Below are 70863 nucleotides of genomic sequence, written 5' to 3' on the forward strand. Positions count from 1 at the left end.
CTTCCATGGCACATATTCTGCAGATATTTGAGAGACAGATTCTCTGAAACTTCTATCACTGAGAATGTGAGATCTTTCCATGCACTAAGTCAAATGGGAACCGTGGGAAAAATACATTGAAAAGTTTGAGTGAACATTGAACACGATGAGAAGAGATAACCCCTCACTCCTGATGATTATTTTGTAACTAGTTTCATGGCAGGCTTATCAGATTACAGCAAAGCTCATTTGGAATGTCGCAAACGCAAAGACTTGCAAACTGCCATGTGGTTGGCTAGACGAATGGAAGATGCAACCCCTCCTGAAAGGTCAGCATTCACTCCTTTTGCAATTAAAAGACAAGTCAATTTTGACGCTCCAAAACATGCTACTACCTTGCCACCAATTCAAGCTATGATACAACAAGCCAGGCAAAAAGGAATAAGTTGGAGATGCAAATAACCTTGGGCACCAGGACATAGACAAGTTTGCAAACCCAGTCAGAAAAATATGGTGCATGCGATGAAAGTGCAACCTTCTGAAAATTCAGACTTGATCTATATTATTAACAGTGAAGAAGATCTAGTAGAATTCCAAGCACAGCAAGAAGATGAGGTCCTGCAAATTTCTATGCATGCTGCAATGGGCACTGGAGCAACTAAAAATACATTCATTGTCAATATCCAGTTGAGCAATATTACTACCACTACACTGATTCACAGTGGGAGTACTTCCACTTTCATCTCCCCTGAAATTGCAGAAAAACTTCCTGACAAAGCAACTCCATGCAAGAAAAGGAAAGTTCCAGTGGCTAGTGGGGGTATACTCTGGAGTCAATTTATCTATCAGGATTGCTCTTACAGTATTCAAGGAGAAAAATTCCAAGATGACGTGTTACAGTTAAAGGGATATGACATTATATTGAGAGCTGATTGGCTGAGGAAATAGTCCAGTGGAACTAGACTACATCAATGCAAATGAGAATTACATATCGCAAAGGAGAACATGTGATCCTTCATCATGAGACCTCGCCTTCCAGTTCTGAAATCCCTGCAACTTTCAATATCTCCAAACTAATGGAGCAGTCTGATTCTAGTGCTTTCGTCTTGGTTTCTGTTGCTGCCCCTAATAGTGAAGAGACTACAATACTAGTTCCTGTTGAAATCCAGTCCCTTATTCAGGAATTTGTGGACATTTTTACAGAACCTACTACATCACCCCCAAAGAGATTTTGTGACAATGCCATTCCCCTCTTAAACGATGCTAAAGTGATAAACCAGAGATCTTGCAGACTACCTCATCACTATAACATGCTCTTGAGGAAATTATCAAGCAACTAATATGACTGGGGTAATTCAGCCTAGCTCAAGCCCATACTCCCCACTAGCTGTACTAGTCAAGAAAAAGGATGAGACTTGGAGGTTGTACAGAATACAGAAAACTCAGTGCCATGGCTATATAAAAAACCATACCCCTGTTATATAGGATATCATGGATGAATTACATGGAGTAATGTTCTTTCCCAAAATTGATTTGAGGAGTGGTTACCATGAAATCAGAATGAAACCTGAAGATATGGAAAAACTACTTTTTCAACACACCTTTGGACATTATGAGTACTTGGTTGTGCCATTTGGTCTCACTAATGCTCCAAAAACTTTTTGTAGGATCGAAAGTATGTCTAGAGGGGGGGGGGGGGGTGATTAGACTACTTGACCAAATAAAAATCTAGCCTTTTCCCAATTTTAAGTCTTGGCAGATTTTAACAACTTAGCACAAGTCAAGCAATCAACCTACACATGCAAGTCTAAGAGTATAGCAGCGGAATGTAAAATATTGCACATGAAGGTAAAGGGAGGAGTTTGGAGGGAGCAAACGCAATGTAGACACGGATATTTTTAGCGTGGTTCTGATAGGTGGTTCTATCATACATCCACGTTGATGGAGACTTCAACCCACGAAGGGTAACGGTTGCGCGAGTCCACGGAGGGCTCCACCCACGAAGGGTCCACGAAGAAGCAACCTTGTCTATACCACCATGGCCATCGCCCACGAAGGACTTGCCTCACTAGGGTAGATCTTCACAAAGTAGGCGATCTCCTTGCCCGTACAAACTCCTTGGTTCAACTCCACAATCTTGACGGAGGCTCCCAAGTGACACCTAACCAATCTAGGAGACACCACTCTCCAAAAGGTAATAGACGGTGTGTTGATGATGAACTCCTTGCTCTTGTGCTTCAAATAATAGTCTCCTCAACACTCAACTCTCTCTCACAGATTTGGATTTGGTGGAAAGATGATTTGAGTGGAAAGCAACTTGGGGAAGGCTAGAGATCAAGATTCATATGGTTGGAATGGAATATCTTGGTCTCAACACATGAGTAGGTGGTTCTCTCTCAGAAAATGAATGTTGACAGTGTAGGCATGTTCTGATGGCTCTCCCCACGAGTGAAGAGTGGGTGGAGGGGTATTTATAGCCTCTACACAAAATCTAACCATTACACACAATTCACCAAACTCAGTAGGACCGAATCAGAAAACTCGGTAGGACCGATTCAGTTCAAAATGTGAATGTTAAGCTTTTCGGTGGGACCGACATGTCAACTCGGTGGGACCGATTTGATTAGGGTTAGGGCATAACGTAATCTCGGTGAGACCGATTACACAAACTCGGTGGGACCAATTTTGTTTATAAGCTAACCAGAGAGTTGGTCAGGCAAACTCGGTGGGACCGAATCGCTCATTTCGATGAGACCAAAACGTTACGAAAGGAAAACAAAGAGTTTGCATTGCGAACTCGGTGGGACCGATCGCTCATCTCGGTTGAACCAAAACGTTACGAAGGGAAACAGAGAGTTTGCAATCCCATCTCGGTGAGACCGAGATCCCTATCGGTACGACTGATATGACTAGGGTTTCTGGCAGTGGCTATGTCAAGTGACCTCGGTGGCGCCGGATAGAACAATTCGGTGGGGCCGAATTTGACTTTTGGTTTGGGACATATGTGAATATGAGAAAGTGGTTGAGGGTTTTTGGAGCATATCACTAAGCATTTTGAGCAAGTAAGCCATTAAGCAACACCTCATCCCCTTTTAATAGTATTGACTTTTTCCTTCAAAAAAATAGTATTGGCTTTTCCTATGGACTCAATGTGATCTTGGATCACTAAAATGAAAAAGATAGAGTCTTGAGCTTGAGCCAATATGTGTCCTTAGCATTTTGAAGGGTCCACATTCTTAATTCATGCCATGCCAATCATTAAACTTTCTGAAATGATCATCTTGAAATAGTATTAGTTCAATGAGCTATATGTTGTTAATAATTACCAAAACCACTCAGGGATAGTTGCACTTTCACTTTTCAGTCTCTCATGAACTCAAACTTGAAGCCATTTTAAAGAAATTTTGTGGTAGTATTCTTTGATGATATTCTAGTTTACAAGCAAGTGTTTAGTACACTTAGAGCTAACCAACTAGTGCACCTTTGGCCAGAAAAAAGTGGAGTATTTGGGACATATATACAATACAAGGAGGTGGAGTTGCTACTGACCCTATTAAAATACAAGTTATGGTTGATTGGCATGTTCCCAAAGATGTCACTCACTTGAGAGGATTTTTGGGGTTAACGAGCTATTACAAAAGATTTATAGAAAATCATGGCTAATTTATAGACCCCTATTTGACTCTTTCACAAAGGACTCCTTTGTATGGTCTGATACACAACAAGCAACATTTACCACACTTAAGAGAAGCTCACATCAACTCATGTTCTAGCTCTCGCAAACTTTTACAAACCCTGTGTATTGGAAGAAGATGCAAGTGGGTATGGTCTAAGAGCAATCCTAATGCAAGAGGGCAAGCCGACTGCCTACATGAGCAAGAGCATTGGACTTAAAGCACTAATAATGACAAAGAGGGACTAGCAATTATAGAAGCATTAAAAATGTGGAAGCACTATTTCGCGGCCTCTTCCCTCAGAATCAGAACTGACCAAGAGAGTTTAGAATACATGCAAGAGCAAAAGCTCACTAGGGGCATCCAACATATATTAATTATAAAATTGTTGGAATACAACTATAATGTTGAGTACAATACAAGAAGGGAAAATAGAGTAGCATATGCTCTCTCAAGGGTTAAACACATAGTGAACAGTTTGATTGCCAGTACAGTTTCTTCCTCTATGGATCATTGATGTGGTCAAGTCTTATCAAAATGACCAGAAATGCACTAACAATTGGCAATTAAGGCAGATAAAAAACCCATTTCACATTAAAAAATGGCATTCTTAGATACAAAATAAATTTTTTGGTTGGTAGCACTACTAATCTTAGACATGAGCTGATACAAGCTTTTCATAAGTCTGAACTAGGGGTACACTCTGGTGAAAATGCAACTTATCAGATATTACACCTATTGTTCCGTTGCGCAGGGTTGAAACAAGATGTAATTACATATGTCCAAGCTTCTCATTTATGCCAAATAAATAAAGCAAAGCATACCCGTTACCCTAGATTGTTGCAGTCACTTCCAATTCCTGACCTTGCTTGGTGCCATGTAAGCATGGACTTTTTGGAAGGGTTGCCTCTGTTTGAACATAAGGACCTGACTTTAGTGGTGGTGGGTAGATTCACTAAGTATTCTCATTCATCTCTATTAAAACCCCACTTCAATACAGTCCGTTGCAAAGGCCTTTCCAGGCAACATATTCAAATTGCATGGATTACCTGCTATGGTAGTAACTAATGGATATAGAATCTTCACAAATCACTTGTGGCAATCCTTGTTTGAGATACTTGGAATCAAGTTTTATCTGAGTACTTCATATCATCCTCAATCTGACAACACGATAAAGAGAGTCAATCGGTGTCTGGAATCATATTTGAGGTCACAACTTTTGAAAATCCAAAAAAGTGGCACTCATGGCTATCTCTAGTAGAGTGATTCCTTAAAACTAACACATTTCCAGGCATTGTATGGATTTTCCCCGCCACTCATAGCAAAAACTAGTTGGCATGAATTCATTTCACTAGATTCAGCGAACTTAGTGCAAAACACATAAATGGCCCCTCAATTGCTTAAGGTTGTTAAGAGCATATGTCAGGATGAAACAGTTTGTTGACAAAAAAAGAATTCCTAGAGAATTTCTCATGGGTACAATGGTCCACTTAAAGATCCAACCTTATAGGCATACTTTAATGAGCTTTCACAGACATTTGAACTACACTTTAAGTTCTATCGCCCATTCAGAAGACTAAAGAAAATTGGAAAGTCCTCTTACAAACTGTTGTTGCCAGAAGGTTGTAAACTACACCCTACTTTTTATGTAAGTCAACTTAAGTAATACAGTGGCCCCGAAGTGATTTTTACTCCACACATGCCCTTGGTTGATGATCAAGGACACATCATAATGGAGCCAGAAGCGGTATTAGTAAGAAAACTCATTCCAAGGCCACAAGAAGATTTCAGTGTACCGGTAGTGATAGTACAATGGTTGGTGCAATGGGTTAATGTGACAACTAAGGAGGCAACGTGAAAGGACTCTGCTTTTATCTAGAAGATTTTTCCTGCTTTCCAGCTTTGAGGGCAAGTCTGATCTTCAGAGGGGGGTATTTTTCCTGCATCTACACTATGAAGATCTTCTTCAGTTAGATGTTCACTATCCGGGTTGTAACTCTAGCCGTCACTAAGTGGTTGGCACTATTCCCCTTTTCAAGCTATAGAACCCTATCTAGTTTCCTCTGAACTCGGGGCTATTTCTTGCAATCCGACTCTGAATTTGCATGATTTCCTGATCATGACACTAAGACAAACAAAAAAAGATGAGAGATCTTTAATTTGTTTATTACATTACATTGTGATGGGCAAGTGCAAAAGGCTGATATGAACCGAAGGGAAATGTAATCATGGTTCTCGATTGGGAATCGAAGATTGCAAGCCAAAACGCAACCGCCAAGGAAAAGGAAGAAAATAAGACATTCAGACCCCCAAACAGCATCGCGTCTGCTGTACACAGCTAACCGGCGCTTTGAAAACGCAGGCGGCAAGCCAACGAAATTCGCGACCGTAACTCGGATTGTCGTCTGTGGATACTCGATCGCCTAGGGCGTAATTTCGACTCGAATTTGAATCCGACTCCAATCGAGGCCGCTCCTGCGTATATTTCCACCCCGAATTTCGTCGACCGATCCATCCGCTCGACACCCACCTCCCCTCGTCCGGCGATCCCGCCTCCACCGCGCGCGGATCCCCTCTCCAGCAACCAAAGCGCGCGGCTCGCTGCGCCGAGCTAGCGCGATGCCCCCCCGCAAGCGGCCCGCCGCCGTCCTCGACGCCGGTCACGCCACCACGACGACGAGTAGACAATCGTCGGCGTCCTGCAAGAGGAGCCGCACCAGAATCCGAAGCACCGAGGAGTACGAGGAGGAGACCCGCCTCGGCGAGGGCGGCTTCGGCTGCGTCCTCCTGGCGCGCCACCGCGACACCCACAAGATCGTCGCCATCAAGTACCTCTACTGGCCGGACGGGTCCCAGCAGCCCCCCGACGCCGCCGAGCTTCTGCGGGAGGCCCGATTCCTCGAGGCCTGCGACGGGAACCCCTACGTCGTCGGCTTCGAGGGCCTGGTGCGCGACCCCGACAACGGCGCCTTCGGCCTCGTCATGGAGTACGTCGCCGCGCCGAGCCTCCACAAGTTCCTGCGGAACAGGCGCAGCGGCCAGCCGCTCCCGGAGTCCACCGTGCGCGCCATCATGTGGAAGCTCCTCACCGGTGCCAAGACGATGCACGGCCGCCACGTCGTCCACCGCGACATCAAGCCCGGCAACATCCTCGTCGGCCAAGACGGGGAGCTCGTCAAAATCTGCGACTTTGGGCTGGCGATCTCCATGTCCGAGCTGCCGCCGTACAACCAGGCCGGCACGCCGTTCTACGTGGCGCCCGAGGTGCTCCTGGGGAAGCGGGACTACGACGCGCTCGTGGACACGTGGTCTATCGGCTGCGTCATGGCCGAGATGCTCACCGGTAAGACGCTGTTCCTCGGCGATGATGACGACGACGCCGCAGACAATGAGATCGTCCAGCTCTGGAGCATCTTCCGCTTGCTCGGGACGCCGGACGAGAGGACGTGGCCGGAGTTCACGTCGCTGCCGCTCACCGCAAAGGCGCTGAAACTGCTACCGCGGGGGCACAAGCACGACAAGCTGCGGGAACTGTTCCCTCAAGAGAAGCTGTCCGAGCATGGGTTCCAGGTGTTGCAAGGCCTTCTCACGTGCAACCCCAACCAGCGACTGACGGCGGCCACGGCGCTCAAGCACCGATGGTTTGCTGCTCCTCGTACAGCCGCCGCCGCTCCAAAGGTCGAAAAGAAGGCACCAAGGACCAAGTTCATCCCGCCGGCCATGCCGCAGAAGAATCTACTCAAAATTCCACTCGCCGTGTGGAACGCAGCACAACAAGTGTAGTTGAACTCTCGTGAGCCATCTATGTAAATGCTAGGATAAACTCTCGTGATGTAACTGCGCTTGGATGAGCTATCTATGTAAATGCTAGGATAAACTCTCCAGATGTAACTGTGCTTGGATGAGCCATCAAGTAGAACTTGGTCGCCGGATCACCCATTAGTGTTGGCCTGCTTTTCTGAATTGTATGTGCCATTATGCACACGTTCAGAGAATCAGAGATGTGTAAATTGTGATGTACTAGTGTTGAGAGACCCATCACAGTGCTGTTGTTTACAGATGCTCAGTTGTTATTGAGTTACAGTGCTCAATTTGTGCGTTTTTTCTTCCAAAATCCTGAGTTGATGATAAATATGTACTGGTACAAATGTTCTAAGCAACAGAAATCTCGAGTGATGGATGAATTGATGGTTAAAATGTCCTGTTAGCTGGTGCAGATTTCATGAATACTTATAAATTTAATAATGGTACTAGTACAGCAATTGGACTTGTTCATGTACTTCAGTGTTTGTGTTTCCACCATCTTTTTCATATGCAAATTTCTATACTGTGAAATATTACCTCCATTCGGAAATAAGTAGCGTGGTTTTATTTCAATATTTGAACTAAACCACACCACTTATATTCGAACAGGGGAGTATATATAGGAAAAGGAAGTATATCAGATCTTCGATACGTCAAACTGTGGAAGAAGACCTGCAGGGAGAATGAACCAAATTCAAGAGCTTAGTTCCTTTCAGTTCAATCATGTTCATAGATAGAGCTAACATGGCTGCCCATTTGTGTCTGCGTGAAGCCCCAGTCTCATTGGTGCATGGATGATCAGAAATTCAGAACTCAATCATTACAAAAGTAAGTTTCAAGATAAAAACAACAAATATCGAAGTGGCATGGAAGAAGCCATCCTTTTCCCCAACCGTTCCTCTCCAAACCTTGGGAGAGGTGATTCATGGACGCATCGTGCCACCACCTCTCCTCCGCCAACAATTCGCGACTCCCTTTTCCTCCACGGGCTTTGTCGATGTGGGAGTGCAGAGAGGTCCATATCTACTGGATGAAGTTGTAGCTTTCCCTGATTTGAGGCTTTTAGGCAGGTTTTTGTTGTGCATTGCTTTGGCCCTTCCAGTGGTGGTGGTGGCGGTGCTCAATAAAGTCTCCTTTGGTGGCACCTTATTGGTGGTGGTGGTGGTGGCGCCAGTCCAGTGAATAAGGTTCACTCAAGTCTCCCCAACTGGACGGTGCCATTTGCAGTGGCGGAGCACAGGCTCCCGTAATGCGCGCGCGGGGCGCGTTGCAAGCGGGAGTGGGGCTAGGCGATTGAATAATCAATGATGGTCGAAGCAAAGTAGCTACTTGGCAAACCTCAAACTGTGAACATATGTGTTTTGACGCTTTGATAGAGAATATCTTGCCCGTTTCGAAAAGATAGAGAATATCTTACCGCGTGTTGTTGCTTATTTGTCCTTACTTTGTTTTTTTGCACTGATGCTGCTTAATTAATCCACTTTTTTGTCCTTGACACTTCACACATAAGAGCATCTACAGTCACGATAGGCAAATCTGGGTCCCTATACGTCCGCGGACAAGCCCGCAGACAGTTACCGGGCGGGTCTCAATTTTTTTCAACTGTAAACCCTATATTCAAAACACCTAATACATGGAAAGATAGGCACGTTGATCGTTTTGAATGTTTTAGTCCATGTTGGACCGGCGAGGTTGTGTAAACACCAAAAGGGTTGTTCATAGGATTTCCAGTATAGAAACATCCGTATTGGACCGCCCTGATTGGGGTTTTTTAGTCCCACCTCGTCACCGGAGGAAGGACGCGACCGGCTTAAATGGCCGCATTGGGCAAAAGTGTTAATCTACTCTCTCTTAATAGGTGCTATCAATACTCGCTCTGTGAAGGAGCTCATATCCTTCGCAAGACGTGCATTGATGGCCGCTACTAAGACTACGAGTGAGAAAGGTTTTTAAGTATGAGAACTTTTTTTTATTTATTCTCATCAAGCTCCTACGAAAAAATCATGACAAATACAATGTATCGAATACATAGAGGGCAAGGTGCATTCCGACGCAAGTGAAATCTGATAGGTCAGGGGGATTTGGTGCAATTTTTGCTGGGGTCAGGCTGTCAGTTCCAACATGACGGACACGCCTGGGCTGTCCGATATCGGCCCCATACTTGGGTTGGATACGAGGGATGTCGGCCAGCCCGGGTGTTTGAGGCCGCTTTGAAGCTTCTGTCTGGATGCTTTCTTTTACCAGTTACTGATCGGACCGTCTGCCCGGACGTTTGAGGGGGGTTTAAGGCACCCGGCTGTAAATGCTCTAAGGCAATCAACTTCATTTCATGCTGCTCTTCCATTTATGAATGCAGCACAAGAAACAAAAGGCGGTTGGAGAAAGCAGGGGAATCAAGTTAGGAAAACAAAGAACAAGAGCAGAACAAAAATATTACTCTTTCTGTTCCTAAATGTAAGTGTTTTTAGAGATTTCAATAAAAATATATATAGCAACAGGGGAATACATCGAAGCAGAAAATTGAGCGGTTCCGGCACCTAGCGGCAGATCGCTAGCCGCTCGTCATGTCCAAAGATTAGTGCAACGCTGTGCAATATAAAAAGCTAGTCATTTTGCTTTGAGAATATACACCTATCAAACATGTTAATTCAGTACGCGAGGTCCCATCAGAGTCGGCTTTTAGTTAGATGGTATAGGGGTTCACATGCATGTGTTGCCATTTTCTCTCTTCTCTCTTCCAAACTAATTCATCCATTTATTTCACCTTTAGTAACTTAAATCATTAATACCTCATAAACCAAAATTCTGATTTCAAAACTTTTTATATATTTGAACTCCTGCCGCAAAGACCTTTAAAACAAGACCAATTTTGGATATATTTTAAATCGGTTTAAAATTCATGAAACACATTTCACATAAATCATATCTATTTTGATATCACATTTTTGAAAAAATATTTCACTCCTCTAAAATAAATTGTTGCACATTTAAAAAATAATCAGTTTCATAAGATGACAATTCGGTTTCATATGTATTTTCAGAACCCACATATCACTTTTCATAAGCTTGTTTCCCAAAAATGATACCTATTACAATTCCACATTTTTGGAGCAACATATTTCTCTCTTTTGAAATAAACTATTACACATTTTTAAATAATCATTTTTATAAGTTAACATGTCAGTTACATATTATTTTCATTTTCAGAACCCCATTTCACTTTTCACTAGCTTGTTTCACAAAAATCACATCTATTTCAATTTCATATTTTTAAAATAACATGCTTCACTCATTTGAAATAAACAGTTACACATTTCCAACTAATCAGTTTCACAAGTTGACATTTCACTTCATATTATTGACATTTTCAAAAGCCACATTTCACAAAGATCACATATATTTCAGTTCCAGAATTTTAAAATAGCATAGTTTACTGTTTAAACAAATGTTACACATTTCAAAATAATCAGTTTCACAAGTTGACATTTCAGTTTCATATTGTTTCTTTACTTTCAGAACCTACATTTCACTTTTCACTGGTTTGTTTCCCAAAAATCACATCTATTTCAATTTCACATTATTGAAAAAGCATATTTTACTCTTTTAAAATAAATCATTACAGATTTCAAAAAAATTAATTTCACAAGTTGACATTCAGTTTCATATTTTTTTTTCACTTTCAGAACCTACATTTCACATTGGACTAGCTTGTTTCACAAAAATTACACCTATTTCAATATCATAATATTGAAAAAGCATATTTCACTCTTTTGAAGTAAGTCGTTACACATTTCATAATTTTCAATTTCACAAGTTGAAATTTTAGTTTCACATTTTTTTACTTTTAGTAGGTGCATTTTACTTTTCATTGGCTTCTTTCACAAAAATCACATCTATTTCAATTGCACATTTATGAAATAACTTATTTTACTCTTTTGAAATAAAAATGTTACACACTTCCAAATAATTAGTTTCACAAGTTGACATTTGAGTTTCATATTTGGGTTTAATACGTTTATGTGAAAAATGTTATTCACTTATTTCTAGTGAAATATGTTAGTTTCAGATTTTTTCTAGTGAAGTGGGTTTATTTCACGTATGAAATGTGAAACGTCAAAAATTTAATGTGTTTGAAATATATCCAAAATTGGTCTAGTTTTAAAGTTCTTGATGTCAGGAGTCTAAATATATAAAAACTTTCAAAAAAAAGAGTCTGTAGTTCAAAAGATTTGGTTGATTTAAATTGTCTAAGAGAAAATAAAGTCTATGGATCTGTTCCGCGGGTAGAGTGAAAGGAGAGTCTTGCATGCGTATCGTCCCTGACAAAATGTGTACTTTGAGGCCTATTATGTTGTCACTGATTTGACCAAAAATAAAGATGCAAGAAATATACTGGTGTTATACATCTAGGTGAGCCATACCGTTTAACGAATCTCAGGAAAAGTGGACGGCCTCAGATCTACCGGTCCATGACCCAATCGTGTAAGATGACTGAGGGGAGTACATGGGGATGCATGTTGGGTTGAAAATGGAATCTCCCATTGAAATGATTTAGTGTTGATCTTGATTTAGTGCAGTTGTCAGCATATGAGAGCGTCTCCAACAGGCGCGCAATCTCAACAGTGCGCTGGAAAAAAACGAATTTTTGCGCGTGTAGAGTCGAAACGGGTGCTCCAGCAGCCACGCAAAAAACGCGCACGCGGTATAATGGGTTCAGCGCACGAAGGAAAATGGCATCGCGCGGCGCTTATTTCGTGCGCCCACTCCCGCACGCTGGCAGTGATTACTCACGCGCGACTTCACCAACTACTAGATCCACGCGCTGGTGCCGCCGCCTGCACCTTTTCCATTTGCTCCGGCGACCCGTCGGCGCTTCCCCTGTCTATCCCCACGGCGGCTAAGAAAGATGCGGAGAGAGCTTTCGGGATTTTGCAAGCCCAATTTGCTATTGTGAGAGGACCGTCTAGATTTTGGGATCAAAAGATACTTTGGTACATTATGAACGCTCGTGTGATCATGCATATCATGATCATCGAGAATGAGTGTGTACAAAATTTAGACTATTCTCAGTATGAGCTCTTGGGACGTCCCGTGCGAGTGCGGAGAAGGGTTGCGAGGGTGGCGCGATTTATTGACTCATATCATGCTATTCGACGTGCCGAAACGTATGACGATCTTTAAAAGAATCTAATCGAGGAGTGGCGGGCATGAAATGACCGATAAACCTAGTGATGTTGCATGTTTGATATTGTATTGTTGAACTATTTGTCGCATTGAAAGATAAACTATTTGTTTGAGTTGTAATAAATTGGACTATTTATGTTGATTTATGTGTTTGATCTTTTTGTTCTATTTTAAGTGTGAAATGCTTTTGTGCTGGGCGCGAGCGCTGTATATTTACCGCGCTTGCTGTAGCTGTTTGCGCGTGTCATCTTTTGCAGCAGCCGCTGAAGTCAGCGCCGTTCTTGTGAAAAAAAGGCTATTTCGGCGCTGTAAAAAGTTTTATCGCACTGCGCGGTTACACACCTGTCGGAAATGCTCTGAAATGATTTAGTGTTTATACACAGAAAAGGATGATAAGCAAGCCCAAAAAGCTCATAGCAACAACCCCTGATCCACTTCCATCAAAGGCAAATGATGGCCGCCGGCGTAACGCGCAGGGAAACGAAACCGAGTTCCAAGCAAAAACGCGGGCGGCAAGGCAACGAAGCTCCACCGCAACTCGGATTGGATTCCGCCGTAACTCGGATTGAACTCCCTACGCATGTCAGCGCAGCGCGTCGGGAGTACTCAGTTCATCTCAACTTGAATCCGAATCCCATTGCGCCTTCCGCTAGCTCCTGTAGGTAAATACTACGGATCCACGCGCGCATCCATCCACACACGGAAGCTCCTCCCTCCCCCTTCTCCATCATCGATCTCTGCCTGTTGCTTAGTTCCGCCGCCCTCTCCGGCAACCAAGCAGCTCGTTCGCCGAGCTAGCGCCATGGCCGCCTGCAACCGCAAGCGACCTGCTGCTGTCCTCGACGCCGTCCACGCCACGACGGCTCAGCATCAACAATCGCCGGCGCGCTGCAAGAGGAGCCGCACCTTCATCGGGATCACCGACGACTACGAACAGGTGAACTGCCTAGGCCAAGGCGGCTTCGGCGTCGTCCTCAGGTTGCGCCACAAAGTCACCAAGAAGGACTTGGCCGTCAAGTTCCTCTCCTCGCCGGACGACACCGAGGAGGGCCCCGACGTCGAAGATCTTTATCGGGAGGCACGATTCCTCGAGGCCTGCCAAGGAAACCCTTACGTCGTCGGCTTCGAGGGCCTGGTGCGCAACCTGGACACAGGCGACGTCGGCCTCGCCATGGAGTACGTCGACGCGTCGAGCCTCGAGGATAGGCGCGCCGGCCCGCCGCTCCCGGAATCCATGGCGCGCGACTTCATGTGGAAGCTTCTGACCGGGGCCGAAAAGATGCACCACCGCCATGTCGTCCACCGCGACATCAAGCCCGCCAACATCCTCGTCGGGGACGGGGACAACGGGGAGCTCGTCAAGCTCTGCGACCTCGGGCTGGCCATCTCCTTGTCAGACAAGCCACCGTACAGCCAGGCCGGCACGGCGCCCTACATGGCGCCCGAGATGATCCTGGGCAAGCGAGACTACGACGCGCTCGTGGACACGTGGTCCATCGGCTGCGTCTTTGCCGAACTGCTCACCGGCAAGACCTTGTTCGCGTGCGACGGCGAAGATGAAGACGACGATGACAAGATAAAGGTTGACGTATACCAGCTGTGGAGCATCTTCCGAGTGCTCGGGGTGCCGGACGAGAGTACGTGGCCAGGGTTCACGTCGCTGCCGCACACCGCCGAGGCGCTGCGGCTGCTACCGGCGGGGCACAACCACAGCCGGCTGCGGGATTTGTTCCCTGAAGAGAAGCTGTCCGAGGAAGGATTTCAGGTGTTGCAAGGGCTCCTCACGTGCAACCCCGACAAGCGACTGACGGCAGCCGCCGCGCTGAAGCACCCATGGTTCGCTGCTCCTCGCTCTGCCGCCGATGCCGTTGAGAAGGTCGATGCTCTGTCCTTTCCGAAAAAGAAGACACCAAGGTTCAAGTTCATCCCGCCGGAGAAGAATCTACTCAAAATCCCACTGGCCGTGTGGAACGCAGCGCAACGAGTGTAATGAAACTCTCTACTAGATGTGACTGTGCTTGGATAAGCCATCTATGTAAATGCTAGCATAAACTCTCTTGATGCAAGTTGTAACTGTGCTTCGATGAGCCATCAAGTAGAACTTGATCGCCGGATCAGTCATTAGTGTTTGCCTGCTTTTCTGAATTCTATGCACATGTTCAGAGAATCAGAGATGTGTCTAGTGTTGACAGATCCTCAGTTGTTATTGAATTACGATGCACAATTTGTGTTTTTTTTCCAAAAATAATCCTGAAGCGATGATAAATATGTAGTGCGTACAAATGTTCCAAGCGAAAGAAATCTAGAGTGATGGATGAATTGGTGGTTAAAATGTCCTGCTGGTGCAGATTTTGTGAGCAGTTATAAGTTGGTACTGGTACAGCAATTGTTTCCGGCATCTTTTTTCGTATGCAAATTTCTGTACTAATATGAAATACTCCTGTATTTTTTTAAGTTTTTTTTTGAAAAAAAGAAAGACCCCCGACCTCTGCATTTGTATTTTTTTAAGTTAGCTACACATGGTAATGATAGTATGGCATGTGTCGGATCTTCAACACAGCGAGCTGTGGAAAAAGTCCTGCAGGGAGAATGAACCAAAATCAAGAGCTCTGTTCAGGCTGGACGCAGTAGGCAGTACGTGAAGCTCTAGACTGACAAAGTTCACGAATGGCACTACCATCTCGAGTAGAACTGGCCTTAGAAAGTTAGCGGAATAAGTTTCAGTAACAGTGTGACAACAACCAGGATCAACACCAACAATAACAATAAATTTGAAAAAACTTTTGGAATATCAATAGGAGGAAGCTAATTCTATCCAATGGCTCTGTTTGTTTATCATTCGGTGTCACCATATTAACTTAACATTTAGCATTTCTATCGCTGTTATACTACCGCTTTCCTCCATGCTGATGTATCTGTTTGTGTATTGCATTACCATCGTTATAGTTAAACCCGTGATATACTATGCTCGAACAATTATTGCTTCATAGTCCCTCCGTTTCTTTTTAGTCTGCATTTAATATTTGGTCAAAGTCAAACTTTGTAAAGTTTGATCAACTTTATAGCAAAAAATATCAACATCTACAATACTTAGCTATATGGTATGAAAATTAATTTCAGGATGCATCTAACAATATTGATTTCATATTGTGAATCTTGATATTTTTTTCTATAAACTTGATCAAAGTTAACAAAGTTTGACTTTGATCAAATCTTATATGCAGACTAAAAAGAAAGGGAGGGAGTACCTTGAAAGATTTATTCCTCGGTTGGGTGCTCAATTAGTTATTGGTCTACCTAATCTTTTCCGCTGCTAGGTTTGGGTTCGGTTCAAAACATTCGCAAGAATTTTGAATCTCCCATTCAACCCCCCTCTAATCGATATACTCTCGGTCCTAACAAGAATGTGTCAGAGTAGATCGTACTTGGAGTAGCTCGAACCGTTTATGAACGATTCTGGGAACCGTCCACGAATAGCCGCTCGAACTGAAGACCGAAGGCACGGCCTCTCTACTTGGTTGCAGGCGTACAATTTTCACGATCCACCGGCGCTTCACCATCCAGAGCTAATCGTCGCCGGAGAATTATAGGAAGGAGATTAGAACCACACTGGTCTTCTAATCATGAGGATTAGATGATTAGTCTAGCTCTAATTAGTCAACTAGGACCAACTAGAACTAGAACTAGAAGAACTAGATAAGGCACTACAAGAAATATGTCAACTAGTGACCTTCTGTCAGTGACCCTGGAAGAATTGGTCATAGATCTATGACCATTTCAGACCAATTGATCAAAAGCTGTCCGGGGGGCTCCAAACCCCAAACTATAACGACCATTTTGGTTAGAAAGGCTTGTGAGATCAGATCGCTGGTTGATGCAATGACCCAACTCCGTAGTTTTTGTTAATTATGTAGTTATATACATTGAGGGATGCCATTGTCTGTGAAAAAAGAAATTGCTTGCACTTGTCAGACGGATGAGGAGCCTAAAGTAGCTTGACAATTATAAGCCGGGTGTTTAGTGTTTTACTGCTTCAGTGATTTCCTTGCCATGATCTGCACCCGCTCGGATGCACCCCTAGAAGTGTCTTTCTGGGGAGATAGGTTACCTTGACCTGAGAATTTACCCTGACCGGAATTGTGGTTATTGCAGGCGAATTTGGGGCTGAGGAAAGAAGACGAGGAGCAACTTCTCTCTGTTCTGGTGGTTGGAACTTCAGGACAAGGTAGGTAGCATCCCCATCTCCCTTCCCCTCTTTCTCTGGTTACTAATGTCGCTAAATTAAGGAATATTCGATGCAAATCCTGGTTGTGTCAAGGAATTCAAGAGGGATTTGTATGAACAAGTCCATTTTTTTATTTAGTTAGTACCAAACAGAGAAGATGCGGTCCAGATTGGCCAATTTTGCTGCTACCACATGGATTTGTATCTATGCAACCATCTCCCTGCTGTTTGTGTTGTTTGGATTGCAAGAAATTCAGTTTTGGGTGACCTGCACTTAGTTTAACTTCTCTGAATAATCAACCGTATTGTTTTGCTGCTGTATTGTTTCTCACTCATGATTGATCTACTGCCAGGTGAAGGTTTTCAAATGTTGCAGGAGCAGGACAATAGGAACTTTTGTGATGTCTTGTCATCTATTTTCTTTTCTTTTCTGTAGAATAGTTTTGTTTGGCACTTACTGGTACCTTGGATGTAAAGATATGTACCGCTAGAACGAATGCATGTAAAGATATTTTGGGCTTCTATAACATTTCGTGTTGCTTTGAAAATGTATCGGAACTGGGCTAGGCCCAAGATAGCTTGTAGTGTGATGTGTTGTAATGTCAATGACATAATAAAAAAAGTTGGACTGGATCAATTATTTCGGCCCAGCCCAAGATTTTTTTTTTGAGAAGACGCCCAAGATATATTGAACAATTATTTTTTAGGAGAAAACTTGAGAGGCCCAGCAAAGAAATGGCCCAGAAAAATACAGAAAAAAAATTTGTCGTCAAAAGGGATGTGCAAAGAAATTAAGAAGGCCAAATTGTTGGGTCAGGCCCATGTAGCTAGCGAAAATTAACAGAAAATATATATATATTAAAAATGCTGAATTAATGGGCTCAGCCCATATAGACACCTAATCGGACCGGACTGAATCTAATCCACGCCAGTTTGCCACGCTGGATCCTACGTGGCTTGGGGAGGCTGCTAGTGACCAAAATTTTGGTTGAAGAACCAACGACCTTTTACAGAAGATCGTTAATTTCAGTTTACGACCGCCATCTTTTGACCTTCGGTTGGTCACAAAAAGGTCGCAAATGAAAAACTATGACCTTTCACCGGCCAATAGTGAGGGTCACAAGTTGACATATTTCTTGTAGTGAGGCTTCAAAACTTGTATGTCCAAAAGGGGCCAAGACCTCATGTATATACAGGTTGGAGGGGAGAAGGGGCAGCCAAGAGGAGGGGAAGGACTCCCCTCCCCTTGCGCCGGCCAAAGGGGGAAGGGGGAGTCCTTCCCCCACGCTAATTCGGCCTCCCACTATGGGAAGGGGGCACCTTCCCCTCTTGGGCCTCGGTGGCCCAATGCCCCCCCCCCACATGTTGGCCTTTTAACATCCGTTGATGTTTAAATTAATATAAAAACCTTCTAATGATTATTACTTATTAGACCCTTTTATATACAATTCAGCATCATCAGAAACATTTTCCACCTATATATTAATTATCACTAATATCCGGTATTACCCGATATTTTCCGAAACCCTTCTGGTAACCCCGAAACGCTTCCGGTTCCTCTTGAAACTGTTCCGAATATTAATGAAAGAATTCGATAAACCGATATTCCCGTCCTCCTAACACTCAGCGGATCATGATTGCCTTAATCTTGTGACACCGTAGGTTCGGTAACTCATAGACATGAACGAAACTCCTTCGTTCAATGACCGATAGAGGAACCGTGGATGTCCATATCGATCCCTATGAGTACATCAATGATATTTGAGTGACCTTTGGTTATCATGTGATGTTCCCTTTGCTCCACGATACTTCACAAAACCCGGGATCTACCAGTATCCTCCTGAGTCATCACATACTCACTATATTGTTATCCTCGTTACCAGTTTTGTTTTTCTTTCTCGTTATCGTGTTTCAGCATCCTCGTGACGAAGTCACCTGTGTGTGGCCAGATGATGATGGATGTCGTCACACTGAGAGGTCCCTAAGAATATCTCTCCATCGTTGGAGTAAGCAATCCCACTCTCGAGTTATCTAGTCTCTTGTTAAACTTCTGGATGAGGCTGTAAATTGTCGTTAATATCACCGTGTTACATGTGACGTTTGAGCAACCCCCAAAGTCCACCGTATGGTAAGAAGTGACTACGATACTCTCATGGTCTAAGGAGAAAAATCAGATGCTAACACTCTGTATTATTACAACTGATTACAGATGATATTAACTCAATTCATAACATACAAGATTGGGTCGATTCAATAGGATCATTCTTCCAATGACATAATCTCAATGTTGTTTTAGGACTATCGTTACACTTAACGATATTCTAAGATCCGGAAAACATGATCACCAACAACACTTGAGCTAGTCCTAGAGGCAAGATTAGAATTTTTTTTATTTTATCGTTTATCATTCCACATGTGCATATGGGTTTTCCACCGCATCGCATATTACAGGATCATAACAGTTATAACATAGAATAAAAACTCTTTAATTGTGAATATGAAAAAAATACAAATATTATTGCCTTTAAGGCATATGTGATAGCCTGACTTATTAGGGATGATAGACTATTCATATTAATAAGAAATTTCTTCTTTTCCAGGAGCTCATTCGGAAAGAATTTTAAAGTTAAGCGTGCTCAGCTTGGAGTAGTTTCAGGATGGATGACCGACCGGGAAGTTGCTCCCGGATGCACATGAGTGAGGACAAAGTGCGCAGAAAAGACTAATATTGATCTGTATGGCCAGTCTAGATCCCGCCAGGAGTAACGACCACCGGCGGGTGTGTCCGGGGCGTTACAAGTTGGTATCAGAGCCGACCCTCGCGGTTACACGGATGTTTGTGGACAGGTGCGTGGCACACGGGATGACACATGTACCAGACTGGATGCACAGACGTATGTGCCAAGAGGGAATGTTCTTGTGGCCTGACGAGGATGTCGGTTTCTCTGAGTGAGGGTGTATGTGATAGCCTGACTTATTAGGGATGACAGACTACTCATATTAATAAGGAATTCCTTATTTTCCGGGAGCTCATTCGGAAAGAACTCCAAAGTTAAGCATGTTCAGCTTGGAATAGTTTCAGGATGGGTGATCGACCGGGAAGTTGTTCCCGGGTGCAGACGAGTGAGGACAAAGTGCGCAAAATAGACTAGTATTGACCTGTGGGGCCAGTCTAGATCCCGCCAGGAGTAACGACCACCGGCAGGTGTGTCCAGAGCGTTACAACAAACACATCCGAACCGTGACGCTAACCGATACAGGATCGTGTTGGATGGATTATGTGGTCCAAACAGATGCGGGCAATTTGCAGGTCGCTATTGGAGATGCCCTAACAGGTCATCTTCAAGAACGGGCAATTATCAGTACCTGAACTATCTGAACCTGAACATTTTTGAAGAATTCAACAGTGACACTGACGAAATCCACATCCTGTCGAAGCGGTACACTGACTGGTGAATGAACCACTAAAATATGCTTATTAGGGCAACTCTAAGCGACCCCCTAAAAATAGTGGAGGAATCGACGGAGTAAACCCTTAGTGGAGTATTTTTACTCCACTAAGTTTTTGTCGGACATAACCGATGACTTATATATAAAGAATTAAAAACCAAATTTGCATCGATTTAAACTACCAAAATTTGACATAATGTACATGTACTCACCTGAAATTTGCATAAAGTTCAACATAGATTCTACTTAAATTAGACTTTGACTTAAACTCAACCTAACCATAAACTCTAATCACTCTTATAGAGTGTTATCCATTTGGCCCGCGCCATATCATCGATCTTGGGATCCGGCCTTGTGCCCTCATCGCCACAGTCGGGGAAGATGTGGCGCTATTCTTTGACGTCAATCTCCTCCGCGTCATCGGAGAGGATGACAACCGCCCCATCCACCGCCTCGTCGGTGAATCGCTTCCGCTGCGTCCACCAACTCGGGGTACTAGCGGCGGAGGTCCGCCATGTACTCGGCGGCGGCGGCGGCCTCCGCCCCGAAGCACTCCCTCGCCTCCCTGCTCTCCCTGTCCACCAACACAGTCACCGTTCCTAGCAGCAACGGCTAGAGCTCGATGAGCGCTATCACAAACGGGAAGTTGAGGCGCGCCGTGGAGCCATACAGCAGGACATCCTGGCGGTCGTACTCAAGCGCGGCGAGTTCGGCCGTGTGGAAGGATCTGAGTCAATGGCGTTGGTGGGTCTCTCTATCCGTGATCTCCGCCACCCAAGTCCCCCATCCTTGCCATCGGACGCCGTTGTACTTCCTCTACGGCTGTCGTAGCGCGGGAAGGTCGGGGAAGCTGAAGAGGCGGCATCGTCACGGCGGCGGCGGTTGCTTGAGGAGGATCCGACGGAGGACGCGTGACTCGCATGGCGGCGCAGATCCGCGATGTGGATCGGTGGTGGGGATCTCCGGCCACCGCGTCCGGCCATTGGGAGGAGAGGGGATGATGTGGACATAGATACCATAAATACATCTACAAATATTACACGAGATATCGCTAACACAGTTGCACCTGGACCTATGACTAGAGCGCGTGCGAGACAAATAAATAATCAGGTTATGTCGCTCCTTTGCACTTATAATTTAACTAATGAGAATATGATGTTACACTCATGTGTCAATTTTCTTGTACTCAGGAGAGAAAGTGATAAAGAGTTAGAAGATGAAAATCATTCTGTGTTGAATCTACAAGCAGCTGTGCTAATTGCATGCATGGGCTCAACCGAACCATCCATCATGCATGCTATGTCTACAGCTTTTTTTTTAGGGATGAAGGACTTTATTCATTCATCGAAAATCACAGTTTGTGAGATACAAAGAGGATTATGGGGGTTAATAAGCCACAGGTGGCGCCTCCTAGCTAAGGAAAGCGGAAATTTAGCCAAACTATGAGCATCTCCGTTCGAACGGCATCCTTCAAAAACTAACTGACAATTAAAACTCAAAATTCTAGACTTGATTTCTGAGATCACCATGCCATAAGGGCCCATGCTGTTGTTGGATATATCTTTGACCACTTGTCTTGCGTCAGACGCCACTATCAGATTATGAACTGACAAATCCTCAGCAAGTGCTAAAACTTCTCTGCATGCCAAACATTTAAGAATTGCCGCATCCTGCATTCCTTCAACCACCAATGCTGAACTTCCCAAATAGTTTCCCTGGTCATCACGGCACACGGCCACTACCGTCCCTCTCCCATGCGTTTAGATACCCCCGTATCGACATGGATTTTGACGAATCCTGCCGGCGGAGCTCTTGGCCTTACATTGCCCCTTGCTGCTATTCTGGTTGTCGCGCTTACTTAGCTACGTCTACAGCTAACAAGTGCAAGAGAAGCAAAGAAGGATTAGATTTCATGGACCAGAATAGGCCACGTGTCCCTGGACTTTTTTGGCTGCTTTGGAAGTACACCCCGGCCCATCGCATCAATTGGATTCGGCCTTACCTGAAGGAGTCCACATTGGACACGACAACGCACAGTACCGACCGTCAATAAATAGTTAGCATTTGTTAGGGTTTAGACTAGGGTTTTGTTTAGAAAAGTTTAGCTATTGCTATTTTTATTTGTCTTTACTTGTAGCGGCTAGTGCGACCGTCAAGATATTCTATCGAAACTTCAATTTATGAGATTTATTCATCTAGCATATCCATCATTTTTAAATTGATTGGCTATTATTTTCTTGCATGTTCTTCGATTTGTTTGCAGGAAAAATCCTTCGTGGATAGTCGATCGCGCCGTTGGCTCGGTCGATAACACCGTGGAGTTGGTTCAGCGATTGCCGTGGATATCAGTCGTGTACGGTTCTTCCTGTACGGTTGATAGCCGGATCGTGAGGGTCAAGTCTCACCCAAATTCGTAGTTCCTCTCATCGAAAGATCGGGCCCCAGTTCACATAAGGGGCGGGTGGGAACGGCAGAGGGGCGCGTCTGCGGCGATGATGGGGGAGGAGGAGAGGCAGAGGAGACAAAGAGGAAGAGGAGAAGAGGTGGTTCTTTTTTACTTGGCCATGAAGCGAATGAGTAAAAATAAAGGCGGCCGAGGCTGCTAAGAATCGGTTAAGAGCGGCGTTTTTGCTCCCGGGCTCAGATGAGCCTGGGCAAAATAAAAAAATCATTAAAAATAGAAAAAAAATAAAAAAATCTTTTTTTTGCAAGCAAGATGCTCATGCGCGTGATGTTCGCGCAAAAACTTGTTGAGTTTGGACATTCGAGGAGCGCGCGACAAAAAAGATAAAATTCAGCTCTGTGATTAAGGTTACTGTTCATGCATTATTTGTACCGTTTTTTTTTTGCCACGAGCTCCTCCGATGTCCAAATGGGATGAAATTTTGAAACGCACATACACACGCAAACATCTTCCATACAAAAAAATAGATTTTTTTGAATTTTTTTAGTTTTTTTTTGAATTTACTGTACCTCAGAAGCAGATGAGCCCGGACACTGAGTTGCATTTTCGGGGTTTTACTTGTTTAGCCGGTCATTGGGGAACGGTTAGAGTTGCTCTTAAAGGAGACCAACGACACTCAAGAAGACGGCAAGTTGAGAGTTTCATTTGCTACGTGCTCCGCTCATGCTTGCTTCACAACTGTAGTTAACTCCAATGAGTCTTGTCGTGCGCAATCATTCCTATATATATATATATATATATATATATATATATATATATATATATATATATATATATATGCCCCCATTTGTGGACCGAGCTTCATTTTCGGGGGTGTTTGGTTTCAGGGACTTTTTTGTGTTGGGATTAGAAAAAATCCCTAGCAAACCAAACAGGGTGAGACTTTTTTAAGACTTTTTGCTAAAAGTCTTTAGAAGCACCTCCTTAAGAGTCCTTTTTAAAAAGTCCTAGGGACTAGAAAAAGTCCTAGCATTAGAGAACCAAGCACCACCTTTTTCCTCTCAAGTATTTGTAATGTGGCTCTAGAACCCTGGAAGTACGTACTTGGTAAACGTCGCGGTTTTTTACGTTCGCATTCCGTATGCAGTGCGAATCCGAGCCGACCATCATGCACGCTGTCCAATCAGTTAGGCCCATCGTTGTGTCAGCCATGCACCAGCTACAGGCTAGTAGATTCGTTTCTCTAGGTAGGTCCCGTGCATACTCTGTCCCTCCCATGCTCCTGTTTAGTGGCAGGCCAGCTTCATAATTATATCTGGTGTGGATAATTAACGTCGCTAGTTACTTTTTGTTGCAGGATAATGTCACTAGTTACTGTGGGATTATTACATGTTAACCCACAGCCTCACTAAAAAATCACGCGTGTGCAATTTTTATGAAGGCTTTGTCAGATTTTATGAAGGATGTGCCTGAACTTTGCCATGAAAATCAGAAGGACTTTTGGAGAAACCAATAAAAATGAAAAGTTTTATGAGTTTTGACAACAAAGTTCCAAAAACACAGTTAAAACGTTCTTTACCTATTTTTCAAAAATTGCAAGCTATGCCAGAGTTTTCCAAAAGTACTTCTATTTGTTATGGCAAAGTTCAGATATCAGTTTAACAAAGATTGGTTCTGTGTTTTCTTGCGGGATACAGTTTGGTTCTATTTATAACTATTTAAAGAACATTCTTTAAGAACAATTTCAATAACAGGATATTTTAATTTTGTAATGTTTAAATTAATTCCAACAAGATAGGCTAGAGAGATAATCATAGGAATTAATTTCACGGCCGGAGGGGTAAAGTGAATCTAGCAACAGCGTCATCTATTACTGGACAAGACTAGCCTGGGTCCTAGTGAGACCCTTCTCAGCTTTCTCACACGCGTTATGAATAGATTTGAGCGGTGGAGATACACGCTGTGAATGGAACGCGAATGTAAATGCCTTTTCCGGATGATCACTGAATCAGGGTATCTGTGTCTCTCAGTGAGGAATGCCCGAGATTTTGTGATCCATTTTGTGTGCTACCGATCGTTAGTCCTGCGAGCCGGCCTCGCGCCGGAGCTCCCTAGTGGCGTCGGCGGGGTCCTCGGTGCAGCGAAGGAACTTGATCGCCACGATCTGCCCGTGGCGCGGTGGCACACCTTGACGACGACGCCGGAGCCGCCCTGCTTGCCGGTGCCGCGCGTCTCCTCGTAGTCCTCGGTGCCGCTGATCCAACCGATGCGCCTCCTCTTGCGGCAGCCGGTCGTTTCTGGTCCTTGGCTGCTCGTAGCGTGGCCGGTGTCGTCGTGTCGAGGACGGCAGCAGGTCTCTTGCAGTTGCAGACGGCCATGGCGCTCGGCTCGATCGACGGCTTGGTTGGACGCGGGAAGGGGCGAGCTTTCCGTGTGGATCGTCTCGTCAGCATATATTGAAACCGAATCGGAAACGAAGAACCTGAATTCGAGTCGGAAACAAACGAACCGTGAATCCGCCATCGGGCGGACAACGCAGGCAGCAACGCGAACGAACTCGGACTGAAACTGAACTGAATTCCATGGCGACTCGGTGAGGCAACCTGTCGAAACAAATTGCCAACGCAGAGCATGGATCCATACGGAAGTTCCTCCCCCCCCTTCTCCATCATCCATCTCGCCGCCCTCTCCAGCAACCAAGGAAGTTCGCCATGGCTGCCCGCAAGCGACCTGCTGCCGTCCTCGACGCCGGCCACGGCCACGCCACGGCTCAACATCAACAATCGCCGACGTGCTGCAAGAGGAGCCGCGCCTCCATCGGGAGCACCGACGACTACGAGAAGGTGGCCCGCCTAGGCAAAGGCGGCTTCGGCGTCGTCCACAGGATGCGCCACCGCGTCACCAAAAAGAACGTGGCCGTCAAGTTCCTCTCCTCCCCCGACGTCGAAGATCTTGAGCGGGAGGCGCGGTTCCTCGAGGCCTGCGACGGAAACCCTTACGTCGTCGGCTTCGAGGGCCTGCTGTGCGACCCGGCCACCGGCGACACCGCCGGCCTCGTCATGGAGTACGTCGAGGCGTCGAGCCTCCACTCTTTATTGTGGGACAGGCGCAGCGACCCGCCGCTCCCGGAATCCACGGTGCGCGACTTCATGTGGAAGCTCCTGACCGGTGCGGAAAAGATGCACGGGCACGACCGCCACATCGTTCACCGTGACATCAAGCCAGCCAATATCCTCGTCGGGAGAAACGGGGAGCTCGTCAAGATTTGCGACCTCGGGCTGGCCATGTCCATGTCCGGCTGGCCGCCGTACAACCGGGCCGGCACGACGTCCTACATGGCGCCCGAGATGATCCTTGGCAAGAAGGACTACGACGCGCAAGTGGACACGTGGTCCATCGGCTGCGTCTTTGCCGAACTGCTCACCGGCAAGACGATGTTCAAGGGCTACCTCGAAGATGACGACGAAGACAAGACGAAGAATGACATAAGGCAGCTGTGGAGCATCTTCTGTGTGCTCGGGATGCCGGACGAGAGGACGTGGCCAGGGTTCACCTCGCTGCCGCTCACCGCCGAGGCGCTGCGACGGCTGCCGGCGGGGTGCAAGTACAGCCGACTGCGGTATTCTTTCCCTGAAGAGAAGCTGTCCGATGAAGGATTTCAGGTGTTGCAAGGGCTCCTTACATGCAACCCCGAGAAGCGACTGACGGCAGCTGCCGCGCTGAAGCACCCATGGTTCGATGCTCCTCGTTCCGCCGCCGCCGCTGCGAAGGTCGACGCTCTGTCGTTTCCCAAAAAGAAGGCACCAAGGATCAAGTTCATCCCACCGGCCGTGCCCCAGAAGAATCTACTCAAAATTCCACTGGCCGTGTGGAACGCAGCGCAAAGAGTGTAATGAAACTCTCTACTGAGTAGATGTGACTGTGCTTGGATAAGCCATCTATGTAAATGCTAGCATACACTCTCTTGATGTAATTGTGCTTGGATGAGCCATCAACAATCATGAGCCCATTAGTGTTGATCCATCAAGTAGAAGTTGATCCTTGGCACCTTGATCGCCGGATCGCCCATTAGTGTTGGCCTGGTTTCCTGAATTCTATGTGTCATTGTCCACATGTTCAGAGGATGAGAGATGTGTAATTGTGAGGTTGTGTTCAGGGATCCATTTGAGTGCTGGCATGTTGTTACAGACGCTCAGTTGTTATTGAGTTATACTGCACAATTTGTGCTGTTTTTCCAAAACATTAAACTGATGATAAGTATGCAGTACAGATGTTGTAAGCAACAGAAATCTAGAGTGATGGATGAATTGGTGGTTAAATGTCCTGCTGGTGCAGATTTTGTGAGCACTTATAAACTGGTACTGGTACAGCAATTGTTTCCAGCATCTTTTTTCGTATGCAAATTTCCTTACTACTAGTACTTATGAAATACAGTAGATTAGATAGGAAAATAAAGTATGTCATTTTTCTTTGAGTTAGCTACACATGGTAGTATGGCACCTGTGGGATCTTCAACACATCGAGCTGTGGAAGAAGGCCTGCGGGGAGAATGAACCAAATTCAAGAGCTTAGTGGAGTCTCATAACAAGCTAATGACTAAGGATAACTTGTTAAAAAGAGGTATCACTAAACCACCTGAATGTATGTTTTGTAAGGAACAGGAGTCAATAGACCACCTGTTCTTTGGATGTGTGGTTGCCAAACAGATTTGGGCTGAAATGTCCAAGATCCTTTCCCATGATATAGGCAATGACTACATATCTATTGCTAGATTTTGGCCAGCACATAAACATAAGTTGGTCTTGAACTCGGTTTGTGCCTGTGTTATGTGGTGCATCTGGAAGTTCAGAAATTCCATGATCTTTAATAATGTGATGTGGACTGATCTTAAGCAGGTTTGGTGGCAGATCCATTTGACTCTCAAGAAGTGGATGATCTTGTTCAAAGAAACAGGTCTAGAAGAGCTGAAGCTGGTGTCACAGAAAGTGGCAATGACCCTCACCTCTCCTTTCCTACTGACCATGGGGTGAATGATGGCAATGATACTGCAGGTATCTTAAGCCTAGATTCACTCTCAAAAATGTCGTTGGGAAATGAGGGAGGGGGTGCAGGTCTACAGCCTCCTGTTCATTACACACCTCCTAACAGCCCTGATAGGAACTGCAAGCACGCATCGCTGCTGAGCCCTGCCACTCCGCTGGAGCTGCCGCTGACCCCAGTTCAAACCTTCAAGAGAATCAAGTGGGGGGGGGGGGGGTGCGTACTAGGCGAGCCAGAAGAAAGCTGGAGCTGTACTGATGGGCGCATGAAGAAGAATTGACTCTCTCAATAGGGTCGTCTTTAGTTTCTAATATGAACACTTTAGTTCCTGTGCTAGATTTTGAGTCTTGTAATAAGTTCTACTTTTTTCGAGCTCGTGAGCGCTCCAGCTTCCTTTTCTGTTATTGCAGATCAGGGAGGGGGTAGTCCTCAATTCCATCCTTTGAAAACCTTGATAGAAGGATGTCTTTCGTTGTACCTGGTTTCACGTTTTCTGCCCTCCTGTTAGTCTAAAAAAAAAGAGCTTAGTGGACCAGCGCAACCCGATGATGCACTTGCACTGAAACTGAAACCATGGTGTGGATCAGCTCTGTTCAGGCTAGACGCAGACTTGTCATCTTCATCGATGATACTAAACCGCGTGGTGGTTGGAGAGTTTGCGCATAGGGGTTTTGCCGGTTGCAGACTTGCAGCGGCATGCATCTTCATCGTCTTGGTCGCCGGAGTCCTTGTCATCAGTCATCACCATCGATCGGCACCATGCAATAAGTCTCAAACTATGGTGCGGAACTGCTTGTCTGCTTAGTTCAAAAACGGCAGGAGAAGGGCAGGCTCTGCGGATAACAAATTAAGTTTCAGAAACAAAGCAGCAAGAATCAGAGTGGCGCAGCGGAAGCGTGGTGGGCCCATAACCCACAGGTCCCAGGATCGAAACCTGGCTCTGATAAATTTTTCCAATTTATTATAGTTTGAATTTTGGGTAACCTTCGTTTGGACTTGCATTTCTTATTGAGCCGAATCTCTATTTATTTGATGCTTTTACCTTCATTCCTTTGCTCCATTTCTGCCAACTTCTGTGCTGGGTTTTTTTGTTTTATTTTTCGTCTTTGCTCAAGCGTCGTCTAGATTTGAACTTCAGAGTTTGCAGTAGCAGAGATGTCATTTTATATGCGCTCCAGCTTTTAGTGTTGTTCCTGGGCAGCAGGAGGAAAAGGCACCGCTGTTCTGGGCGAGCCAACATTGGCAGCAAAGCGGGTTGCAGCCACATGCGTGCAATGCAATTTACTACTGTACTCATCAACTGAACTTGGGATACAATACAAACTTCTGTATTAAGATAGGGGGAGAAAACAATACAAACTCCAGTACAGCTCTGTACATAACGTGCAACGCCTTTGGCGAGCATCCGCCGATCCACTGGTCCTAGCTAGCAACCAAAGGGCAAATTCAGTCCTAATTCTGAGTATCACAACCGATTCCACGGCCGCGATTCTTTTCAAAGACGCGGTCGTTCCTCTCCAGCCATATCATCCTCAAGGTGCGGCAAACCAAGGAGTTGAGCTGCTCTTTCCTCTGATCCCCCGTGACCGCCGAGCTGAGCCGAGGCCACCAGTTCTTGGTTTCACTTTCATCATCAGCACGCGGGGTGAAGCTGTGCAGTCTCCATGCCAACAACACAGAGAACCAGACCTGACGAGCAAAGGGGCAACCAAGAAGAAGATGGCTCGCAGACTCCTCCTCTTGGCAGCAGAGCAAACGCTCCGGGGGATGTTGCAAGTTACGGTTGGCAAGTCTATCAGCCGTACATGGGCGATTGTGCAACGCGAGCCAGGCAAAGATTTTGATTACCAGGAGGGAGTACTCATCAACTCAACTTGAGATACCTGACACATAACAAAGAACAGTCGAAGTGGCGGCAATAAAGGGCAGGAATGTAAATGTGTCTTCTTAGTAATAGAACTTCGGCCAAGAGCCCTTGAAAAGGAGCAGAGTACACAAAGCAAAGAGCAGGCAAAAAACTAACCAAAGCAAACAAGACTAATTAAACTAAAACTGAAGAAAGGACCTTTTCCCTGACCCATACCATTCAGTCCACTTTGAGCGCCAGAGCGGAGGCTAAAACAGGACTAAACTAGAACTGGGACCTTTACTTGGCCATACCACAATACGCTTTCCACTTTGAGCGCCATGACGAGGCTGCATAAACTATAACGAACTACTCCTACTTACCAAACTTTGCCGGTCGCCCATGCGGCCATGCTAATGCTAATCGTATTACGTAAAATAAAACCAGGAGCGGGAGCTGAGAGAGAAGAGCTATATTCTTGCATCTTCCCTGGCAGTTCATTCCTCACCTTCAGAAGCTTGCAAAATGTTGACTATTAGATTGTGGAGTGAGCAATAGGTGTTACTTGAGCAGAGCTCACGGCTACCCGTTTGCAGGATGCAGAGCCCTGACGAGATGATGCACCAGAGAAGAGAGGACTGGACCTGGATCTTAACAAAGCAGATGAGAGAGACAACCGCAAGCAACCACAAGCGGGTGGATGTGATCTCCTTGGAGTTTTCTTTGCACACCACGACCCTCCAGCTGGCTGACCAAAAGCGTCAATTGCATTGCATAAAATAGATGTCCGCATGTGTGCTCATTCATGACCCTAGAAAAAAGATATCGAGAGGGTCTTTTATAAGGATGCCAATAAAATGTTCCATTGTTACTTCAATTAAAAGGTAGCTTATGCATCACAACCTGAAAACTGGGCATCCTCTCGATACATCAATATCAGAGCCAGAAGGCAGAAAGGGCGACCAATTGTGTGGGTGAGAATGATCGATTCAGCCACAGACAAACCATACTATTAGCTGTTGCATGAAAATCTAATACTCCCTCCGTCCCGAATTACTTGTCGCAAAAATGATAGAAATGGATGTATCTAGAACTAAAAATACGTCTAGATACATCCATTTCTGCAACAATTAATTCAGAACAGAGGGAGTATGTATGAAAATTGAACCTGGTTTTAGTCCAGACATTTTGTATGGTTTGTCGTGGTTTCGTTTCTATGAAATGGAGCCGGGGGAGCTCCCCTTTGATTGAAAAAAAAGAGAATAAGAATCGGAACGGAGCACTGTATAGGGTAACAAACATGCTGACCTGGAATTCACCACCAAGCAAGAGCAGGTTGTGAGCATTGACGTGGTAGATGGAGTAAAAAGGCTCAAGAGAAGGAGCACAAAACCCTGCTATCGTCTCCCACCCCAAGAAAGCAGAGCCCTCAATTCACCACAGCGAGAGAACAAAGAATGTGCAGTCCACATCGCATTCAGGTTGTTGAGACACTCAGTTGTAACACAATGCACTGCAAATAAAAGATATAAATATAAAGCTTAGTTTGCAATGCTAAAGCTCACATTGAAATAACTATGCCTACACAGAGTCAAATACAACATATCTGGACAGCAACTCAGTATGTCTGCATATTAAAAAATATTACTCATAGCAGATAACTTGTTTGAGAAAATACACAAATCTGAGATGGAATAGCTAGAAAGCATATTGACCAATTGGGCTAGAGATAGAACATATGCCAAGGTACTACTACTGTTCTGCAGACTACAGTACAAACTGCTATCCTGCATCATGAATTTACCTACTCCTTCCATCCATATATATCCTAATGCATTTTTCGAAACAACCTTTGACTATTGATAAGATTAATGGTATATGAGATGTATGATGCGAAAATTATATCATGGGAAGCTCCTTTCACGTATGAATTTGACGGTATGTTTTGTGTAACTTGCATGTCATATATTATTGCTTTAACATGTGGTCAAAATTAGTCTCGAAAAAATGGATTAGTAGGCTTTTATCTTTCCAGTGTATGACCTTGCTCAACCTATAAATTCAGTGATACGTAAATACAATATATAGCAATTTGATTCCAGTGATCCTCACACGAGTATGGCATAACTTTACTTCCATAGATGTAGCAAAATAATAGTGTCAATCCATCCTACAATAAGGAGAAAGTCATACGGGAAAAAGGCAGCCCGTTGTTAGACGTGTGCAGTTGGATGTGGTCATTGACTCAGGTGATGCTGGCCAACATGTTGGTGGCATTGAGAACCCCGAGCGAGCAGTCGAGGGGTCAGGGAGAAGCTCCACATACAAGAGTTGTCACTGTCATCGAAGCCACCAGTAATTAGCCGCCGGCCATTGGGCCTACACTACGTCATCTGCAACCGAAGATCTACTCAGAAAGTTTGGTGGGCGGGAGAAGGCCAAGGCACAAGCGGATGGAAAGGAGGATGTACTGTGTACATGCCGCTAGCTGTCTTGCCGTCGTCTGCAACAGACAATCTATTATGGCATAGACATATTAGACTATATTAGTTGATCGGGTATAATTGTGTACGGGAAGGATCGAAAGTATATAAGCATACAACGACAACCTGTATGCCAAACGAACAATTTGTCAAACACCCAGGGGCGAACCCACGTTAAGGTGAGTGGGGGCCTGGGCCCCCACTGAAATTTTGAAATTTCAGTAAGATTTGCTTGTGTTTCTCAAAAAATATGCTTAATTTCCTTGAATTTCTAGAGAATATGCCCCCACTCAACTAGTTTGCCCCCACTCCAAATACTTTCTAGGTCCGCCACTGCAAACACCTGACCTGTATAACCATCAAAGAATCATCTATGTCCACCTCTCCCTTAAGATCTAGCAATATCGAAATTCCTATAACTTGAGAAGAATAGAAACAAAGAAATAGATTGTGGTGCTATGCTACGCCCCCTTTTTAGCCTCGAGTACGACACACATGAGACATGGCATCGGCTCAATGTAGCCGGTGTTTCTCGATTGGAGATTGCTGACCATGATCTAAAAGAAAATGCTGACCATCATGCCCGCGATAACAAACAGGGTGAGGACTGAGGACAAAGGAGAAAGGATGTTCAACGGAATGGTGACTACCAGTATCACGTTGCCGTTGCCGGCGTCGTCGACCTCCAGTATCGCGTTGCCGTCGCCGGCCGGGCTGGAGGCCCCGATCGGTGATGACGGCGCCTACGTGCGGGAAGAAGGCCAGATCGCTGGAGGGCTGGCCGCCAGTGCCGCGCTGTCGCCACTGCTGGTAAGAGAGGCAGAAGGAAGGGGAGGGGAACGATAAAACGACCGCTGAGCGGCGGCGGCGAGGTCGAGGAGAGGATCAGGCGTTATGAGAGAGAGAGAGGGAAGACCTGGAACGGATCGGCTTCATTTGCTTGTTGTGAGATATAGGTGGTGTTTGGTTCTAGTCCTAGACTTTTTCTAGCCTCAACTAAAAAATCCCTACAAAGTCTCTTCCTGTTTGTTTCCAAAGACTAAAAAGTCTCTAGTCTCTTCTTAGAAATTATTAAATGACCATGTTGCCTCTAGTATATAGAAAAATAATATCAAACAACACCATGGGGTGGCGGGCCAATGGGTGCATGGAGGGGCATTGTTGAAAAAGTTTCAAAAAGACTCTTCTTGAGAGTCTTCTTCATTTAGTCCCAAATGCCTAATTTAGTCCCTAAAAAGTCCCTCCCGTCTGGTAAAAAAGTCTCTAAGAGGGACTTTTTCTAGTCTCTACACAAAAAAGTCCCTGGAAACAAACACCCCCATAATTGGGCCATGGTGCAGAGGCCCGATCAATAGGAGTGCACCGATTTTTCTTCCAGAGTAGCGCTCTTCTCGGACAGCCGGCCCACTCGGTGGGAGACAATTCTGTGGGAAAGATCGGACGACCAAGAACGTTCAATACACAAAATCGAACGGTCATAAATACTAAGGTCGTGTGAGGGCTCGATTTCGGCTCGGTTATGCTGTCTTTAATGAACTGTAATTGACAGAAGTTGTTATGCATATCTTTTCTTTTTGTCTAAAAGAACCTCGGCTATTACTTTAATATAGTTAGATATCCATCGTGGATGGGGTTTTTAAAGAGAAAAGTATACTTTTGGTCCCTCAATTTTACCAAAAGTATACAGCCGGTCCCTCAAAATTTTTTGGGCGACATTTGATACCTCAAGTCTCAAGATCAGGTAAGTTTCGCCTAAAACCTGGTTTCAATAAAAAATTGGCCATGTGGCAGCGTTTTTCTCGCTGCTCGTGATATATATCTCACCCAAGCCAAAAATGGATCCACTCGTACGCCACCAACCCACCGCCGCAACCGTCCCCTCCCTCACCTTCTGGACAAGTTATAGCTGTCGTTGAGACATCGACTCGCTGCCCAGCCATCCTCATCGATCTTTCCCGTTGATCCCCTCCTCCGCAACTACAACGTGCCTCCCTGTGTCGAGGAGAGGCCAAGTTGCGTATGGGCTTAGCCATTTCCCCTGCCTCCTCTGTCGCATGGGGTCTCGCCTCCACCCTATGGTTCTCGTCGGAGTCTGCCCGGAGAAGAGATCCAGACCATGGTCATATCCACCACACTCCAAGCCCAAATGCTCTCCGCATATGTCGTGGCCTCCCCGGGCTGGAGTGGTCGCATTGCCGACCAAGCTTGCCTCGTTGTTAATTGCTACCCCATTTCTTCGGGCTAGCCCCATCTTGGATGAAGGGGGTGCCCGCACCGTACATGCCGTGAGCAGCTACCTCCACCCCGTGCATGTGTCCCTGTTGTGCCCCGTTAGGTTGTTGCAGTTGCCTTTGTGCGCTCAGAACGTTGGCGGTTGCGACGCGGCACCTCCTGCCGCTTGAATCGAGCACTCCCGCCCGCCCCCGCGTTGCTTACAATTGAGCCGAGGTGGGGGGTCACAGGGAAAGAAGATCGGTGGTGCGCGTCTCTATAGGTCGTCACGACCATCGCTGCCGCCACAAAAAGGTTGGGTTTTGGTTGGAGGAGATAAGGGCGTGCGTGAGAGAGAGGATGGTGATGTGAGTGGGTGACGGGTTGGTCCAAACACCGTGTATGTCATGGCAAGTGAGGGAAGATAACCCAGTGACATATGTTTATAAGCATCTACTGTGATTGTAATGTGTTTATAACAAGTAAAATCGACAAAGATCAAACAATACCACACTCAGATTTTTTATATGCACTCATTTTTTAGACTAGGGCAATTCTGTAAATTAAAACAGGTAAGCAGATATGGGTCGCAAACTCGCAAGAGAGCTTCCTGGTTCCAAATTCCGGGAGTGCCCCCCTGAATCGAGACGGCTACTGACTTTTCCCCTCTCATCAAGCCTTCCCCAGTCCAACGCCGTTACCGAAGGCATCTCCTCCTCCCCCCGATCCAGCCATGTCGTCGGCGCCGCCCGCCCACCAATCCAAACCCTCCTACCAGCGCCGCCCTCCCAACCCCGGGCCGAGACAGCAGCCACCGCCGCAGCAGCGCTACGTCCCCAAATCCGCCGCCCCTTCCGCTCCTAAACCCTCGCCCCCACCACCGCTCACCACCGCCCTCCGATCATCGGCCGCCCCGTCTGCATCTGGCGCCGGCAGCAGCAGCGGCGGCGGCGGCGGAGCGGCAGATGGGTTCGTGTTCTACCTGCCGCACGACGAGGCGGTCGCGGCCGGGCTCGGCGGCCTCGACGCCCAGGAGTCGCAGGCCGTCGTCGACCTCCTCAACGACGCGCTCGCGTCGCTCCTCCGTGCCAAGCCTCGCGAGTTCTGGCGCCAGGGTAACCATACAACACAACTCCTATGTGCATTGGATGCAAATCATAAACCTTAGTTTTTGGATTGGGAACCTGAGCCGGAAGCTTGGGAGCTTGGCCTTTCAACATTCGATTTGCTTGTCTGGTTTACAACAGTTGCTCGAATGCAATTTAGTGCGAATTCTTATGCATACATTTTGTTGTCTCTGTAATTTGCTAAGCCATGGATATAGCATGAAACTACAGCGAATATCTACTTATTCAGATGGTTACAATTCACTATAAATGGTTGAGCGCTTTGATTGTAGGGATTTGTAGTGGTTCTTATCACAAACTTTTGATCTAGTAGTTTAGTATACTGTCACTGACTTATGAATGTATAGCACATATGGTGGCTTAAATTGAGGATTCAGTCCTGCTTGAACTCGTACATATCTTATTGACAGGAGTGTTACACGCTTTCCTGAGTATAGCTTTGATAGCTTGCTTAACAAATTGATTGGCATTTTTTAAATACCGCCTGCATTTTTATTAACTTATGATATATTATATTTCCTGCCTATTGTGAACATGCATATTAAACTTCTCAACGGGTTGTGATCTGGAGAAGTGTTGTGGTCAATTCAACCAACTGGTTCATGGCTTACACATATAGATATATTGAGTGGTTAGTTGGCATTTAGTTATATTTCTGATTATGTCTGGAATCTAGTTAATATCCCAGCTAAGTTGTTGAAAATCTTATCTGTACTGGCTACTTGATCTGGAAGTTTATTTGCAATCAAAGTTCGAGAAAGCGCTAGGCGTTAATTATGCGTTTGGCCACCTACTTGCGCTTTTCTAGCTTAGGTGTGATTAGGCGCTTGTACTGTAGCATGAAGGAATAAGCTAGATGGGCTGGCCTAGCCCATTAAATCACAGGCCCATCTTCCTATTCTCCTACTAAAGCTTTAATATGGTGCACAGTCGACAGAAAATCTAGGTTTCCTCCTCACGCCGCCTCTCCCCCTCGTCCTCTCTCCCCTGCTGCATGATGCCGCCTCTCTCCCTCTTCCTCTGTCCCTTGCTTACACCGATGGGAACCAGCGAGTGAAGCTCAATATCTCGCCGGAGAATCTCGTTTCCCCGCCGGAATCAGTCGATTTGTCATCGGAGTGGTTGAATCCTCGTCGACGAGGATGAATCCTTGCAGGGGAGGTCAAATCGTCGACGGGGAGATTGATTTCTCGCCTGAGAAACGTGATTCCTTGCCGGAAACGCTGATTTCTCACCGGAGGACCTGGCCGACCGCTTTTTTGAGCGCCTAGGGCCAATGCCCAGAGCTTAAGCGCGCCTGGGCGAGCGCCTAATAGCGCCTTTTTGAACTATGTTTGCAATCTTAAATGCTTGATTGATTTCTTCCATATATCAGCAAAACTGCTGTCTGTGGTGCATATATAACTTTACTTTGGCACAGATGAATTGCACTGGCTCAAGTAGTAAGTTTACTAGTCAGATGTTCAACAATTCCAAATTTTATTTTTCACTATCAAACACTAGATAGCTATCAAGCTATGTGCATGTGGTTCCTTGCATCTTCTCTGAATGGGTATCTACAGTAATAAAATAAAGCTGATGAATACATGTATTCACTGGCGGAGCTATGTTGAGGCCCAGGGGGGCCGCTGCCCCCCCAGCCTTGTGCCAACCTCTGAAGGAAATTTTTGTGGGAGGCTTAGATGAGATAATTTATAGCAATTTACACCTCTAAATACTCATGTTTTTGCATTGCCCCCCCCCCCCCCAAGCAATTTGTATCAAGCTCTGCCACTGCATGTATTGTATTGGTTATTGGTACTTAACCACCACGCCAGGCTCTCTGTTGTGTTCTAGAATTGTTAACCGGAACTGGTCCCAGTAAACAATAGTTTAACGACTAGATAGCTCAACAAGAGAAATTGCGAGATGATCATGTTTTTGTTTGTGATTTGTCTAATGTTTTCACTCCTAGAGTTAGAACTTATGAAGAGATCTCAGAGCTACAGCCTACAAGCAGCTGAACTTTGTTAGTGACATCTAATACTTATAGTTGTTTTTTCTGCAGTTGCACAGAATGCCTCTCTGCATGCATTCCTAGATAGTTACCTACAATTCAGACACCGGTGGTATGATTTGCCACACAGGGGCCCCAAAGGGACAGTTGCTGGTTTGGTTGTTGGGGAGCTTGAGCTTTGCCGCCGTGTCTTTATGGTCCTCTACCGCATGTGAGATTTCTATCATTTCGCAAGTTTCGATTTTATATCTGTAAAACCTTTTTCATAGATGGTGTATGGCATCAAGAGTTGCATATAATTGTTGTGGTGTGTCTCTTGTTTGTGTGTTAGATCATCAAACAAGGATCCTGGATCAGGCCCGGGTGAGTCCCTTAGTGCGAAGGAGCATACAGGTGAGATTGGGACTACTTCTTTGATCATTATGTGCGTTCATTGATTTTAGTGCAGAATTGAGTGGAATCATTTGTACCCCTGTAGCCCTTCTACAGGAGAAAAAACTGCTTGATCTACCAAAGTTGTTGGATATATGTGCTATATATGGGCATGACAATGGGGAGTTGACAAGTTCACTGGTTGGTTCCTGGTTCCTGAGGCATTTCATTTGTTGTTGGTACTATTATTGTTTTCCATTTTTATGTTGTTCCTATATCCTCAAGCTATTTATTATTATTATGAGCTATGAATGCTTCAGTTAATAATGATTTTATATCTCCAGGTTACAAATGCAATCGTTGTGCAGCCCAATTTACTCGATGGCATCAATACTGTCCTTCCCCAATTCCTGGACATTTTCCACACAATGCAGGACAGATGCATGGACTCACTACAGGTCTTTTTTTCTTACTTGAATTTTGGTCACTTTTTAATGATGGATGCCATATATAGGCTTCTTTCTTCATTTATCAGGTAGCAACATCTAGACAATAGTTTGATGGGAGAAATTCTTTGTGCCTATGGTAGAACTACCAGCATTTCCTTTAGCTAGTGTTTTTGTTTCTGTTTTCAATCAAGTTTTTTGAGAAGTGCATTTGCGCTGTTAGTAAAAGGGTTTTTCAGTTTGTTCATTCGCCTAATGACGAAAATCAGTTCTGAATTTCTGTACATTTTCTTTAATTTCTTTAGGAAAAATATATTATATTCAGAGTGAGGATACATTTGCTTAAAATGGTTAAAATGTTAACAACACAATTGAATTAAAGAATAGATCATGCATTTACAGCGAAATGGTGCCAATCTATGATAGATCTTACAGAACTTGCATAAACACAACTTAACTGTAATTTGATTTGCAGGTGCTCAGTTCACCTGGACCAAATGTCAGTGGACATACCCAGCTTCAGAAAGATTTCTCGGAGGTCAGTTTTATCTACTAGATGATACCCTGCGCGTTTCTGTGGTTATCTTGTTAAAAGAAATGCCTAATTAGGTGCTATAGAAACAACTAAAAGTAACGAAAACAAAATATAAGAGTGGTCTTGATTTACACTTTCAAAACAATAAAAATATGAAGCATATAACAAAATGATATATAAAAGAGAAAGAACCTTTAGATTGCAGTTAAAAGAGTGCCATTCCTGAATAAAATGTGAAGGATAAACTCCATAGGTATGCTCCAAGCGCCCAACCCATATACTGTGTCCAAGCGAGCAAAATACCTATTAGAAAAATTAACTTATGACTTGTACACATGATGTGGTAGCGCTGCATTGATATGCTAATGCAAATAATGTAACTTATAACTTACATGCATGGCTTGCCGATGTGGCATGGTTGCATGGCTTGGAAAAACAGGCAGTGGGTTGTAGCTAGTTAGGAATAGAGGGTTCTAGATTTGTTCTGATATATTTGTCGTTCTTTTGCTTAACTTTGATGCTTAAGTGCGAATTTAATTTCCCTCAGGTGCTGGATTTTGTTAATGATGCAATTATTACTCTGGATGCCTTTGCTGATGCTTACCAGCCTGCTGCATTATCATTATGTGCTTCTTTTGAAAGAGGGTAAGCTTCTATTCATTCATCCCAATGATTGGTGCATGTTTCTTAACTAGGCATTGATGGTTTTGTACTACTTGATTTGCAGGGATCGAGTTGAGGAATTGTTGAACACCCTTGCAAGTTTGTATGATTTGTTGTTACCATCTTTGCTTCAGGGGTTTCAAGTTATGTCCAGTTCCCAAAGCAATGGAGAGACTTCGTCTGAAAGTATACTTAATGACATAGTTCTTGGCATAAGAATGCTATCAAAGAGAGCTGTTGGATTTGGTTGGAGATTATTAGAGTTCTGCTATTTAAATGATCAACTTAAGGAGGAGGATGTCCAAGCATCTACTAAGATGTTTCCAGCTAAAGTCGAAGATCCTATGATCAGGGGAGAAATAATAGTTCAAATACTCAAGGATATCAATAGAGAAGCTACTTACTCTTCTAAAGGGAATCCTGGAAAGACGTTTCTGCAAGCTCTTCAAAAGGAATTTCAGTTGATGAGCCGGATTGGCGATATTCGGAACAAAGGTAATTGATCAAATTTCTCAACTAAATGCTTGCTTAGCGTCTTATGTTTGTAAAGTTCCGCACAACCTTTTGCCCCCCCTGTACTTATTGTGTCAAAATTTCAGTCAGAATTATCTCGACATCATTAGTTTTGTTTCTTTCAGAAATAGCATGAGATTTTGTAGATTTATTTGGAGAAGTAATATAAGGTTTTATTGCCCCATATACTGATCTCTTGCATATGTGTACTGAATTCGTTTATCTTGTTGGTGTGCTGTCACAGTACTTATCGCATGTCTGTGTGTGAGTTAACACAGTTAATAGGCTTATATTGTTTGGTGCCATTCTAGTTTGAGATAGTAGAATGCTCTCAGTCAATGTCAGAATAGGAAGAATGAAATTCAGTGTCAAAAGGAAATGTTTTCCAAGCTTGCTGAAATACCTTCATCCTGTAGGAGTTTGTCATACTTACCAGTTTTTGATGGCTTCCACTGTTTTTGCCCCAGTTAAGGCACCAACAGTGTTACCTACGTACTTTCTCCATCCAGATTTATTAGGCTCCCTCGTATTTTGGGTCAACTTTGACCATAAATTTAACTTATGAAATATGAACCATATGTCACCAAATTATATCGTGGAAAACCTCTTCCAAATACAAATCCAATAGTTTACCTTTTGTACTATATACCTCATTTTGTGGGTCATATAGACGGTCAAAGTTTGGCACAAAATAAGACTGGCCCAATAAACCTGGACGGAGGAAGTACTAATCAAGTGCAGCACCTCTATCTGTGTTCCTATCATTTGGTACTTTTGAGTTATTGACTTCATAAGAAAGCACTTGTTTTGGTTTCCTATAGATTTTGTCATGTGAAAGTGTTACAAGCCTGGCAGAATTGTTCGGTTGATGTACATGCCACATTCGTATGATTCAAAGTTTTATTTATCATATTCCTTTTGATGCCAAACACTCTCTATTGATGCATTCCATGTGTTCCTGCTAATCCTTAACAGGATGGATATACATGGAGGATGAGCAGTTCCAGTTCATATCACGTCTGTGCGGATCCACTGTCACTTCTTGGAATAGTGTCCCTGATTTGCCAATATCTTCCCATGGTGGTGAACTTCAACAGAAGAATGAGGAAGCTGCTGTCATTGAGTCCAAGATTAGTCAGATAAGGGACCTTCTTCCTCATTATGGGAAAGGTTTCCTTGCCGCTTGCTTGGAAGCCTACAACCAGAACCCTGAGGAAGTTATCCAAAGGATACTAGATGGAACACTTCATCAGGATCTTCTAGCTTTAGATACCTCGTTACAAGAGATGCCACAACAACAATCTGCACCTAGTGTTGCGAAAGATAAAGGCAAAGGCGTACTAGTGGAAACTATTCCTGATATTGCAAATAAACCCCATAAAGTTGAAGCCCAATCTTCTTCAGTCTCATCAGCATCCAAGGCTCCTATCTCATATTTATCTTCAGTTTCATCAGCATCCAAGGCTCCTGCCTCATCTGTATCATCAGTTCCACAAGGTAGATTTACAAGGAAGACCAATGATGATCTGCCCAACTACGCAGTTCTAGACTCGCAAAAAGCCAAAGATGCTGTTAAGTCAGCTGTCCTTGATTCCCAGTATGAGTACGAGGATGAGTATGATGACTCGTTTGATGATCTTGGCTTCAGCGTGGCGGAGTCAAGTTACGAGGAAGCAGAGGGCGCCAATGATGCTGAGGGTTCCTCCAGTGGCCCACGTTGGGCTTCACAGAAGAAGCCACAGTTTTATGTCAAGGACGGGAAGAACTACAGCTACAAGGTTGCTGGTTCAGTTGCTGTATCAAATGCTCGAGAGGCGGCAGTCTTAAACAATACTCAGAAAGATACAATTCATGGTCTTGGTCGTGGTGGAAATTTACCTATTGGTGGAAATTTACCTATGGGAGTTCCCAACAGGCAACATAGAGTTGTGGAGGAAGAGGAGGGTGGTCATGCAAACAGCTTCAGCAGAGGAGGCTCGAATCCCCGTGGTCGGGGCAGGGGCAGAAGAGGTGGCTGGGATCAGGGTATCCCAGCGGAGGAGAATGAGAATTCTAGTGGCCCACAAAGTTTTGGCCGTGATGGAAGAAGAGGGGGCAGGAACCATGGCAACCTACCAGAGGTAAACGATGGTCAGCAAGGTTTTGGCCGTGGTGCAAGAAGAGGGACCAGGGATGAGGACAACCGGCCAGAAATGAACAACCAGCAAGGTTTTGGTCGTGGCGCAAGAAGAGGGGCCAGGGAGGAGGACAACCGGCCAGAGGTAAACAACCATCCTAATCCCCAGCAAGGTTTTGGTCGTGGCGCAAGAAGGGGGGACAGGGACGAGGACAACAGGCCAGAAGGGAATAACCATGGCCAGCAAGGTTTCGGTCGTGGTGGAAGAAGAGGGGACAGGGACGAGGACAATAGGCCAGAAGTGAATAACCATGGCCAGCAAGGTTTTGGTCGTGGTGCAAGAAGATGGGACAGGAACCATGACGATCCAGTGGAGGACAATGAAGATGGTAATGCAGCACAAGGTTTCGCTCGAGGAGGGCCAGGCCCCCGTGGAGGCGGCGGAAGGAGAGGCGGCCGGAATCATAACCGGAGGGATCAGGCGCTGAGGAAGCATATGCAAGGAATGACAGGGCTTTAGCTCACCACCGTCTGAAGTTCAGCAGGAAGTGTAAATTCGTCCAAGTGGTTTTGAGGGACAGATGATGTTCACAGAAGCCAAGCATGTATTTTGGTTGTTCCAATTACATTGATACACAACATGCAGCTGCAGCCCCCATAGATACTTTTTTTTTTTGCTTTGAGAAAGACGTTGTATGAAATGTGAGAATTCTTAAAGGTGAATTACCATGAAGTAGCTTGGTCGCGCAAGGAACCGTGCTGCATTTTTGGTACTTGAAAGGTTTATGTTGGTCCAACAAATCCATGTGGCCTAGTGCTGTGTGCCGAACATGTTATGTTTTGTATTGGATGGTGTGTGAATGTGTGGCCGCAATGGGTCACAGAAACTGGAAATGCTTTCTCTTCTTTTGAATGTAGACTGAAAATCGTTGTTGTTGGGAACCTCATCCCTTAGTTTTTACGGCACAGAAACGGGTACACTTCCTTTCTAAAATGCAGTATGCTTGACAGTGGCCGAGGCCATGGCGTCTCCAGAGGAGAATTATGAAGGCAAGGGCGACAATCATGGCGTCACCAAGGAGCCATCCATCCTTGATGATGCCACGCCCTTTGCTTCGCTCATTCACTTCCATCACGTCTCCATTCTACTCTACAGGAAGGAATGAAGGAAGGCAGGCTCGTGAAGCTTGGAATCATCATTCGCCTGGGAGAAAAAGGTTAGCGACATACTTTCGCCCTAGTTATGCCCCCGGTGCTTTCTTTATCTCTACGCAAAGAGGGCATGCTCAAGTGATCTCCATCGATCGCCTCACCTGTGCAGTACAGACTACAGATGAAAAAGCCTGCTGCCGGCAATGGAGGAGATGATGGTGGCGGTGGCGTCGCTGGCATGCCATGCTCTCATCCTTTACCTTGACCATGCTTTTTTACAGTTAAATCGTATACATGGTGACGGTTCCCCTTTTCGCCTTTCTGTTACTTGCAGAGATATCTGGAAGGAAGGATGGCCTAGTACTAGCGCTTTTCAAGTGATATATAAAGCATATCCATCCAAGGTATGGCTGATAGATTTGCTGTTCTTCCAAGCGCATGAGAAATTTGAAAGAGGAAACCTACAGCTGTTCTGATAAAAAAGAGGTTAATTTTGGGTTGTTCCTGATTATTTGCGCAGACAGAAATTTAGCGGTCATCTGAAAAACTATTTCCAGGTTACACCACTAGTCCCCCACTACATGAATCAACATAATTATACATAAGAAATGGTGCGGCCATGTGTAACTGCTGCTAGATAACTAGTGAAGCAGCCTATTTCTACATTGAAAACTACCCAACGGAAAGAGGAAGACCTTCTTGTCATTATTCTTCTTTTGTACAAAAAATTCCACATGTTCCAAACGTATACACCCCGATCTCTCCTAACCTTGGTCGTCCCGAGGTTAAATATGTGCTTACTTATCACTATCATACATTTGCCGCGGCTGCTAAAGCTATCACAGTCCATATGTGCTATGTCCATTGCAAAATTCATTCTGCATCTTCACCACCCCTCCTCCCCCAACCCCCTCTCCTACGACGACATGCTATCATCATCGTCGTCGGAGTTGTTCTGCCGCCGTTGGCCATACAAGCTTAGGACCGGCAATGGGGCTGTCGTCGAGACACGGAACGACCTCGCCGACCCGACGACGGTTCTGTCCTGCTGCATCCGGCCAACCTCCCTGCAGACGTGATCCAACATCGAGAGGAAGTCCCTCACCACCATGAATATCCTCAGAGGGTGCGCCTCCTCCTTCGCGGCGTCCCCGTGGAAGTAGTCGGTGATGTCTTTCACCCTCCCCAGAGCCCGCTTCTCCTCGCCTCTCACTATCTCGATCTCCTTGTCGGCCTCCTTCAGAAAGCCCTGCATTGCGATGAAGAACCTCTGGCCCTGCGTGCACTGCCTCTCGAGCTGCAACACCGACTTGATCTTCTCGAGGCCCGTCTCGAGCTTGCTGACGTAGCCGTGCAGAACATCGAAGTCCATGGAAGCCGCCTTCTTGACGTTTCCGAGCTCGCTGCTCAGCCCGCACACAACCTTCAGGCCTTTATCTTTGGAGCTGGTGGCCGTGGTGTTTTCCTTTTCAGATTTCGCGTCTTCCGATCGGATCATTTCTTGGACAACAAAGTGCAGCAGCGTGGTTTTGCCATCAGCTCCCTTGACGTCTGCGAGCTTGAGGAGGGTGTCAAGCTTAAAGGCCTTAGCCTCGCCCCGGTTCGTGCCGACATTCATCCGATTCCCGGTCCTCAGCACTGCTTCAAGGAGTTTTAGGAACAACCTGCTACCCCTAAGATCTTCACAAGCTGCCTGAAAACAAGTGAAGAAATGTGAGCTAACCACATGTGTAGTAGCTGAATATGAATATTGATGTTTGATACTCAAGTCAAAGGATGTGCGTTATTAAAAATGACAATAGTAGGATTCAAAAACTAGCATACCTCTAGCGTTTCAAAAGACTTCCTTAGGTAATTTATCTCAGTCTCGAAATTGGCTCGGTACAGCATAGCGTCGACTCTTTTGAAGGCGAAAGGTATATCCAGCACAGTCTTGAGAAAGCGTTCCGCGGTTCCCAGCTTCGATAGGTCGCCACTGTAATCCCGCAGTTTGACCTCCTCCTCTTTCGTAGGTGCCATCTTGACTAACGTTTCCAAAAGCTCACTGCCTAAACATTCAGCATTGCCTGTTCAAATGTGGAGACCAAATAGTGTAGTTAGTGGACATGCTATACAGAGAAATGATGTGAACAGCACAACACTCCACTGAAAAGTACGAAAACGATTATGTGTATAAATCAGGGTGAACGTTTGATTCAGAGAGCAAATTTTGGGTGTTGGACTTTGGAAGTGGAGTGAGAGGACGCTAGCCGGATGTTCACAGCCTTCCTACTAGAAAAGGATTGGTCCAGCCATTTTCTCCCCCTATTGATTTCAAGTCCTTGTATATTCTGTTGAGGTTTTATTATCAAGAACCAGAATTTCTGTTAATTCTTAAGACCTGTCACTATTGAGCTGCAAATCTGAACCTCATTTGAAAGCAAAACGTGAATCACAAAATCAGATGAAAAGAGCATCCTACCAACCAAAGCATCCTTAGTCCTTATGCTAGATACCTAATCACAATCAAACATAACTCCTCAATTTAAGGTTTGCAAACAAAATAGAATCATACTCCCCCTGTAACTTAATATAAGTTGTTTTTTTGACTCTATTACAATGTCAATAAACGTCTTATAGAGTATTTCTTAGCTAAAGAAGAGCAGAAAAAAGCTGGTTCAATTTTGCGAATGCTAACCAGATGAAAAATGAGCTCAAAATTATCACACTGGTTGCAGCACGAACACTCACCGTCCAGGAGCGCGTCCGAGACCTCCTCACGCGTGACATTCAAGGCGCGCAACAAGATGGCGATGTTCTGCGCTTTCTTGGGGTCGAGCACCCTCTCCTCCTGCCTGAACGCCGGCGCGGCGGGCTTCCTCCCGGTGTCCCTCGGCGGCGCGGCGGGCATGGAGTTGTTCATGAAGAGCGCCTCGATCATGTCCTCGTCCAACCTGAAAGAGACGCCTCGACATCACGCACAGTTCGGAGACCACCGGCATAAACGGATCAAGCTTTTATTGTGAGTGTGAGCAGGGTCTCAACTGGAATGAGCTTGACTTGAGCTGGTCCCAGACCATGGCGCGGTCGGAGGTCGCCCGCACCTTGTCCCAGTGCAGCGGCTTCAGCTTCGGCAGGCCGCCGGCCGCGTCGTCCTCCGCCCGCATCGACGTGCTCCCGTTGTTCTCCGCCGCTGCCGCCGCCGTGATCGGCATCGGCATGGCAATGCGGGGCCCTTCCGGCGGCAGCGGCTTCAGCAACCGGCGCCTGGATGTCGGCTCCCCCGTCTTTGGGGGGAGGCTGTTAGTTGACGCCATCGGTGGCGGTGGTGGTGGAGGAGGGGGCCTTGGAGCTGCGTTGGACTTGGGCGGCGCTGTCGGTGGTGGTGGAGGAGGAGGAGGAGGTGGTGGTGGTGGACGTGGAGGTGGGTTGGAGGGTTGCACCGGCCGCGGGGATGGCGAGATTGCCTGCTTGACGTCGGGGGTGGAGCCAGTGGAGAAGCGCGTGCGCGGGGGCGTGCGCGTGCGGCGGGACCGTGGGGGCGGCGGGAGCGCGGCGATGGCGGCGACCGGGGGAAAGAAGTCGCTGGTCATGCTGGGGAGGCTGCGGCGGGAAGCCGTGGTGGTGGTGGGCGGGCTGGACGCGCTCGCCTCGCTCCACGTCTCGCCGTACACGCCGCTGCCGGCCCCGCCGCCGGCGCCCGAGCCGGAGCCCCCCGAGCGCTGCCGCGGCGTGTAGTACGCGTCCTCGTCGGAGGAGCCCATGGTGGTGGCGCGCCGCAGCGGCGGGAGCGGCCGGAGCTCCGGGCTCGGGTGGTCGGTGGCCTCGTCGCGGCACACCGCGCGGCGCGCGCGCTCGTTCCGCAGCTTGCGGTACGGGGAGCCGGCGAGATCGGCGCTGGTGGGCCCGCGCTGGTGCGCGGGCGTGGTGGGCTCCACCGTGCCGACGTAGAGGAAGTCGGCGGCGGAGGGGGCCGTGCGGCGGAGCGCCGGCCCGCCGTCGGGGCCGAGCAGCTTCTGCGAGTCGCAGCGGCGGCGGGCGCGGCCGGTGATGAGGAACGCGCAGGCGAAGCCGAGCAGCGCGACCCCGGCGGCGGCGGCCGCCCCGGCCGCCACTATGGTCGCCTTCTTGGGGCCGTGGCCGGCAGCGGTGGGAGAGGGCGGGGTGGAGACGTCGGCGGTGACGGTGTTCGGGGGGGACGAAGCCGTACCGCCGCCACCACCATCACTGGACACCGGCGGTGCGGGAGGGAAGAAGTCGCCGGGAGGGGCATCGGGCGTCGCCACGGGAGGGGCGTCGGGCGTGGCCACGGGAGGGCTGGGGTCGGAGGTGAAGTCCGGCGCGGGCGGAGGCGGCGGCGACGGGGGCGGAGTCCACTCAATGGGAAACAGCGGCTGGTGCAGCACCCGCCTGGGGACGACGGCGGCGGCAGACACCGCCGGCGAGAGGCACCCGCACAGCACCAGCTGCGCGAGCAGCAGCGCGATGGCGGGAGGCATTTGGCGGGCGGCGCGAGCGGAGAGCACGCACGCACAAGAAGAAGAAGATAAAAGCCAAAGCCAGAGCCAGAGCGCAGCTTCGGTCCCGCTTTCTAGAGTGAGAGAAAGACAGACCGGGAGGGGAGAGAGTGTGAAGACGAGGAGAGAGAAGACGCCGCCATTTTCGGGCGGGCGGCTGGCTTCGGAGATGTACTACCATATGCGATCGCCACCATGGGCGGGGATCAGCAACGGTCTGGTAGCAATCTCCATACGTACGTGGCGCCCCCGACGGCCCGAATCTGCTTTGCGTTGGCTTCTCTTTTGCTTCTTTTCCTCGCCGCTTTTCTTTTCTTCGCGTCTCTGCTTTGGCATCCCACTATGAACGAAAAACAAATGCGTGCTGTGGATCTAAACCTCTTTTCCCTGCCATCCCAAAGGTTGGTGTGCAGGTGCTAATGTACAAGAACTTTGATCGGAATGGGGATTTCGCGCCGCGTTTAGGAGGTTTTGGTGGATTATAATACGGTTTTTGGTAGGTTGGTACGCCCGCCGCGCAAGGTAAAGGAAAGGAAAATATTCCACACAAGCACGATACTTTGCGTACCGACAGGCCAGCTCTACTCCATATCAACAAATGGTGGCACAGTACATCAGTAATAGTACTTCTAGTATCTTTGTGAGAGTAAAGACCATGTGGGCCTTGCCGATTAAGAGCGCGCACCCCGTTTTAATTTAGTACTAGTAGCTTCTTTTGACTGGCTTCATTACCTTGATCCATTCATATAACGTTGTCAATGGACGGAGAGGCCTTTTTGATTCCGGCAAACGCTGGGTGCACGGATCGCTGGGTCAGGTTGCCACCCTGCACTGGTTTGCTGCTTTACTAGTGAAGTTTTCCTTTTTAGGATTTATTTATACCAGTGAAGTTTCCTTTTCTCCTTACCAAGTAGGTCCCGCTGAAGGTATTAATTTTTCAAAAATGATCCCGAACGTTCGGATTTTAAGCATGGCAATCGAACGTTTTTCATGGCAACTTCAGTTCACACGAGGTTTGCAAACATGTCAATTTTCTGGCAAAATACCGAATTGGGACAAAGTTGCCATGTCTTAACAACTAAAGTTGCCACCTCGTGTCAACTAAAGTTGCCATGAAAAACTCTTCGGGATGAAATGCTTAAAATCCGAGCGTTTGGAATTTATTGGGGTCCTAATTTTTTTTAGAATGGTCTGCCAAACTTTATTGATCATAAGAGATAATAAGGGGAATACACATGTGATCATGAGTTTGGCCTAGCCAAACATGGTGTCCTTGATCCAAAGATGAGAAAACTTAGCTAGGGTGTGAGTTTCAAAGGTAGAATCTCCTTCAAAACTATAGGCGCAATCGATGAACCCTGACTTTCGAGCTATTATCACCTTTACGATTGAATAATATGTTCCTACTGAGAAATATTTTCAACAATTTGGTTAGATTATGACGCATTGATCATCTTCTGGAGAGACAAATCTTCCGCTAGTGCTAGAGCCTCTCGACTTTAAGTGGTTGTTGGTAATATATATTGATTATCATTTCCATGTTTATATAATCGGGGCCAATATTTTACTTTCTTCCTCAGCCCGTCGATAACCTAGCGGACCGACCTTGAGTGCAGGACGCATCGTGCTTTCATGGTTTGCAAGGGCATGTTAAAAAGGTCGAAGTCCTTGAAGCCGACCCCCCCCCCCCCCCCCAACAATAGCCATAGGTTGAGTCATTGCTTCGCAGGAATCCCAACTAGGTTTACGTTGTCCTTGCTTGCTCCTCCACCCAAATTTTCTGGTCATCATATTAAGGTGTTCAAACAAACCTCTAGGAAGCTTAAAACATGACATAGAGACGTGATCAACACTTCTTTCCCGGTCAAACTTAGATTTTTACTATGATTGGGCTGAACAATGGTAGAGCTTGGTGAAGTGGGCCTACTACCATAAATATAGCCCTTTAAAGGTGATGTTTCCTCGACCTGCACATTTCCGATGACTTCAGGTCTACATGGATGACTTTTCGGATGGTGCTTCTACATGCTACTGGGTTTAACCAAGTTTCCTCCACTACCATGGAGAGTGAGTTGCGGTAACACTTTGCTCATGGGACGGCCTGTAGATATAGGAGGAAGAAGACTTTGACACCCCCCTCAAGGCTTTGGATGTAATTTTCAATCTTTTTTTAGCAACACCGATTACATCGTAGATGCACACTCACACAAGCCTATTGAAGACCGGGTCTAATTTGCAGAGCTTGAAGATTGACGAAGCCACCACGAGCGTCACGCTATCGATGAAAACGTCACCTTTCATTGAAAGGATAATCCGTATTCACGAGACATCAAAGCGTCAAACCTATATCGTTTGATCTTTGTTGGTGTGCTAGGAATACCAGTGACCTCGTAACCACCATGTTAGCACTGTTGGTTCCTACTTTTCAATTTCTGTAAGTGTTACTTTTTGCGGGTCTGTAAGTGTGTTTTTCAAGGGTCTGGCTACTTAATATGTGCCTTCGGCCTTTAAAAAAATTGCACCGCATTTTAAGTGGCTTCATTACCTGAATTTTTAATGGAGAGGCCTTTAGGTTCCAGGAAATGCTGGATGCATTGCTGCTGCTGCTGCTTTAGTAGTGAAGTTTCTTTTCCTCCTTACGAAGTTAGTAGGCTCCCGCTTTTTCGCTTGTATGATCGGCCGTCTCCATCATTTCATCCCCTGGGCAGGGCAGGGGTAGCTGGGAACGGGGCGGGGTGGGATCTTCAAATACTTTGCTTAAGTGCCTTGCTTTCCTTCTCCATCAGTGCAATTAGCTTTAGGCCAAAGCGGCTCACAGTGGGGGTGCGTGTCTCCTGCCGTGTGCATGTCATGCATAAATGAATGATCACACGTAGTAGTAGCACTATAGTAGTAGCACAGTACAGGAGATTAGACTATGGCAGAGGTGTGCGGTGGGTCCCACGTGCATGCATGCATGCATGGCCATGGCCGGGGCCCGCATGTGGAGTTGTATAATGAGCACGTCAAGCATCTGCTTTGGCGCGTCGCCTGTCACGTGGACCCGATCCCGGAGCGCGCAACACAACAGTGTGCGTGTGTCTACCCTGCTTTGGAAAACCCTTTGCCGATACAGTATATATATACTACTAGTATACTCTATGTACAGAATCGCATACAGGACTGCGTAGTGTAGATCCGGCCGTGCGTGCATGGAGAATGGGGAGGCGGTCGACCATACCTGACAATGAAGCAACTACAAGTCCCACGAATTCGAAAAGATAAGGAAAACTACACTACACGGCCTGCCTTCAAGCGACAAAATTGATAAATTTAACCTATGAACGAAATCAAATCACAGAATGAATTGCATGTGAAACTATTTCATACGGCTGACCTTTTTATGTGACGCCCGACACAAAGGCGCCACATTACATTGTGCAACGCCTCACAGATAGGCGCTGCACGCCTGGCCAGCGTCGCACCCGTGTGATCCAAAAATTACTAAATCAGTGTGCAGCGCCTGAGAGCTAGGCGTCACACTATAGCTTCTAGGCGTTGCATTAGTGGTTGCTTCATTTTGTAGTACAGCGCCTAGCTCTTAGGCTCTGCACAATGACTTCGCAATTTTTAAGCAGTTTGGGGTGCAACGCTGGCCAGGCGTGTAACGCCTATCTGTGAGGCGTTGCACAGTGTAGTGTGGCGCCTTCGTGTTGGGCGTCACACAAAAAGATCAGCCGTGTGAAATAATTTCACGAACAATTCATTCTGTGATTTGATTTCATCCACAGATCAAATTTGCACCTTCAAGCTCGCTCCCTTATCCGAAGATTCTTTGCTTGGCGAAACAAGTTTTGTAGTACTAGTAATGCCTGACATGCCTCAGCAAGGTTCGGTTATCTGCATGGCTATTTGACTGACTTAATTTATTCTTCTCTTGCTCCTCTTGTTTAACAATGCATGCAATGTTGTTTGTGCTCTGGGTCTGGTTAAGCATTTTGTGCTTCCCGTGGCAAGTCGCCGGCCATGTCGATCGGGTCTATATTCTATTTCAACACGGGCACCATTTCGCATTCATGGAGGAGTGGAGCGGAGCTGGTATACATTTATTCGTGGATATACGGTGTTTTCATTAGACGCTACTGAGTGGCAAGGTCGTGCAGAAGGTTAAGAATGGAGAGAGAGGCTGTGCATGGCTTATGATCGTGGTCGGTAAAGTATGGGACGCTCCGGGCGCAGTCATTCGATGGCGCGTGCTATGAGACACGTAGGCCCCGTTAATCACTTATTTTACACTGCGGCGCGCCAGGTTAACTGTGCTACTAATGATGCTCAACCGTCCAGGGACCACGAAACGAAGAATACTTTAAACGGGCGCTAGATCGTCGCAATTTGGCACGACCCGAAAGACCCATCTTGTTCGGCCCTTCTGCAAGCACAGAATCAGAACCAAAAAAAGAGCAATATGTTCGGACAAATGAGCGACGCGGGCGCATGCGGAGACGGATGGTTTTATTGGGGATGGAACAAAACAGAGCGAGCTTCGTATCACAAATCCTGCATTGATTGCGAACCAATCTATGGTTGGATGGTTAGAAGGAGACTGTGGTATTTTCAGCCCATCAGGGTTTAAATCTTGGTGTTCGCATTTATTCCTGGATTATTTCAGGATTTTCGGCGATGCGAATTCAGAGTAAGAAGATGTTCCCGTCGACGAGGTGACTACGATGACTTCCGTAAATCTCAAGATGATATGACGGCTTAGTCTTTCGAAGATGTTCATAAGAATAAGGTGTGCGTGTGTACATTCATAGAGATGGGTGTATGTATGCGTATGAGCGCTTGTGTCTGTACTAATGTTAAAAAAATCCTGCATTGATTCTTGCTACATGGTGGTACTATGGCAGCTCGTGTCGGCAGTAGGCCGACGGAACACAGGACACACAAGTGTCGGTGGCCCATCAGGCGGGCTCTGGCTTGTACCGGGAAGCCGGGAGGTGTCGCCTTCACTCTTCACCGGACAGCGGACACAGACGTGGCAGCTAGGGATCTGCGAACCCGTGCGAGCGGCCGCATCGATCGGGCTGGAATAGGCACGTCTGGCAGCTTGTGCTGCGCGGCCGCATCGGTCAGGCTATGCACGCCGCTGGCTGTCGTGGAGTTCCACGCATTTTTGTTTTAAAAATACGCGGATCCGGATCCGGGCAGGGCAATTCTGCTGGCGCGGTGGCACTACTGACACCAGTGCCGTGAGGGAACCGGAGCTGGACGCCAAGTCGCTGTCTGCTGGTCGATGCTCTTTGGGTTTGGCTCGATATACTACGTCTCAAGGCCCCGGGTCTTGTATAGGAGAGAATTCCTTATTTGATTCTTTCTTAAAATTTGCTTTTTTTTTGGCCTTTAAAAATATATTTTTCTCTTTTTGACACTTAAATTTTGTTTTGTTCCTTTCATGACACTTCTGTCAGTTTTGACCACCAACACCGTGAAGTGCAACATGAAAGGTCGTTTTTACCCCTCCTTTAGCTCATTGGTAAAAAAAATCTCCAACGCATCTTCTTTCTCTCAACTATGGTGTGGTAATTGTACGAGGCAAACGGCGGCGGCGCGAGGCTGAGAGAGTGATGGTGCAATATATCGGAGTGCAAGACCGATGCTGTTGCTGCGGATTAACGGCGGACAGCGGACTGTGCAGCGCGGCGTCGGGCGGCCATGGAGCAAAGGTGGAGGAGGGTCATGGCGGGGCAGCGGCCTTGGGCCATACGGTATCGGCGTCGGGCGGCCATGCAGGGGCGACGGAGGAGGGCCACAGACCTGCAGCAGCCATAGACGGCCATGGTAGCGCAACGGAGAAGGGTCGTGCGTTCTCGGCCTCGACGGCCATGGTGGCGCAGTGGCGGAGAAGGGTCTTCATGCTCGTCGTTGTGCATGTTTTTAGCGCTAGGGCATGCAACGCGTGTGCTTCCGTGTGCGTGTGTGATGTGTGCTAGTCTGTGTGCTGCCGCGTGTCGTGCGTTTGTGATGTGTGCTTGTGTGTGTTGCAGCTCGCGCTGGGTGTGTGTGCTGCCGCTCGCGCAGGGTGCGTGTGCTAGCTGCTGTTGTATTTTAGTTTGTGTGGGTGTGTGACGCGACAAGACGAGCTGCTCACCTGTGTATTCTGGGAGCCGAGTTCTTGACGTGAGACATCAGGGAGCAGCGCCGAACGCGGACTCTGTCTTGGCGGCCGCTGGCCACGCCGAGGGATCCGAAGATGTGATATATGAACTCGAGCATGATTTGATTCATATCCGTTACGCGGTGGTAAAATTGTAGATTTTTTTTTCATTTGCTCATGTAGTCAAGACAGAACATATCACATTACCACTGCTTTTGACTTGTAAAAAATAATTTTGGTCACATAATACACCAGGGGTAAAACGGTATTTTCACGTTAAACATAACATTGTGAAGTCCAAAACTGAAGGAAGTGTCATGAAGGAACAAAATGAAAATTGAGTGTCAAAAAGGGAAAAATATATTTTTGAGGGTCAAAAAGGGAAGCAAATTTTAAAAAAGGGCCAAATAAGGAATTCTCTTCTTGTATAGAGGGACCATTTTCTGGGCTTGGCTCCACGGTGCCGACTCCTTTCTCATCGCTGTTGGCGGGAAAATATACAGGTGTCATTGCGGCCAGTGGGGATAGAATGGCAAGAGCGAGTTAGCAAAAGTGAAAGAAAAATGGTTGGCGGAAATATGTGCCGGAGCTCTTCAAGATTACGACCAAGGAAGCACGGGACGGTGCGTGAGGAATCGAGCGAGGATAACTGGATTAGGAAGGCTGTCAAACTTCACGCAATTGGTCGATTGGGGAGTGCGGTGAGCAGTGGAGCTGGATCCTCCGGATTCGCCTTCTCTTGGACAAGAATGACGCCTTCTTTTCGAACTAGACATGAGTGGAATATAAATTCTTTTGTGTAGCCTTATATATATAAAGAGAGCTACTCTCTGATTTCTGTTAAAAGAAACTACAGTGTCTTTACAGCTACTAGAACAGAAAAAGCCTTATGCTCTTAAGCTGCCAGTTCCATATACCAGCAAAAACAAAAGCTGTTAATTCCATAGCTCTCACTACAACTTCGCATCTTCCAAGATTTGGTCGAAGCCAAAGCGCAAGAAGTTCTTCTGGTCTGTGCCCCCCCCCCACCCACCCCCAACGAACCAGGATCCTCTTCCGTACGACAGGGTGTCGTTTGACCACTGACATGTGGCCCACATGTCAGTGGCCCAACGGTACACACAATACGTTAGGGAGCTGCTCCCCCCCCCACCCCACGCAAACAAAATCCTCACAACGATCATGCTCATCTTGCGGGGGTGATCTCATGACTTCAAAAGCCGTGGCCAACCTTTGCAAGTAATGCCCCTTCTTTATCACTATTTAAAACCATGTAAAACCATTTATCGTGGGGTTTTGTTCGTGGCAATCCCTCTCTTTATAAACCGATGGGTTTCCAAGTGGTGGGGCAATATGATTTTTGTTGTTGTTGATATGACTAGCAATGTGCTCGTGCATTGCAACATATCCAAAGTAGAATAATACATGTTCACAAACTTGAAAGAAAAATACTCTAGTAAAGAATGAGGTGAGGGAGGGATGTGGTTGGTTTCAAAATAGTAAGGGGTTTTCTACAAATTGGAGCAGAGAAGTGGGGCCTCGTTACAAAAATGCCACAGCTTACCTCACAATCGTTAGATGCAGATCTGGTGGTTAGAAATGACGGATGACAGACACACCATCATCACCAACTGAGTCTTTTATAGGAGTAGAGATGTCTTTGAAAATAGAGGAGCCAAAAAGCACGTGGTTGCTTCGGCTTTTGGTGATGCCCAATCCCCGTGGGCATTAGCTAAATACTTCGTTTGTTATTATGTTTTCATTGCTAAGTGTTTTGATAACATATAAATAAGTATTCCACTTTGTACATATGTTTCTCTTTACGTGTTTGCTATTTGTAAGTCATCTCAAAATTTATTTAGTGTCACTCAAATCCATGGCTGCCCATTCTTCACGCCATGGATGCTCTTTCTTTTGGTGTAATAGGGTTCTTTATTCGGTCAAAATGTTCAGCGGAGTACATCAAATATTCGGGAGCGAACCCAACCATACATAACAGCCTACGTCCAAAGACGACGCAACCTTAGCCAAGCTATAAGCTATGTGCTTCTTCTATAGTCCCCCTATTCCATTGATGCTCTTAGTCAGGGCATGAGGTGCTGGCTAGCGAGCTGGCGCTCACTCGTTGTGCATTGTTGGCCGGCCCAGTAACGGATACGATCGCTCGCTGGGGCAGATCGCTTGGAAGAGACACTGATTGGCTGACTATTGACTTTGGAAAAAAGATATGGATCTAGAAAGAGATATGATGATTTCTGGGATGAGTGTGACATGATCACAGAGGAGGATAGAGAGATTTTGGAGAAACCTTTTTCTGAGGAGGAGATTAAAAAGGCAATTATGAGTTCTTATGCTGGAGGGGCCCCTGGTCCTGATAGCCTGCCATTTATTTTCTATCAAACCTTCTGGGAGTTAATTAAAGATGATTTTATGTGGTTAGTGAAAGACTTTGAAAATGGCAATCTGGATGTTTCTAGATTAAACTTTGCTATTATTACCCTGATTCCTAAGGTTAGCAATGTTAAAGATATGAATTTTTTTAGACCTATCAGCCTTGGAAACTGTTTTGTTAAAATATTTTCAAAAGCTATGAATACTAGGGCTTCCCCTATATGTGACAGAATTATCTCTCAAAACCAAACTGCGTTTATTAAATGGAGATTCATACTTGAAAGTGTGGTCATGGCTCATGAAGTGATTCATGAGATCCATAGAACTGGCTCTAGTGGCCTCGTGTTAAAGTTGGATTATGAAAAAGCCTATGATAAGGTGAATTGGGATTTCCTTGTGGAAATGCTTAAGTCTAGAGGTTTTGGTGAGAAATGGATAGGTTGGTGAAAGATCGTGGATGTCGCCTAGAGGGGGGGGGGGTGAATAGGCACTTTTAAAATAATTATGGTTTATGCTTGAACAAATACGGAATAAACCTAGCGGTTAATTTGTCAAGCACAAAAACTACAACAACTAGGCTCACCTATGTGCACCAACAACTTATGCTAAGCAAGATAAACAACTAAGTGATAGCAAGATATATGACAAGAAACAATATGGCTATCACAAAGTAAAGTGCATAAGTAAAGGGCTCGGGTAAGATATAACCGAGGCACGCGGAGACGACGATGTATCCCGAAGTTCACATCCTTGCGAATGCTAATCTTCGTTTGGAGCGGTGTGGAGTCACAATGCTCCCCAAGAAGCCACTAGGGCCACCGTAATCTCCTCACGCCCTCGCACAATGCAAGATGTCGTGATTCCACTAAGGGACCCTTGAGGGTGGTCACTGAACCCATACAAATGGCGACCCTTGGGGGCGGTCACCGAACCCGTACACTTTGGCAACCCTTGGGGCGGTCACCGGTACCCGTCAAATTGCTCGGGGCGATCTCCACAACCTAATTGGAGACCCCGACGCTTGCCCGGAGCTTTACACCACAATGATTGAGCTCCGAACACCACCAACCATCTAGGGCGTCCAAGCACCCAAGAGGAACAAGCTCAAGGATACCAAGCACCCAAGAGTAATAAGCTTCTCAACTTGTAACTTCCACGTATCATCGTGGAGAACTCAAACCGATGCACAAATGCAATGGCAAGGGCACACATAGTGCCCAAGTCCTTTTCTCTCAAATCCCACCAAAGCAACTAATGCTAGGGAGGAAAGTGAGAGGAAGAACAAGAAGGAGAACACCAAGAACTCCAAGATCTAGATCCAAGGCGTTCCCTCACATAGAGGAGAAAGCGATTGGTGGAAGTGTGGATCTAGATCTCCTCTCTCTTTTCCCTCAAAAACTAGCAAGAATCCATGGAGGGATTGAGAGTTAGCAAGCTCAAAGAAGGTCAACAATGGGGGCAAAAATGAGCTCAAGAGATGGGGAGCCATTGGGGAAGAAGACCCCCTTAAATAGGTCCCCACGAATCTGCCCGTTATGTGCAGAATAGCATAGAAGCGGTACAACCGCTATGAGCACTGGTACAACCGGTAACAGGCAATAAGCGGTACAACCGGCCTACAACCGCCCAACAACCGCACCACAACAGAAACTAGTCCGGTGGTAGAGCGGTACATGGCCGGTACAACCTTCGGACCAAATCTGGAGCGGTACAACCGCTCCAAACACCGTTATGTACAGGTTGTACAGGTCAACCGGTACAACCTCTCTATGGGGCGGTACAACCTCTGTGTGTAAAACAGGTAATATCAAAACAGCCACAACTTTCGCATACGAGCTCCGGATTCGACGAAATCAAGTTTGTTGGAAAGCTAAGGACAAGAGCAAACACAATCTTGATAGGAATGTCAAGAAATAGAAATTGAGAAAATACCTAAAATAAAATGGTGAGAATCCTTTCTCAATTAAGACCGTTAAAAACTCTAACACCAAAAACACAAAAGAAGATGCATATGAAATTGGTTTTCGATGAACTCGAGCTTGTCAAGAAATGACCATGAGATCCAAATATCACAAGGAGAAGAACCAAACAATAACCAAGAGAGATGATGCAAGGATGCAATGGTTTGATCTCTCGATGAATGATACGATCAAGCTACTCACTAGAGAGCCCCCCTTAATAGTACGGCAATCGATCCTACAACCCGGTCTCCCAACTACCACTATGAGACCGGTAAAATAGAAAACCTATCAAGGGCAAACCTTTGCCTTGCACATAGTCCACTACAACTAGATGATGACGATCTTGACTTCCTCAAGTTGGACCACCTTTCTTGATTGTGTTGGCTCGATGAAGACTAGTTGATTGCCCCCCATACTCCACTATGGGTGAGCCACTCTTCGGCACATGTTCACAATTCCATTGACACCACAATGGACGACAAGCTTCAAGCTTGATTGCTCCCCCATACTCCATTATGGGTGAGCCACTCTTCGTGTTGCTCCACTTGAACCTGCACACTGCAAACTTGATGACGATCACCACTTGATGTCATCCTCCATGGGTTGTATGAGATCTTCCTCTTGACGCAAGACCATGGAAACATACCTAACCCCATAAAGAACTCTCGCATAGACCATGGGTTAGTACACAAAGCGTAATGGACAATGCTTACCATAGCATGGGATCACTTGATCCCTCTCGATACTTCTTCTACGCTTTGTGAGTTGATCAACTTGATTCACTCTTGACTTAGTCTTGATCAACCTTGAATCTTTCCAACTCTCTTCATTTGGATGATGTCTTAAAGGTAAACATGAATGATCACACAATCTTCTTCTTCAAGACATGCTTGCAATGAGCTCAACTCTCACATGACCAATCTTTGGATAATTCCTTAATAGCAACTTGGTCAACACATAAACTCCTTGAAGCCAACACATGGACTTCAAGACATGCCTATGGACAAATCCTTCAAATATAACTCAATGCAACCATTAGTCCATAGAGATTGTCATCAATTACCAAAACCACACATGGGGGCACCGCATGTCCTTTCAATCTCCCCCATTTTGGTAATTGATGACAATCACTTTCAAGAGAGATTATATAAGGAATTATGCATCACCGTGCAATGCAACAACCAATAATGCATGTGTATGAGATGCAAATGCTTGGGAACACAACCAAAGCAAGAAAAGATGACTCTCTAAACTTCTCCACAAAAGTCTCTGAAACTTCTCCCCCATTGGCATCGATTGCCAAAATGGGAGAAAAGCTTAGATGGCCAATATAAATCGTGTTTCTCCATAAATTGTGTATTTATCCACAAGAGAGTGGAATGCAATACACATATCCAACGGTAAATACTTGGAGGAAGACAAACTATATTGAGGCTCAAAGATTGCAAAAGAAAGATATGCCACAAAGACATAACAAAAGAGAGAAACAAGCAATCAAGTAATCAAAAGATATCAATTGAAGTAAGCTATCAAAAGATACCAATTGAACCAACTAGACCAAAAATCCTACGAGCGACATGAATAAAGGATATTATGATATGAGCAAAGGAGTGATCTAAAGAAACTATAGAATCTCCCCATGATTTGTGCACACATAAGAATTTTTGAATTAGGATACAAAGTGCACAAAATAGGATCATAGCTACCCCAAAATCAATAGAACTCACAACATGTGTAAGTGAGCATATAGGAAACAAAGCCTAGCACTTGCAACAAACACATGGTTAAGCAACATGTAAAAGAGGCAACTTAAGAATAGGCTCAACCAGAAAGATGTGTGTGAGTCATGGCAAAGCACTTGAGAAGACTAATATAAGGATGAGCATTAAGCATCAACATAGTCTTGGATAAAAGAGATACAAGGTGCAAGACATGTCCTTCCCACACACACAGAACAAGCAAGTGGATACACAAGCTTACTAAAAAGAGAAATAACAACCAAGCTTGTGACAACCCATGGTGAAGATATAAAAGGAAGCTCCGTTAAGAAGAGGGATACCAATTAAATTGGCAAAAGCCTCATCATAACAAGCAAGAGGAAAATAATCTTCACCACAAAAGAGTGCAACAAGATGCAAAGATATAAGATCCGCACTCAAGACAAATCCTTTCACGGAGCCACCTAGGAAATACAAAGGAAAGAAAGATGGACGTGAAAGAATAAGGAAATCCACTAAAGATGTAACTTCTCTCAAGTGTATAAGATTCTCGGTAGATGGTGTCTATCTATAAAGAAGGATGTACACCCGAAATAGTTACAACATGAAGGAACAAGATATCCAAAAGGAAGTCATAAATATACCAATAAGATATTTGCTTGAAAGCATAGCACATGGATAGATATGGTCTTATTGTATGTAAATGAATTCCTACCACACAACCATCAAAGATATCACAACTAGCAACATGAGATCATCGTTGGGATGCTTTGAGAAAGGAAACAAGTATCACAAGATATGAAATGAATATCATGCCAATATGCAACCTACACAAGATTGAATGCAAGAAAAGAGTGCATGGATAAATATTTGTTACCGAGATATCATTGGAAGGATGTAGAAGAAACGAAATGAAGGTAGTAGATAGTAGTTCATCGATCATCCTAGCTTGACTCCAATAAGCACATGGTGACACCACCTTCCTTGTGAGTGAGCCGAGCATCCAATGCATCTCCAATTGTTCCTAGAACAACAACACAAACAAAATGGTACCCAAACTCATTGGGACCATATAGAGTTAGAAACACCAATACATAGGACAAACTCCACATAAATATGTGCACATTGATATGAAATAAGATTTCATGCACATCTCATCCAATTTGAGACTTGGTGGAGTTTCCCTATATAATGGGTCAAAGAAAGAAAGCATGCCAAAGAAAATACATGAAGTATATATGCACGCTCAAGACTTTCAAGGACTGAAACCAAATGAAAAAGAAATACCAAGTGAAAATAGAATACCAAATGGAGAAATCATCACTTGGAAGATATCATTAAAAGATACCTCAAGGAATGAGATATCCATTGGCACACTCAAAAAGAATGATGTCAAACTCCCAAAAGAGAGAATGGTTCCAAACAAACCAAGTGCTCTACAAAGTTTCGTGATGGCACGAAGTACCAAAAAGAAATGGTTTGCATTCCACCAACACACACTTGATAAGGATCACAAGGTGAGTGTTCTAAGAAAAATAGGATAGCTCCCCCAAGCTTTGTGCATTATAGAGAATTTGCATTTGAATACAAAAACACAAGATGGGATCACCACTTTCACTATATCTATACAAACACTAGACAATCTCAAGGAAATAACAAGATCCACAAGTGGTATGGAATACAATGGGAGTTGACACAAACCTAGGCAAGAGATAAGGCAAAAAAAGCAAAGGCCAATGTAAAGATGATCAATAATTTTCACCACACATAAGTGAGTACAAATTGTCAAAAGACAAGAAGTAATTGGAAATAATTCCGTTGGTAGATAGCAAGGATATCCAACATCATCTTCACACCAAACACAAGCAAATTGCAACTTGTAGAGCTAACATGCCACCTAGGAACAAGATAATTTACAATGTCAATTCTAGGTGACAATATCTCAAATGTACACATTTTCTAGGCTTGTAATATGCACATAGCATATTACTCCCCCATAATGTGATACCAATAAAAACTTAACAAGAGGAAATAAGAGGATCCAACAATAGATAATTAATGGACTATTTAGAATTTGAATTTCTCATGAGAATACATACCACATAGTGACTAGATAAGCTTGCAATATCAATACTAGGTGCTATTCCTCATGTTCACACATTTGTGGGACCGTGAGCTGCACAAAGCACATCACTCCCCCAAAATGGGATGTTCCATTAATCTCTCACACGAGCCAATTAAGATATAAACAAGATGCAAAAGGCTCAACGCATGACACACACGTACATGATGTGCAAACTAACACACACATACTTGATTGCTCAAGATAATCAAGTTGGAAGCACAACATATACAAACACATGCAAGGAACGAAACCAAACATGCAAAGGGGCAAGTAACTATCAATGTAAACACTTTAAGCACGAGTTACCGCAAGGAGGAACATCGGATATAAGATAGAAATTTGATAATCCGAATGGCTTGGCTTGAGACAATATGAATGATGAAAATCCCCTTAATTCTTCATAATGTAGCCAAGTCTCCAATGCCCTCTGTAGACACCTATTGATCAAGTTTGAGCTAGTTGGTCCCCAACCAAGTTGGGTCCTAAGAGTTTAGTCACAATAGGCTTGGCTACCCAGATGGTTCTTTGCTTGACACCACTTTGAGTACCAACAAACTTGGAAAACACATTGCCAACCTTATCCTTCCCAAGAGAATGGATATCATCAATAATAATTGGGTTGGATGAGTTACCACTCATGCATGAAGAAGCGAGGTGACCTTTCTCATGACATAAGTAGCAACGTCTACTCTTCACTTTCTTCTCGCTTGAGTTCTCAACTTGAGAAGCATTAGCTTGAGTATTCTTGGGAAGAGGCCTTTCTTCAACTTGTGGTTGAGCATGAGATTGAACTTGTGGCCGCTTCCCTTGTTGCTTGTCACTAATGGCCTTCTTCTTCAATGGGGAAGATCTAACATGATGCCCTTCAATTTTGCACTTGAAGCAAACAATCTTGGCCGAATTCTTGACTTGTTCTTGGCCCTTCTTCTTGTTCATCTTGGACTTCTTCTTCTTATTTGAGTTGAATCCAAGTCCACCTTTGTCATTGGGGGATTTTGGCACATTCAAGATATTGTTGAGTGTGGATTTCCCTTCATGACACTTTTCCAAGTCTTTCTTCAAAGAATTGACTTGGGCCTTGAGATCTTTGATTTCCTCTACATGGTTAGTCTCAACACAAGCACTAGAGGAAGTATAAGCTTCATCGTTAGAGCAACAAGGCAAGGAAAGCAATTCATCACAAGATGTGCCAATGTTATGCATAGATGAATTACGAGGACTAGCACAAGGCAATATAACATTTTGACTAAAAGTAGTGCTAGTATCCACATGAGGCTCACTAGATGTTACCTTAGCAATCATGGCTTCATGAGCTATCTTTAGCACATTATGGGATACTAGAAGATCATCATGAGAGCTTGAGAGCTTTTCATGGCTTTCTTCCAATTTCCCATAATTGCTAGATAACAACTCAAGTTGAGCCCGAAGCTCAACATTCTCCTTCAAAATGGATGCTTCACAAGTAATAGAGTTAGTAGCACAAGTGATGACCCACAAGTATAGGGGATCTATCGTAGTCCTTTCGATAAGTAAGAGTTTCGAACCCAACGAGGAGCAGAAGGAAATGATAAGCGGTTTTCAGCAAGGTATTCTCTGCAAGTACTGAAACAAGTGGTAATAGATAGTTTTGTGATAAGATAAATTGTAACGAGCAACAAGTAACAAAAGTAAATAAAGTGCAGCAAGATGGCCCAATCCTTTTGTAGCAAAGGACAAGACGGAACAAACTCTTATAATAGGAAAAGCGCTCCCGAGGACACATGGGAATATTGTCAAGCTAGTTTTCATCACATTCATATGATTCACGTTCGATACTTTGATAATTTGATATGTGGGTCGACCGGTGCTTGGGTGTTGTTCTTACTTGAACAAGCATCCCACTTATGATTAACCTCTATTGCAAGCATCCGCAACTACAACAAAAGTATTAAGGTAAACCTAACCATAGCATGAAACATGTGGATCCAAATCAGCCCCTTACGAAGCAACACATAAACTAGGGTTTAAGCTTCTGTCACTCTAGCAACCCATCATCTACTTATTACTTCCCAATGCCTTCCTCTAGGCCCAAATAATGGTGAAGTGTTATGTAGTCGACGTTCACATAACACCACTAGAGGCTAGACAACATACATCTTATCAAAATATCAAACGAATACCAAATTCACATGACTACTAATAGCAAGACTTCTCCCTTGTCCTCAGGAACGAACGTAATTACTCACAAAGCACATTCATGTTCAAAATCAGAGGGGTAATAATATGCATATAGGATCTGAACATATGATCTTCCACCAAGTAAACCAATTAGCATCAACTATAAGGAGTAATCAACACTACTAGCAACATACTAGCACCAATCCTGGACTTTGAGACAAGAATTGGATACAAGAGATGAACTAGGGTTTGGAGATGAGATGGTGCTGGTGAAGATGTTGATGGAGATTGCCCTCTCCCGATGGGAGGAGCGTTGGTGATGATGATGGTGATGATTTCCCTCTCCCGGAGGGAAGTATCCCTGGCAGAACAGCTCTGCCGGAGCTCTAGATTGGATCCGCCAAGGTTCCGCCTCGTGGCGGCGGAGTCTCGTCCCGAAAAGTTCCTTCTTATTTTTTCTCATCGAAAGACTTCATATAGGAGAAGATGGGCGTCGGAGAGCCAACAGGGGGCCCACGAGGTAGGGGGCGCGCCCTAGGGGGGGGCACCCTCGTGAGAAGGGTGTGGGCCCCCTGGCCTTCATCTTTGGTGAGGATTTTTCTTTATTTATTTTAAGATGTTCCGTGAAGTTTCAGGACTTTTGGAGTTGCGCAGAATAGGTCTCTAATATTTGCTCCTTTTCCAGCCCAGAATTCCAGCTACCGGCATTCTCCCTCCTTATGTAAACCTTGTAAAATAAGAGAGGATAGCCATAAGTATTGTGATATAAAGTGAAATAATAGTCCATAATGCGATAAATATTGATATAAAAGCATGATGCAAAATGGACGTATCAACAAGCATCATCAATAATAGCAAGAGGAGAAGGCAACTTGGCAAGCTCTTTTGAATATGAAGCTTTAAGTTGTGCATGAGACTCGGTGAGTTTGATGAGTTCACTCTTAATGACCCTTGAGCCATTTTCGAGGTGCCCAAAGTCCTCAAGAATTTTAGCATGCGCAACTTCAAGATTCTCAGTTTTAGTTTCAAAATCATTGGCCACCTCAAGAGCTCTATCATGAGATTTCTTCACTCTAGATAATTCTGGAGCAAAAGTCTCCTCAAGAGATTCCTTGGTGGTTTGTTCAAGTTCAAGAGCTTGAGAGAGGTCCGCAATCTCATTAGCGTAATCATGCTCATGACCTTCCATTTTTTCAATGGTGACCTCAAGCTCCTCTAGATGAGATTCCAACTCCTCTATATATTTCTTGCCCTCAATAGCAATAGACATGATTTCCATGAAGTTGGAACGAGCAATTTTATTCTTATGAAGAGCTTTAAAAATCATTTCCCCCTTAATTTTTAAGGAGGCAACATTACCATTCTCTTCATCATTATCCCCATCATTATTAGCATCAACATCATCAACAAGAGACATATTGGGGTTCAAGGTAGGAGATACCTTTGAAGCCTTGGCCATAAGGCAAATCGCAATAGATGATGATGTAGGATCCCTTGAAGCACCAGTTAAAACCACATCTTGTTCCATGAAGTGTTGGGTTTCCTCTACATTGTTAGCACAACAAATCGAGGAAATACAAGCATTTTTATCATGGCAACAAGATATAGCAAGCATATCATCATGAGATTTAGTCAAGCAATTTCTACAAGATATGCACGGACTATCAACACAAGCATGAGAAACATGTAGGGTGCTCGAAGTGTTAAAGTGCAAAGAAGATGCATTGCAATAAGATGGTGATGAAGGATCATCCACAATAAGCATACTATCATCATTGCAATGACCAACACTACTCACCATTTCATTACCTTGTGGAAAACCACATGTAGGTGAAGTAGAAGAAGTTGAGAAAACAATACGGCCGGAGGTGGAGGGAGAAAAATCATCCCCACAAATCTTGGACACACCATATTTATCTTGAAGCTTTGTCCACAACTCATGAGCATCCCAGAACGGCATGAGTTGAAATATAACTACATTGCTCAAAGCATCAAAAAGCACATTAGAAGCTTGAGCATTGAGATAAGAGTTTTTCTCATCCTCTAAATATGATCTTTGGGGATCCTTTGGAGGAGAAAAACCCATATCTACAATTCGCTCTGAATTTGGGTCCATGACCCTAAAGAGATTAAGCATGCGAATTACCCAAACATCAAAATTTGTGCCATTGAAACTAAGTGTCAGAGAATCCTAATCCCCTAGTCGACATCTTTACTCTCTAGGCGGTTAAGCCTAACAAAGAGAGACGAGGCTCTGATACCAATTGAAAGATCATGGATGTCGCCTAGAGGGGGGTGAATAGGCACTTTTAAAATAATTACGGTTTAGGCTTGAACAAATGGGGAATAAACCTAGCGGTTAATTTGTCAAGCACAAAACCTACAACAACTAGGCTCACCTATGTGCACCAACAACTTATGCTAAGCAAGATAAATAACTAAGTGATGGCAAGATATATGACAAGAAACAATATGGCTATCACAAAGTAAAGTGCATAAGTAAAGGGCTCGGGTAAGAGATAACCGAGGCACGCGGAGACGATGATGTATCTCGAAGTTCACACCCTTGCGGATGCTAATCTCCATTTGGAGCGGTGTGGAGGCACAATGCTCCCCAAGAAGCCACTAGGACCACCGTAATCTCCTCACGCCATCGCACAAGGCAAGATGCCGTGATTCCACGAAGGGACCCTTGAGGGCGGTCACCGAACCGTACAAATGGCGACCCTTGGGGGCGGTCATCGAACCCGTACACTTTGGCAACCCTTGGGGGTGGTCACCGGTACCCGTCAAATTTCTTGGGGAGATCTCCACAGCCTAATTGGAGACCCCGATGCTTGCTTGGAGCTTTACACCACAATGATTGAGCTCCGAACACCACCAACTGTCTAGGGCGCCCAAGCACCCAAGAGGAACAAGCTCAAGGATACCAAGCACCCAAGAGTAATAAGCTTCTCAACTTGTAACTTCCACGTATCACCGTGGAGAACTCAAACCGATGCACAAATGCAATGGCAAGGGCACACAGAGTGCCCAAGTCCTTCTCTCTCAAATCCCACCAAAGCAACTAATGCTAGGGAGGAAAGTGAGAGGAAGAACAAGAAGGAGAACACCAAGAACTCGAAGATCTAGATCCAAGGGGTTCCGCTCACATAGAGGAGAAAGTGATTGGTGAAAGTGTGGATCTAGATCTCCTCTCTCTTTTCCCTCAAAAACTAGCAAGAATCCATGGAGGGATTGAGAGTTAGCAAGATCAAAGAAGGTCAACAATGGGGGCAAAAACGAGCTCAAGAGCTGGGGAACCATTGGGGAAGAAGAACCCCTTAAATAGGTCCCCATGAATCTGCCCGTTATGTGCAGAATAACATAGGAGCGGTACAACCGCTATGAGCACCGGTACAACCGATAACAGGCAATAAGCGGTACAACCGGCCCACAACCGCCCAACAACCGCACCACAACAGGAACTAGTCCGGTGGTAGAGCGGTACATTGTCGGTACAACCTTCAGACCAAATCTGGAGCAGTACAACCGCTCCAAACACCCGGTACAACCTCTCTATGGGGCAGTACAACCTCTGTGTGTAAAACAGGTAATATCAAAACAGCCACAACTTTCGCATACGAGCTCCGAATTCGACGATATCAAGTTTGTTGGAAAGCTAAGGACAAGAGCAAACACAATATTGATAGAAATATCAAGAAATAAAAACTGATAAAATACTCAAAACAAAATGGTGAGAACCCTTTCTCAATTAAGACTGGTAAAAACTCCAACACCGAAAACACAAAAGAAGATGCATATGAAATAGGTTTTTGATGAACTCGAGCTTGGGAAGAAGATGACCATGAGATCCAAATCTCACAAGGAGAAGAACCAAACAAGAACCAAGATAGATGATACAAGGATGCAATTGTAACACCCCAGATGTAATTTACCTTATATGTACTCCAACTCTTGCCGTTTCCGGCGCTAAGTTATTTTATTTTCCTTGGGTTCGGGTTTTTGTCTTCGTGTGTTGTTGCCTTTGTAATGCATCTCATATCATTTCATCATGTGCATTGCATTTGCATACGTGTTCGTCTCATGCATCCGAGCATTTTCCCCGTTGTCCGTTTTGCATTCCGGCGCTCCTATCTCCTTCGGTGCCCCTTTCTACCTCTTTTCATGTGTGATGGTTAAACATTTCCAGATTGGACTGAGACTTTTCATGCGGCCTTGGTTTACTACCGGTAGACCGCCTGTCAAGTTTTGTACCATTTGGACTTCGTTTGATACTCCAACGGTTAACCGAGGGACCAAAAAGGCCTCGTGTGTGTTGCATCCCAACACCCCTCCAAAGTGGCCCAAAATCCACCTAAACCTCCTCCATCATCTCGGTCGTTCGATCACGATCGCGTGGCCGAAAACCGCACTCCATTTGGAGCTTCCTAGCTCCCTCTACGTCTATAAATAGACCCCCATTCCAAATCCCGGATCTTTTCCTCCCCTAACCCTAAAAATACGCCCCTCTGCCACCGGACATGTCCGCTGCTCGCCGGACATACCGCGCCGCCGCACCACGCCAGTGATAGGGAGCCATGTGGCCCGCTGCTGTCCTCCCCGCCGCCGGCCCGGGCAGCCCGAATCAGGCCCCCGAGGCCCATCGCCGCCCCCGCGCCTCCCCGCTTCAACCGCCGCCCGCGCGCCGCCTCGCCGCCGTCGATGCTCCGCCACGCCGCCCTGTGCCTCCGTCGCCGTTGCGCCGGCCGCCGCCTCACCAACCACCGCCGCCGCGCCGCGTCAACTCCGGCGCCGCCCAAGTGCCGCCCGGCCTCTCCCCGTCGTCCTCGTCGATTCCGACAAGTCCCCGGCGAACTCCGGCGACTCCGAGCTCCTGTTTCGGCGAACTTTGTTTTGCGTGCCGATCCCGATCCAGATCTGGACGAAACCCTAGGGGTTGACCTCATTTTTTCCTAAGTTTGCATATTTTTGCATTGTTCATCGCATCGTAACTCCGCATCCGTAGCTCCGATTTGAGCGTGTGGCATATCAAAATGTTCGTCTCAGAGAGTACATCATTTTATCTCATTGCATCATTTTCATTTGAGCTCATCTTGATTTCCGAAATGCTGTTGGAAGAGGGCTATATGAGATAATTGTCAGATCTGTTTCATCAAATAGTTATTTGTCATTTTTGCCATGATTAATGTGTGCATGATATGCTCCTGAGCTCTACATGTGTTTTGTTATATGCCATGCCATCTTTATAGAGGTGCTTACCATGTATTTTTATGATATGTGTGGTGACTAGCACAAGCTTACAAAGTAGTGCATTCGTTAATGCTGATTTTAGGGACTTAGAATTTCTCTAAGTCCTTGATCTGATTTTGTCAATATGCCATATGTTCATGTTGTTTCCTAGTGATACGTGCCTCTTTTGAGGATGATCTGTAAGGATGATTTGTTAATATTGTGGTGCTCTATGCATCCATGTCTTTGTTTGCAATTATGGAGCACCCTAACTTGAGTCAATTGAGCTCTACTTTTGCTATTTCGTGAATCCTGGCAGATTGTTGACTTGTTAGCGATTTTGCCGAGGATGTTGCCATTGATCCGTGCATGCTATGTTGTTGTTCTTGCCATGTCTAGCTTCTATTATATGTATTATTGATGGTTGTATGCTTAGTTTGTCATGCCATGCTCCGTAGTGAGTGCATCGAGCTCGTGAACATGCCTACTCGTTAACAGATTTGCATGCTCCAGTTTTTCACTAAGTCTATAACCTGATTATGTTTTTGCCATGTTCACATGCTTGCAATTGGATTTTCTGATCCCTTTTGGCTCAAGGTCACTAAGGGACTTTTGTTAATTGCTTTGAGTAGCTTCATGTCATGCCTTGATTTGCCATGTTAAGTTCCTGTAGCATATAGTTTTCATGCTCCAAAGTGTGCTACCTGATGTTAAACTCCAGACTTGTGTTAATTTCACTAAGTCTGAAACCTGTTTATCATTTGCACTTTTGCCATGCTTGTTTGAACCTGTTAATGGATGATTTGGCCGTAGCTCAGTGTTCATATTTTGTCAAGCATCATGAGTGGATCCCTGCCATGTATTTTGTTGTCATGTTTGAGTGCCGTAGCATATTCATCTTTATGCATTTAGATGGCTACTTGTTGTTTATCGCATATCGGTGCCATATTTGTTTTGCTTGCCATTTCCGAACCGTGCATCCGATTCCGGTGATCTTTATATCAATTTCAACCGAAATCACCTCACCTTTCCAGTGGCACTCTTGGATTTCCAAGTTGAGGCCAGGTTCAATCATTCCTTGTCAAATCTTGCATATGCATCACATATCGCATCCCGCATAGCATACCATGTTTGCATCATGTTGTTCGAGCTTTGCACGTGGTTGATTGTGTTCCTTTTTACTTGTTTGTCTTGTTTGGGTAGAGCCGGGAGACGAGTTCGCTAACGAGGAGCCCATTGAGTTTGCTTTCGAGGATCAACTCAACTCTGACAACTTTACAGGCAAGATGATCATACCCTCGAAATCACTTCTATCTTTGCTTGCTAGATGCTCGCTCTTTTGCTATGCCTATGCTACGATGCCTACCACTTGCTTATCATGCCTCCCAAATTGCCATGTCAAACCTCTAACCCACCATGTCCTAGCAAACC

The 70863-nt window shown here is 45.4% G+C and overlaps 5 protein-coding genes and 1 long non-coding RNA gene across 8 annotated transcripts; 4 read left to right on the forward strand and 2 right to left on the reverse strand.

The window, feature by feature from the left end:
* The first annotated feature begins 5893 nt into the window (after positions 1 to 5893).
* Positions 5894 to 7689, forward strand: LOC125554095 (putative cyclin-dependent kinase F-2). Its single transcript, XM_048717703.2, has one exon. It carries the CDS (start codon positions 6273 to 6275, stop codon positions 7434 to 7436), a length of 1164 nt encoding a protein of 387 aa, XP_048573660.1. The 5' UTR covers positions 5894 to 6272; the 3' UTR covers positions 7437 to 7689.
* Positions 7690 to 13428: 5739 nt separating this feature from the next.
* On the forward strand, positions 13429 to 14687 carry LOC125554094 (putative cyclin-dependent kinase F-2). 2 transcript variants are annotated; one of them, XM_087519789.1, is made up of 2 exons: positions 13444 to 14612; positions 14666 to 14687. In XM_087519789.1, the coding sequence occupies exons 1-2, from the start codon at positions 13444 to 13446 to the stop codon at positions 14685 to 14687; spliced, it is 1191 nt and encodes a 396-aa protein (XP_087375915.1). The 2 variants fall into 2 exon arrangements, with proteins under 2 accessions (XP_087375916.1, XP_087375915.1); XM_087519790.1 differs by lacking the exon at positions 14666 to 14687 and having other exon boundaries at positions 13429 to 14631.
* A 10011-nt stretch (positions 14688 to 24698) lies between these two features.
* Positions 24699 to 26612, forward strand: LOC125554093 (putative cyclin-dependent kinase F-2). Its single transcript, XM_048717701.2, has one exon. It carries the CDS (start codon positions 25431 to 25433, stop codon positions 26610 to 26612), a length of 1182 nt encoding a protein of 393 aa, XP_048573658.2. The 5' UTR covers positions 24699 to 25430.
* A 2458-nt stretch (positions 26613 to 29070) lies between these two features.
* Positions 29071 to 33005, reverse strand: LOC147976464 (uncharacterized). Of its 2 annotated transcripts, none has more exons than XR_015601527.1 (3): positions 32739 to 33005; positions 30914 to 31118; positions 29071 to 30416 (listed from the first exon to the last, which is right to left on the reverse strand). It is a non-coding gene; the product is annotated as an uncharacterized LOC147976464 (long non-coding RNA). The 2 variants fall into 2 exon arrangements; XR_015601528.1 differs by having other exon boundaries at positions 30509 to 31118.
* A 1917-nt stretch (positions 33006 to 34922) lies between these two features.
* LOC125552573 (Ubiquitin system component Cue protein) lies at positions 34923 to 42984 on the forward strand. Its single transcript, XM_087518807.1, has 9 exons — positions 34923 to 35414; positions 37474 to 37633; positions 37754 to 37815; positions 37901 to 37995; positions 38139 to 38252; positions 38716 to 38778; positions 39323 to 39420; positions 39503 to 39933; positions 40927 to 42984. Exons 1-9 carry the CDS (start codon positions 35033 to 35035, stop codon positions 42585 to 42587), a joined length of 3066 nt encoding a protein of 1021 aa, XP_087374933.1. The 5' UTR covers positions 34923 to 35032; the 3' UTR covers positions 42588 to 42984.
* Positions 42985 to 43901: 917 nt separating this feature from the next.
* FH6 (formin homolog 6) lies at positions 43902 to 48217 on the reverse strand. Its single transcript, XM_048716174.2, has 4 exons — positions 46244 to 48217; positions 45950 to 46152; positions 45044 to 45285; positions 43902 to 44912 (listed from the first exon to the last, which is right to left on the reverse strand). The coding sequence occupies exons 1-4, from the start codon at positions 47695 to 47697 to the stop codon at positions 44136 to 44138; spliced, it is 2676 nt and encodes an 891-aa protein (XP_048572131.2). The 5' UTR covers positions 47698 to 48217; the 3' UTR covers positions 43902 to 44135.
* Positions 48218 to 70863: the final 22646 nt, after the last annotated feature.

The sequence above is a fragment of the Triticum urartu genome, chromosome 4A, assembly GCF_056163025.1.
Source record: "Triticum urartu cultivar PI428250 chromosome 4A, HENAU_Tu73, whole genome shotgun sequence".
Taxonomy (NCBI): Eukaryota; Viridiplantae; Streptophyta; class Magnoliopsida; order Poales; family Poaceae; genus Triticum; species Triticum urartu.

Bases quoted from the DNA above. Each gene is read 5' to 3' on its own strand.
- LOC125554095 (XM_048717703.2), top strand. From the start codon at position 6,273: ATGCCCCCCCGCAAGCGGCCCGCCGCCGTCCTCGACGCCGGTCACGCC.
- LOC125554094 (XM_087519789.1), top strand. From the start codon at position 13,444: ATGGCCGCCTGCAACCGCAAGCGACCTGCTGCTGTCCTCGACGCCGTC. The intron at 14,613-14,665 runs CGCAGCGCAACG...CTGTGCTTGGAT, and splicing joins ATCCCACTGGCCGTGTGGAA to AAGCCATCTATGTAAATGCT.
- LOC125554093 (XM_048717701.2), top strand. From the start codon at position 25,431: ATGGCTGCCCGCAAGCGACCTGCTGCCGTCCTCGACGCCGGCCACGGC.
- LOC125552573 (XM_087518807.1), top strand. From the start codon at position 35,033: ATGTCGTCGGCGCCGCCCGCCCACCAATCCAAACCCTCCTACCAGCGC. The intron at 39,421-39,502 runs GTAAGCTTCTAT...CTTGATTTGCAG, and splicing joins TGTGCTTCTTTTGAAAGAGG to GGATCGAGTTGAGGAATTGT. The intron at 39,934-40,926 runs GTAATTGATCAA...AATCCTTAACAG, and splicing joins TGGCGATATTCGGAACAAAG to GATGGATATACATGGAGGAT.
- FH6 (XM_048716174.2), bottom strand. From the start codon at position 47,697: ATGCCTCCCGCCATCGCGCTGCTGCTCGCGCAGCTGGTGCTGTGCGGG. The intron at 46,153-46,243 runs GTTGAGACCCTG...CGTCTCTTTCAG, and splicing joins CTCAAGTCAAGCTCATTCCA to GTTGGACGAGGACATGATCG. The intron at 44,913-45,043 runs GTATGCTAGTTT...ACTTGTTTTCAG, and splicing joins AGTCTTTTGAAACGCTAGAG to GCAGCTTGTGAAGATCTTAG.